General features: G+C 39.5%; 1 protein-coding gene across 1 annotated transcript; it reads right to left on the bottom strand.

The window, feature by feature from the left end:
* Positions 1-34769: 34769 nt before the first annotated feature.
* On the bottom strand, positions 34770-58862 carry SLC30A8 (solute carrier family 30 member 8). The gene is made up of 7 exons (XM_019931933.2): positions 58685-58862; positions 50374-50520; positions 47109-47262; positions 42794-42944; positions 41040-41145; positions 36431-36565; positions 34770-35147 (listed from the first exon to the last, which is right to left on the bottom strand). Exons 1-7 carry the CDS (start codon positions 58806-58808, stop codon positions 35002-35004), a joined length of 963 nt encoding a protein of 320 aa, XP_019787492.2. The 5' UTR covers positions 58809-58862; the 3' UTR covers positions 34770-35001.
* Between the last annotated feature and the right edge of the window lie 13227 nt (positions 58863-72089).

Raw genomic sequence — 72089 nt, 5'->3', positions numbered from 1 at the left:
AGGCATTGTTTCCATTTTCAGAGTTGTTGCCTGCTATGAAGTCTATTTAATAGGCTACTGTTATAATTCTATTACAGTAAACTTGATGCAAATTGGGGTTTAGATGATTTGTATCACAGCTACAACCTGAATTATTTGCTTCAAAGAGCGTATTTATTTAAATTTCTTTTCTCGGAATATATACACCCAATTGCATTTATAAGGCAGCCTTTAGATTTATAAATGACTCGTATATAGTTTCTAAAACACTTTTTATTTGAGCCTTGTATTATCTGTTGCTAGGTAATACATGATCCCCAAACTTCATAGCTTAAAACAATAATAATCAGGTATTATTTCTCATGCTTTCTGTGGGTCGGTTATTTGGGAGTGGTTTGCATAATTCTGGCTCAGGGTCTCTCACGTTGTTGCAGTAGGATTTTGGTTAGAGCTGCAGTCATTCTGTAGGCTTAACTAAGACTAGAGGATTTATTCCAAGGTGCTCACATAGTTGGCAAGTTGGTGCTGGCCATCCAGGAGAGGGAGAGAGAGCCAATAGAAGTCATCTTACCATTTATGACCTAGCCTAGGAAGTCATCAATGTCACTTCTTGCATTCTATTGGTTCAGGAAATTAGAAGTCAGTCCAGATTCAAGTGAAGGGAACAAAGGCCTCTCCTCTCAGTGAAGGATTATCAACATCACACGGTCAGAGGAGGGTGCAGAATGGAATATAAATTGGTACCACCATCTTTGGAAAAGCCTCATACAAACTTGGGAGATGGGTAGGGCAGACATTTTCATCTTTCTTCATCTAGAGGGAAAACTTCAAAGCACTTTGTTAGGAAGAAACCTAATATGCCTGGGTCCAAATCCACCCTCTATACCGTAGCTTATTCTCTGAGTTATTCTGGAAGAAAGTTACTTAACCTCTCAGGATTTCTCTTGACATGTTTGTTAACTCTAACAACATGGTTCTCATAAGGCTTAAATGAGATAAAGTCTATGAGGGGGTCAACCAGTGTGTGGCACACAGTACATGCTTCATAAATGGTAGGTACATCTTGGAGATGAGAAAACACCAACTGAAACATGAGATAATTTTTCAAGGTTATAAACTATAAAAAAATCAAAGTATCAAAGCAAAATCTTTTAACCTAAAGTGCAGTCATTTCTTCATTATAATAGGGCACTTCGCCAAGCAGATAAGCGACTGATCCTTTGTGTGTGTACGTAAGTCATATGTAATTTGTTCCTACAACTTGATTATAAATAAAAGCCCTTCTTTTAGTCTAACTTCAAATACCAGCTGTAAAGTTAAAACTCTTCCAGTTCCAGATGCCCGTTGTTTATTTTTGGATAATAAATGTGATCCACATTATTGATGATGGAAGCACTGAACTTGTGAATTACTTTTTAATTATTCAATTTGATAGGATACACAATTGTAAAATTAACAGGAGCCTCAGTCAGGAACAGATTTCCATTTTTTCCCCTTAGTTAACAGACTTAGTTATGAACAATAACATAGCTGAATTCAGCACACAGGAAAATGTGACCATAGTTTTCAATTGTTATGCATATTGACTAATTGTTTTCTTTTTTTCTTGAATATTAAAAGTGATTAAGGTGGTTTGTTCACCAAGAATTATTTGGGCCATATCTGGTGGGAGGTTGAGGAGAAGGGTTAGCAGAAAGTGTTTAATGCACTAAGCATAAGGTTTCCATAATTCATTAGCTCCACTTTTGTACACCTTCCTGTGCATTTATAGAGACTGCATACATTATACAGTGATGGATGGGATGCTGATTAAATAAAATTTGTTGCTCTTGCCCAGAATACATTTTTTCACATTAATTTAAAAAATTCTAAATGGTATCCTTAAAAATGACTAAATGTTTATGCCAGCATTGAACACCAGAGTTAACCAGAGTTATCAGGAATTTGACAAATAAAAAGTTTGCTTTCCCTTGACTTCTGCTCACTCTTTCCCATTAAGACTAAGAAACAAAGCAAATGAAAGGATGAAGCCCTGTCCCAAACTTTCAGCAATTCTTGAGTTCTTCACAGTGTTCAAAATACTGTGCAAGGGTATCTTCCACGCCCCGGGGAAGTTACGATACTCAGAAAGCTTGCTATTCTGTCTCCCTTTAGGGGAATCACTACGTACCTTCACATATTAAAGGTTCTCGGAAATCAAGTAACAAAATCCATTTAGCTTGGTTTAACTCAGTGTTTCTGAAGTGTATTTGAACAGGGAGTTCTTTTTTGTTCTCTGCTTTTTCAAACAACTTCAATTGACATCTCAGGGACTCTCATCCTCTTTTGCAGGCTGCACTCTAACTATTTCAGTGTACGTATATAATACCATTTTACTTAGCAAAGCTCCTACTGATGGATATTTTAGTTGTTAGCAAGATTTGCTACTTTCAACCCCCCATTTGTAAATAGTAGCATCTATTCATAATTATTGTCTTTAGATAGAGTTCTAAAAATGGGATGCATGGTCTTGACCCGGTCTAGATGTATAAGCCACAGATCAGCCTCCTTGAACATCACCAAAATTGCTCTGTGGAAACCCAAGTGCAATCATCTCCCTTCTGCAGTAGAAATCTTATGGTGGCCCCATAGTGACAATTAGAGCTAGAGGCCCTGATGTTCAGGGACAGACAAAGCCTCATCTGCTGCATTTCTGTGGAAGCCAGCTCTCTGCTTCACCCTGCTTCCACTCTGGATCTGCATATTTTGTTTTCATCAGTTGTAAAATCTGCCACAGAGGTATCAGGTGAGCACCTCTGACTTCCTGGCTGAGAAAACCTTGGGATAACGTACCCTGAATTGCACTCAAGTAGCCCATGGAATGGATGAGTTAACTGTACAAGTCATCCAGTATGCACTCTTCTGCATTGCCCTCTGTCCAATACTTTCTTATTCATTTTCTGCTGTTGGCTGGTTACAAAAAGAGCAGTGCCTGGAGCTCAGAGAACAACTCTCCAGAGACCATCTGTTTCCTAGGGCCCTAGTGAGACTTGTCTCTACTTAGTTTTCAGCTCCTCTTTCCATTGCTGAATATAATTTCTCAGTGAACATTCGACCAAATGATTTGCGGTTGGGAATCAGATATATTTTTGTGTATAAACAGGATCATCATTCACGTATTTTGGAAAAATTCTGAGTCCATCTAGTTCTCATTATGACTATGACTTTGCATAAACCCTGACCTAACCATATGACTGATTACTCTCCAGAACAAACTCCCTTTGTTTGTGCTGCTGTGTCCAAAATCACTAGCTAGCGTTGTACTGACTCTTGTATCCAAGCATCGCTAGCTGATACCATTCGTCCTTCCCGAAATAGCTTCCATTCTTCGTCCCCTTTCCTCACCCCTATATCCTTTCTCTCCAATTTTAATGAATTTTATTTTTTCTTCAGGACTTAGATCCTGTCCAAAACCTTCCAGAAGCCTCCCCCGTTCCCCCTAGCCCAATAGGATCTCTGTTTTCTCATTTTATTAGGCATTCACCATATTTAGACTTATATCCCCATTTATTTTTTTAAAAAAGTTCTGTGTGCTTTGTCTTCAGCTGGATTGTAAGCAGTTTGAAGTCAGTGACTGTCTTTTCACCATTTCACGTTTGAGAAACACACATCTCTCATTTTCTAGAGAGTATAGGACAAAGACACAGATGATGTATGCTCAAATAGGCATAGAACCTAATGAGTAACTCTCCTCAACTTCTGTGGCTTTCCTCATCCGTGTTTGGATATTTTAAAATAACATAAGGCATATTCCCACCAAGCCACAGTACTTAGAGTTTTCTTTCATTTTCCCCTAAAGTGGCAAATACATTTCTGTCCTTAAAAGCTGTGTGTTTATACATTTGGAAAATTGGAATGTCTCATTACGAATAGTTCTCAGAATTTTAAGCAAAGAGAGTGCCTGGGGTATCTGTCTCAGGTATTGATTGATGGTGAATAATTAGAGAAGAAAGATTATTTCCAAACATTTATTGAGATCCTGCTGTATATCAGAACCCATCCTTGGTTCCAGAATCCAGCAGTGAATAAGACAAGCACAGTCCCTGCCCTCATGAAACAAATGCATTGAAGATCTTTTGCTCTTGAAAAACTATGATCCCAACCTTGAAAGCTGAGAGAGAAAAGAAATATGAGTGGTCGTTTGGAATTCTGGACATAAAATATATGCATCACCTATAGGGCCTTTTTTATTATTCTTTTATGGATTGGCCATAGACTATGCAATAGAAGTGGGACATAAAAGAATAATGGAAAAGATGAGACCTGACTAAATAAATCCCTTGAAAGCTTTTTTTTTAACACTCTGTCATGAGAATAAATTCCCCTTGAACCGTTTTTTTTTTTTTTTTTTGCTTCTGTTCCTTTTCAGGTCACCAGAAATGAAAATATATTAGGAGAATGGCATGTGCATTAAAAATCTTTGCAATATCTCCAAGTCAACACCAGACCTTTAAAAACCAGAAGGAAACACTCAAAATGAATACATTAGGGGAAGGGCACTGGAGAGCATTTGGAAAACCTGAAAATATCTACACATTTGTCTAGACTGGCAGTTATGACTGTAATAGGCAACTGAAGCCAAACAAATGAGACCACTTTTTGTGGCAGCTTTCGGGTTGTAATCATGCACACTGAGAACACACAACATGCATTAGATAATCCTCATGATGAGGGACTCGGGGAAGGCTCTGCAGGATAAATAAAAGGAGGGCGTTAGAGTAAGGCAACACTTGCTGTAAACTTGGGTTTATACATATGACACAACAGGCTGCAGATGTGTCATGTTCATAATATGCTAAAAAATAATTCCTCAGTGTTAGAAATTTCCAAGCCACAGTGAATGATAGATGAACGATTGAGAGGTAGAATCAGAAAGCTCTATGGTAAAAATGAGGTATTGATTCTGTGAGATTCTAATTTAGCTTAGTTCGCTTAGAAAAAGTAGTATATTGATAGGTACTCAACACAGCTCACATTCGAGATGACTTATCAGGATTCCAAAATGAAACCTTAAGCAAGCAATAATTTTAACTGTAATTCTCCCCCAAGTCGCCCACACCAAATGACAGCATCTTTGCAAATAATTTGGACAAGAACAAGGCAAATAGTATATCTCTCGATATACTATTTGATGAGCAATGGGAGTTTGAGCTTCAGTGCCAGAAGAAAGGATGGGAAAAGAACTGGAAGTAAGTGTCTGGCCGTAATAAACTAGGAAGCCAAACATCTGAACTATTAGGAAAGTGATTCAACGTAAGCCATACCATACGTTTGCTCGATGCCTAGTTCAATTTGGTGGTTTCAGACGGTCAGATGAAAGGCATTATCTGTAGGTAAATATAGAATTGGACCTTTTTGATTCATAGCTAGACTTCTTGAGATTTTAATTTGTTGATGTTAAACTTCATTTTGAAAGAATGTTTCATTCAGTCTTTTTGGCCTTTATTATAGGCAGTTACATAGCACATATAAATCCCCTAACACAAAGCTTGGTCTATAGGAAGGTAACAATAATAATAAGGATAGCAATGTTTGAGCTCTTATTATAAGCTGGAAACTAAGCCAAACATTCTTATTATTGCATTTATTGTGGAGTTCAGAAAGAATTACATCCCCTTCTGTGCAATTATGCCTCACTTTTGCATTTAGTTTTACATTTTCTATACTGAAATCACGACCAGAGAACTAGAAATTCTTTCATGTTTTATTTGCATTCTGCTAAATGAAGGCTCTGGTGTCACTTCCCGTGCGTTTATTGTGCTCCATTGCTTTTCCAGTCAATTCATGCCATTTCCAGGATGAATATTTTGCTTACGTGGCGCACACACACACACACGTGCACACACAGATGTTCTTACAAATCTTCCCGATTTAAGTGGGTTTTCCTCCTGACCCTTCCTGAGGATCTGGCATTTTAAGATTCACTCTTTTGCCAGAGGACCATGATTAAGTGATTTTTCCAGGATACACAATTTGTAGTCTCTATCTCTGGAATTGTTAACCGCTCTTAGTAAAGAATAACTTAGTTTCTGTTCTGGCTGTTTCATAATAGCTCAGCTTTTTAATCTCCACTTTAAAGAATTTCTCTTTTGTAGGTTCAATACTTACCTCTTAGAAGTGAAGTTCTTTGTTAAAGGTTTAGCTTCTGTAACATCCCGGGATGCTTTGGGGGCCATTAAGCTTAATGAGTTAAGTTTTTTTTTTTTCTGAAGTGGATATGAGGTGCCTACTGAAGATAACTTTAACAGGTCCTCCTGATTTATTACAAAGAAAGTCCCTTTCAACAAAAGCTTTCAGGCTGAACTTTCATTCTAGTCTAGGAGAAGCAAACTTTTGGTCTCAAGTGCTGCATAATACATCACATGCCATGTCTGTATTCTTGGGCTATTATATAACCAAGCTATCAGTTACATCAAAGCTTGTCTCCCCACATAGAGATGCATTGACAATAGATAAATCCCTTTTCTCTCCAATTGGGTTTTTTTTTTTCCAAAGAATTCCATTGAATGAGGATCACTTTTTCCCCTTTTAAATGAAATTTTAAATTTCACACATATTTATCACGAAACAGTCAAAGCAGAGTAGGTAATTTTTATTATAAAGTTTTTTTCCCATAGAGCCTCTGAAAGGCAAACCCCATGGAACCATCAGAGGAGCTTTTCAGAAACAAGTCTTCAAAGCATTCCTTTAGTCCAGTGGTGCCCATCTCATAACAGAGACCCCTGAAGTCTCTCACATCCTACCTACCCTATTTGAGGCTTCAAAGGGAACTCCTGACCCAGAGGAGGGAAGAAGCAAAGTCTCTGCATGGAAAAGGCAAGAAGAGTCCCTGTCCAGCTGGTTGGAGATGACACCCATGTAGGCAACTCTGTGGGGTCACCGTCCTACCACCTATCATGACAAAGGGAGTCCATGTTTCCAGGGCCCTAAAGGACCCCACTGACCTTTGTTACCCCTTCACTTTGATTTCAGGCTGTAATATTTCTAAAAAGATGCAGCCCAGCATAAAGACTTCAGAGTCATAAATTTTGTCTACCACCTGGGAAATAGCCAACCAAGATCAGGATGGCACGGCTCCAGCAACTTTCTTATTCCCTCTGTGACCCTCATTTGTAAAATGGGGACAATATATTCACTTCTTGAGTGTATATTATATGTCAGAAAATATTTTAGGTACTAAGAATACATCAGTGGCCAAAAGAAAAAAAAAAAAAAGACCAAAATCTCTATCCTAAATTAGCTGACTTTCTACTAAGAGGCTTTAGCCAATTTTTGTAAAAAAACCAATGAATAAAATATTACGCGGAAGAGTAAAGCACAAGCAAATAGGTGAGATGGGGGGAATAGGGGGGCCTGGGAGCCTGTCTTTCTGAGGCTATGACATTTTAGCAAAGACTGGAAGGAGATGAAGGGATGAATCATGGAAATTTCTGGGGGAATGGCAAAGAGCCAGATGTGGGAGGATGTCTGAGTTCCAGGAAAAGCCAGGAGGCTGATGTGATAGGAGAAAGTGAGAAACTGGGGAGGAATAAGAGGTGAGGTTGAAGAGCTGATGCAGGGACAGATTTTATAGGGCTTATCATCCTTTGTACTATTGGAAATTGAGTGAAATGGGGCCATTTCAAGGTTTTGAGCAAAGTGATGCGATCTTAGAGTTTAAGAGGGTCACTCTGACGATTAGTTTGGGAGCAGAAGGGGACAAGCCAGGACAGAAGCAGGGAGATAGCTTACAGGTGGCAGTAGTTATCTAGACAAGAAGTGATGGTGCCTAGGGCCAGGAGGTTGTGAGAAATGCTGGATACTGGGCATAGTTTCAGTGTAAAATCAGCAGGATTAACTGACAGTTAAGATACATGATGTGAGAAAAAGAGAGGAATGGAGAATGACTTTAACTTGAGCAACTGAACATATGAAGGTGCTCTTTACTGAGTCACAGAAATCTGCAGAAGCAGCAGGTGGGTGGAGGAGGACAGGAGTTTGGTTTTGTACACGTTGTTTGAAAGGCCACGTAGACTTTCAAATGCAAATATTGAGCTGACATTTAGATAATAGTAGTGCTTATCATTCGTGATGGTTTCGAGGATTAATGGGCTTTATCATCTAGCCCTGCCTACTTCTCCAATCATATCTGCCACCACATCTTACCACCCGCCCAGTACTCAGTCATGTCAAACTATTTCATGCTTTTTCCTATCTCCATATCTTTTTGTTGTTGTTGTTGTTGTTAGGTGCATAAAAGTTTAGAATTGTTCTTTCATAATTACGATAGAGGTTTCTAGTGCTCAACCATGCATGGTTCTTCTTGTCCTCTGGGTATATTGGAAGGTTATTCTTTTCTGCCTCTTTGCAGTAAGACAAGGCCAAGTGACCAATTTACACCAAGGGGCTCTGAGATGAACTGAATGTCACTTCCAGGATGAAGCATTTAGTTCATAGCATGGGACCCTCTGGTGCTCTGACTCTCCATGGCAAAAAAAGAGCTATGTCTTTCTGAGGTGGTTGCTACGAGATGATAAAGACTCTATCAGTCTGGGTCCCTGAGTGATTATGTAAATAGAATACCACACTGATATATTACAGATATAAAATGTGAGCAAAACATGTTAAACAACTGAGATTTGGGTTGATTTTTACTGTAGCAAAACCTAACCTGTCCGACTAATATTTGTAGTGAATTCTATCCCTAATGGTGCTTTCATCTCTAAAATTTTTTAAAACTATATTTTGTGTTATTCATATATCTACATTAATTTCCTTTTTATTAGTTTGGGGAATATTTTTACTTGTCCTTCACCTTTATCCCTTTTTGTAATTTGTTTCATTTTAAATATGTCTCTTGTAAACAATATAATAGGATTCCAATCCAATTTTCAATTATTTCAGTAAGCATTAAAGTATTCATCTAGCTCCTTCTAAATACTAGCCTCTAATTTCTGGATACTAGAGATAAAGGAATGAACAAAGCAAATTGTTTTCTTTAATAAAGCTCGAAATACCTTTTATAGTAAGCTTGATTCACTAACCCTTTCCTGTTGATGTTGTATTTTTATTGATTATCTAATTTTTTTACTTTCAACTTAGTGGGTTTTTAAAAAAATTTTGCTTCTTTTATTTTCCTTTCTGCCTACTAATGTACTGATCCAGTTTATTTTCTCCTTTATTCACTTATATATTATACATTTGATTTCTGTTCTTCTGGGATTACCATTAAATTTTTAACATTCCCTCATGTTTGAAAAAATATAATATACCTTTATTCTTCTTCTGAACTATGTATGGCTCTTAGAACATTTGTAACTAAATTTCCTTTCTTCTAATTTCATGTAATTATTGTTTAGTACTTTAGTTATCCCTTGGTTTTATATAGTCTAATTAGTCATTATTTTTGATTGCTTAATGAAGCCACTGGTTGTGGAGATGTCAGCCTATCCATGTTAAATTATTTCTTTTTTCAACTTCTTTCTGCATTCTTTGTCCTCTGAATTCAGTTTCTTTTTTCCTGAGCTATAATCTCTGCAAGGATTTTGGGTGAAAAATTCTCAGTCTTTTTTCTGAAAATGTCCTAATTTTACCTTCAAAATTGAATAAGAAGTTGTCTGAGTAAAATCTGTTCCTTGGTTAAACTATATTCTATTGCCGTTTTGCAGGAGTAAGGCTTTAATATCTGCAATTTTATATGGTTCAAGCTCACTACATTACCAGTTGTTTTCCCTCAGCATCTAAGATCTTTTACCTCTGTTACTGGTATTGAAAAGGTTTATTTTAGTGTAAATATTTTTGTCTAACAGAAGTAATTTATTTTTCTCTGATTTAAAAATATATATTTGTTATTCTTCACTTTTGCTCTACTTTTGAATTTGTGGATTCTTTCATTAATTTTGGAAAATCAGCAGCAGTCATCTCATGACTATTACTAGTCTCCTATTCTCTCTAGGGTTTCCATTTGAAATTCCTGTTAGGTGTATTTTGGACCTTGTCATTCCATCTGCTTTGTTTTTCAACATTGCTTTGCTATTTTCTATCTCTTATCACTCATGATGCATTGTTGATTTTTTTCTCAAACACACGTTTCTATTCATTAGTTCCACGTGTTTATCTGATGTTAAACACATCTATTAAATTTTTAGTTTCAGTAATTGTATTCTTATACTTCCCAAAGATTTATTAACTTTCCCAAATCTTCTTATTCTTTTCATGTAATACCTTGTATGTGTTTGGAGATTTTGATTCCTTCATTTAGCTTTTATCATCTTTAATATAATGATTTTATTTTCAGATTGACATTCTGATATCCCAAATTCGCATGACACCAATTCTGTTGTTATTTTGTGTGTTGACTCTAATACATTTGAATTGATTCTTCACCTGCTTCCTTAAACAGGCTCATGTAACTGATCTTGTTTTTGTTATTCTTGTTTTTTTTTTTTTTTTTTTTTTTTTTTGCGTTACGTGGGCCTCTCACTGTCGTGGCCTGTCCCGTTGTGGAGCACAGGCTCCGGATGCACGGGCCCAGCCGCTCCGCGGCATGTGGGATCTTCCCGGACCGGGGCACGAACCCGTGTCCCCTGCATCGGCAGGTGGACTCTCAACCACTGTGCCACCAGGGAAGCCCCAGTTATTCTTGTTTTAACTGACCATATTTTGTGACCTAGATTCTGAAAGCATCTTTTACGAGTTAGTTTCCATTTGTTTTTGGCAGGCACTTCCTGGAGCCAGTTTGTGTGTGTGTGTGTGTGTGTGTGTGTTGGCAAGCTTTATTCAGCATAAGTGATTTAACTGTATGTTCATTGGCTTGTCCACAATTTTCATGAGTACAAAATAAAACAAGATTCAAATGAGAATTTCCAGTCATGTGGAAGAAAATATTTTTTTCCACATGACTACTGACGTCATTGCACTGTGTCCTCTGACACAAGTGAACAGACTAAAACCAGTAGAAGATACCCATTTAAAGGAAGTTAATTTAGAAAGAATCAAAATGGGGAGAAATGGGAGAATTTTAAGTGCATTTGAAACACAAGCCTTCTGAAGAAGCATCAGTTAATTTCAGTTTTAATTTTTTTTTTAACATCTTTCTTGGAGTATAATTGCTTTACAATGTTGTGTTAGTTTCTGCTGTATAACAAAGTGAATCAGCTATACATATACATACATCCCCATATCCCCTCCCTCTTGCGTCTCCCTCCCACCCTCCCTATCCCACCCCTGCAGGTGGTCACAAAGCACCGAGCTGATCTCCTGTGCTATGTGGCTGCTTCCAACTAGCTATCTATTTTACATTTGGTAGTGTATATATGTCCATGCAACTCTCGGACTTCGTCCCAGCTTACCCTTCCCCCTCCCCGTGTCCTCAAGTCCATTCTCTATGTCTGTGTCTTTATTCTGTCCTGCCCCTAGTTTCTTCAGAACCATTTTTTTTTCCCCTAACATTCCGTATATATATATGTGTTAGCATATGGTATTTGTTTTTCTCTTTCTGACTTACTTCACTCTGTATGACAGACTCTAGGTCCATCCACCTCACTACAGATAACTCAATTTCGTTTCATTTATGGCTGAGTAATATTCCATTGTATATATGTGCCACATCCTCTTTATCCATTCATCTGTCGATGGACACGTAGGTTACTTCCATGTCCTGTCTATTGTAAATAGAGCTGCAATGAACGTTGTGGTACATGACTTTATGAATTATGGTTTTCTCAGGGTATATGCCCAGTAGTAGGATTGCTGGTTCATACAGTGGTTCTATTTTTGGTTTTTTAAGAAACCTCCATACTTTTCTCCATAGTGGCTGTATCAATTTACGTCCCACCAACAGTGCAAGAGGGTTCCTTTTCTCCACACCCTCTCCAGCATTTATTGTTTGTACATTTCTTGATGATGGCCATTCTAACTGGTGTGAGGTGATATCTCATTGTAGCTTTGATTTGCATTTCTCTATAGATTAGTGATGTTGAGCATCCTTTCATGAGTTTGTTAGCTATCTGTGTATCTTCTTTGGAGAAATGTCTATTTAGGTCTTCTGCCCATTTTTGGATTGGGTTGTTTGTTTTTTTGATATTGAGCTGCATGAACTGTGTGTATGTTTTGGAGATTAATCCTTTGTCAGTTGCTTCATTTGCAAATATTTTCTCCTATTCTGAGGATTGTCTTTTCATCTTATTTATGGTTTCCTTTGCTGTGCAAAAGCTTTAAAGTTTCATTAGGTCCCATTTGTTTATTTTTGTTTTTATTTCCATTTCTCTAGGAGGTGGGTCAAAAAGGATCTTGCTGTGATTTATGTTATAGAGTGTTCTGCCTATGTTTTCCTCTAAGAGTTTGATAAGTGTCTAGCCTTACATTTAAGTCTTTAATCCATTCTGAGTGTGTTTTTTTGTATGGTGTGAGGGAGTGTTCTAATTTATTCTTTTACATATAACTGTCCAGTTTTCCCAGCACCACTTATTGAAGAGGCTGTCTTTTCTTCATTGTACATTCTTGCCTCCTTTATCAAAGATAAGTTGACCATATGTGCATGAGTTTATCTCTGGGCTTTCTATCCTGTTCCATTGATCTATATTTCTATTTTTGTGCTAGTACCATACTGCCTTGATTACTGTAGCTTTGTAGTATAGTCAGCTGGAGAACCTGGTTCCTCCAGCTCCATTTTTCTTTCTCAAGATGGTTTTGCCTATTCAGGGTCTTTTGTGTTTCCATACAAATTGTGAAATTTTATGTTCTAGTTCTGTGAAAACTGCCACTGGTGGTTTGATAGGGATTGCATTGAAGCTGTAGATTGCTTTGGGTAGTAGAGTCATTTTCACAATGTTGATCTTTCCAATCCAAGAACATTGTATATCTCTCCATCTGTTTGTATCATCTTTAATTTCTTTCATCAGTGTTGTATTGTTTTCTGCATACAGGTCTTCTGTCTCCTTAGGTAGGTTTATACCTCAGTATTTTATTCTTTTTGTTGCAGTAGTAAATGGGAGTGTTTCCTTAATTTCTGTTTCAGATTTTTCATCATTAGCGTATAGGAATGCAAGAGATTTCTGTGCATTAATTTTGTATCCTGCTACTTTACCAAATTCATTGATTAGCTCTAGTAGTTTTCTGGTAGCATGTTTAGGATTCTCTCTATATAGAATAATGCCATCTGCAAACAGTGAGAGTTTTACTTTTTCTTTTCTGATTTGGGTTCCTTTTATTTCTTCTTCTCTGATTGGTGTGGCTAGGACTTCCAAAACTATGTTGAATAGTAGTGGTGAGAGTGGGCAGCCTTGTCTTGTTCCTGATCTTAGTGGAAATGGTTTCATTTTTTTCACCATTGAGAATGATGTTTGCTGTGGGTTTGTCATATATGGCATTTATTATGTTGAGGTAAGTTCCCTCTATGCCTACTTTCTGGAGGTTTTTCATCATAAATGGGTGTTGAACTTTGTTGAAAGCTTTTTCTGCATCTATTGAGACCATCATATGGTTTTTATCCTTCAGTTTGTTACTATGGTGTATCACATTGATTGATTTGCATATATCGAAGAATCCTTGCATTCCTGGGATAAACCCCACTTGATCATGGTGTATGATCCTTTTAATGTGCTGTTGGATTCTGTTTGCTAGTATTTTGTTGAGGATTTTTGTGTCTGTGTTCACCAGTGATATTGGCCTGTGCTTTTCTTTCTTTGTGACATCTTTGTCTCATTTTGGTATCAGGTTGATGGTGGCCTCGTAGAATGAGTTTGGGAGTGTTCCTCCCTCTGCTGTATTTTGGAAGAGTTTAGGAAGTATAGGTGTTAGCTCTTCTCTAAATGTTTGATAGAATTTGCCTGTGAAGCCATCTGGTCCTGGGCTTTTGTTTGTTGGAAGATTTTTAATCACCATTTCAATTTCAGTGCTTGTGATTGGTGTGTTTATATTTTCTATTTCTTCCTGCTTCAGTCTCAGAAGGTTGTGCTTTTCTAAGAATTTGTCCATTTCTTCCAGGTTGTTCATTTTATTGGCATATAGTTGCTTGTCGTAATCTCTCATTATCCTTTGTATTTCTGCAGTGTCAGTTGTTGCTTCTCCTTTTTCATTTCTAAGTCTGTTGATTTGAGTCTTCTTCCTTTTATTCTTGATGAGTCTGGCTAATGGTTTTTCAATTTTGTTTATCTTCTCAAAGAACCAGCTTTTAGTTTTATTGATCTTTTTCATTGTCTCCTTCATTTCTTTTTCATTGATTTCTGATCTGATCTTTATGATTTCTTTCCTTCTGCTAACTTTGGGTTTTTTTCTTCTTCTTTCTCTAATTGTTTTAGCTGTAAGGTTAGGTTTTTTGTTTGATATGTTTCTTATTTCTTGAGGTAGGATTATATTGCTATAAACTTCCCTCTTAGAACTACTTTTGCTGCATCCATAGGTTTTGGATGATTGTGTTTTCATTGTCATTTGTCTCTATGTATTTTTTGAAATCCTGTTTGATTTCTTCAGTGATTTCTTGGTTATTTAGTAGTGTTTTGTTTAGCCTCCCTGGAGCCAATTTTTGTGTTAAATTTTTGGGTTGGGATTCCCAGACCACATTGGTGGTGTAAGTTCAAAATATAAGCCTGAAGGAGATATAAATTTGGTGTTTTAAATTTTCCGACCATAGGCTAGGCCTAGATAGAAAAAACTATTTTTTCTCAATGTTCCAAGGAGTAGAGGTTTTCCAAGTCTAAACCTTTACAGTGAGTCTAGTTCTTCAGGGTTCCCAGAATTATACAACAGTCTTAACTTCAGCTCACAGCCCTATATATTATATGTATCTGAGGACTCATTGCCTGTGACTACCAGGGCGCTAAAACCACAAATAATAGGTTACTGATACTAATATCTCCCTCCTCCTACTCTCTACTCACAACTGCATCACACTAGCTTTTAGTTCTTCTTTGTTTCTGGTACCTGGAGGTTTCATATCAGTGTGTATGTGTGTGTCTATGCATGTGTGTGTAAACTCATGAATGTATTAACAATGTTGTATTTTATTCAAGTTTCCAATTGTTTGTAGTACCTGTTTTCAAGTCTACACTTAGTACTTAAAAATATTGCAAAAGAGAGAGTAAATGAAGAAGGGGAGGTAGATAAGAGGGGAAGAGGGAAGAAAACTCATAGTCTTACGGCAAGAAAATTGAGAAGTGAACAGACAATTAAATTTGAAACAAAGATGTGAGGAGGTAAAATGCTGCCAATTGATAGTACAGGATTAAAACAAAGGGAACAGGATTTGCAAAGCTGGTTTAGGCAGAGTTTACTTGGATCGAACACAAAAGGCACAAATTATAAAAGAAAAAAATAATAAATTGGACTTCATTAAATTAGAAACTTCTGCTCTTTGAAAGACAACATTAAGAAAATAAAAATACATTCCCACCAATGGGTACAGCCACTATGGAGGACAGTATGGAGGTTCCTTAAAAAACTAAAAATAGAGCTACCATATGATCCAGCAATCCCACTCCTGGGCATAATAAACCATAATTCGAAAGGATGCATGCATCCCTATGTTCATTGCAGCACTATTTACAATAGCCAGGACATAGAAGCAACCTAAATGTCCATTGACAGATGAATGAATAAAGAAGGTATGGCACATGTATACAATGGAATATTACTCAGCCATCAAAAGGAACAAAATAATGCCATTTGCAGTGATATGGATGGACCTAGAGATTGTTATACAGAGTGAAGTAAGTCAGAAAGAGAGAGACAAATATTGTATACTACTGCTTATGTGTGGAATCTAGAAAATGGTACAGATGAACTTATTTGCAAAGCAGAAATAGAGTCACAGATGTAGAAAACAAACTTATGGTTAACAAGGGGGGAAGGTGGAGTGGGATGAATAGGGCGATTGGGACTGACATATATACACTGATATGTATAAAATAGATAACTAATAGGAACATCCTGTACAGCACAGGAAACTCTACTCAGTGCTTTGTGGTGATCTACATGGGAAGGAAATCCAAAAAAGAGGGGATATATGTATATGTATAGATGATTCACTTTTTTGTACAACAGAAACTAGCACAACATTGTAAAGCAACTATACTGCCATAAAAATTAATTAAAAAAAAAAGTTACAAAAAAAAAGAAAAGAAAAATACAAACCACCGACTAGAAGAGTATATCTGAAATGCATATATCTGACAAAGGACTTACGTCCAGAATCTATGAAGAACTCATACATCTCAAGAATAACACAAAAATGGGCAAGATTTGAACAGATTTCACAAAAGAACATAAACAATAAGCTAATGAAAAGATGCTCAATATCATTAGTCATCAATGAAGTGCTACTTGAAAGCAAATTGAGATACCCCTATATACTGATTAAATGGATACGATAAAAAGGATTTATAATACCATGATGTAGTTATGATATATAGCAACTCCAATACCCAAATATTGTTGATAGGAATGTCAAACTGTATACTCACTTTGAAAAAGTATTATCAGTGTCTTACATAGTTAGACATACGTATAACTTAATAATTCTACTTGTAGGTTTCTCCCGAATAGAAATGAACACATATCCACGCAAAGATTTATATTGAAGTGTTCATGGCAGCTCTGTTCAAAATAGCCAAATGATAGAAACCACTTAAATGCCTGTCAGTAGGTAAATGTATAAAGAAAATGTGGTGAAAGTATTCAGTGGCATACTGCTCAGCAATGAGATGAACACACTACAGATCAACTCAATAACGTGGATGAATCAGAAGAAGCACAAGGTCGAGCAAAATAAACCAGAGCAAAAGAACATATACTATAGGGCTTCCCTGGTGGTGCAGTGGTTGAGAGTCCGCCTGCCGATGCAGGGGACACGGGTTCGTGCCCCGGTCCAGGAAGATCCCACATGTTGTGGAGCGGCTGGGCCCGTGAGCTGTGGCCACTGAGCCTGCGCGTCCAGAGCCTGTGCTCCACAGCGGGAGAGGCCACAACAATGAGAGTCCCGTGTACTGCAAAAAAAAAAAAAAAAGTACAAACAATAAATGCTGGAGAGGGTGTGGAGAAAAGGGAACCCTCTTGCACTGTTGCTGTAGTTGTGGCACACAGGCTTGGTTGTTCTGCGGCATGTGGGATCTTCCTTGGTTGTTCTGCGGACCAGGGATTGAACCCGTGTCCCTTGCATTGGCAGGTGGATTCTTAACCACTGCATCACCAGGGAACTCGCTGTAGCTTATTTTATACAGTACATGATAGTTTGTACCTCTTCAACCCCTACTCCTATATTGCCCCTCCCCCTTCTTTCTCCCCACTGGTAACCACTAGTTTGTTCTCTGTATCTGTGAGTCTCTTTCTGTTTTGTTATAGTCATTTGTTTCATTTTTTTAGTTTCCACATATAAATGATAACAAAAGTATTTGTCTTTCTCTGTCTGACTTATTTCACTAAGCATAATACCCTCCAGGTCCATCCATGTTGCTGCAAATGGCAAAATTTCATTCTTTTTTATTACTGAGTAATATTCCATTGTATATATGTACCACATCTTCTTTATCCATTTATCTGTTGATGGACAGTTAGGTTGCTTCCATATCTTGGCTGTTGTAAATAATGTCAATATGAACTTTGGGGTACATGTATCTTTTGGAGTTAGTGTTTTCATTTTCTTTGGGTTTACACCCAGGAATGGAATTGTTGGATCATATTCCAAGTAGCCCATTTTTGAAAGTGGTAGGACTTAAAAGTAATTTTAGTTATTGGTACCCACATTCCTCTCTCATTTTACGTTCAGCATAGTAGAAAATTACAGGGTTTTGATGATCAGCTACCCCACTGACAATTATATTTTCTATCTTGTTCATAGCTCCTTCTCCAAATTTCTATACACTTGTATATATTAATATTGCCACAATAATGCTATATAGAAGACTTAGTAGCTCGAAAGAAGCATTACTATTTCTCACAAGCTTATGGATCATCTGGGAATTTCTTTCTGGGCTTGGCTGATGGTGGCTGACCTCACCCTGAGTCTGCAGTTACCTGGTAGGTTGTCTGGTGACCTCTGATCTAGAATGCCCGCTCTAACGGGATCAGTGCTTCACTGAGATAACCAGGTTGGCTGTTGTGCTCCGTGTGTCTCATCCTCTAAAAGACTAGCCTGGGGAAAGGAAGAAGAAAGAGAGCAGAAATCCACAAGACCTTTTAAGGCCTAAACTTGGAACTAGCATTTCTACATTTCCAGGACATTCTATTGACTAAATCAAGTCATAGGGTCAATCCAGTTTCAAGGACTGGGGGAAGAGACTCCACCTCTTCACAGATGAGTTGGAACAGATTCATTGCAAAGGGCATGGTTATCATAAACCATCTTATAGGTGCTACAGTTGGTAATGTTATCCTTTTGTATACTGGAAATCTTTACAACCATCTTTTATTTAGAGATTGAAACATTTTAGCTTATTTTGACTTTCAGAGTGACTTTTCAGAATGGGACTTAACAAATCCCTGAGACTCACACTTTATTAGATGGCAGAGTGGGGCATCCTGATTGTGCTAAGCAAGATTCAGATGAAGCACAGTAGATCAGACTGCCAGGGCCCTTAAGAGAGAGAACTTCTCAACCAAACCAACAGCTTCTAGCCTCCAAGTACTACTGTGCTTGAACAAGAGTGCGTATAACAGTACAACCTGACTTAAAAGTTATCTGTAAGCTTCAGTACAAATCAGCAGGATGGTGGGAAGGTTAGCAGGGAAGCCCCACAGGTTGATAAGGTAAAGCTGACCCTAACGTGAGTCTCACATCTGGAATAGGTATTCAGCACTTGAGCCAGTCACTTTACCATCACACTCATGCCCAACTGAGCAGATTAAAACTTCAAACAAGCCATCCAAGATGGAAATTTCTCTATGTGCCTCTCTATCTTGAAATTCCACAAGAAACACCCTTACTAGTGGCTCCTTTGCCTAGGAGCTTGAAGTGCTGCTCGGACCTAACCCTGTCACCAAGAGGAAAGTCCTCCATTTGAAAGCTACAAGTCGGGAGTTGACAGGAGGGGAGGGTAACAATCACATGTAAAGAAGGCCACCATGCCTCTGTCTCTGTTCTCCGCTGGCCCCAATAGCCTTGGGGCAAAGTTGTCTAGTGCTAACAAATGATAATTTTAAAAATCAACCCCCATACAGGAGCCTATATATTGATATATATTGATTTGTTCAGAAGGGTATATCATATGTGTGTTTATATACTTTTGAAATTGCAGTATCCATAAGAAATTCACCAAAATCTTGCTTCCTGCTGACTTGCTAGTTGGTGGAGCTAAGCTTTTTGGAAATTTAAAAAGCAAAGTAATTTGCAAAATAGATAGCAAGGGCTTCCGTGTTATTCTCTAGTATAACTTTCAATTTACAAGTCTTTCATCTTTTGTCACTTTTTATCTGCCCTTCTTCCTTTCAACGTTATTTGAACCCCGGCATTTCCATCAGCATGAAGATTCTGAGGAATTGCCTGAAGGCTTCCCTGAGGAGTACAGAACCATCTATGCAGATATTTTAGGGTACTTTTAACTGTAGGACAATGGTCTCTGGACATCTGCCATATGTCGTATCAATCGGTGAAATCCAGTCAGCTCAGGATTAACCTGAAATAATAATAATCACAGTACATAGTAATAGTAGCAGTAGTGGTGGTAGTAGTAGTAGTAATAATAGTAGTAAGGGTAATAATAATAGTAATAGTAGTAATAACATTCACCACTATCTTGATCCCTTTATACACATTGTCTCACTAAATGCTTTTGACAAGCCGTAAGGTAGCTCTTTTAAAAGCCGAAGAAACTGGCTCTGATTTTTCAAAATCAAAGAGCTAACACATGGCAGAGCAGGATCGAACCCAGGTTCATCTCACGCTCTTAACTCCTTCTCTGTGTTGCTCCTAGAGAGACAAAAATCATGCTAATTTTCATTTGCACAAGCGCTAGGCTGACATACTGGACCAAGATTATTGGCGGCTCTACCTAAAGATGCTCAAGCTGTGGCTCACAGGGAACAGAAAGGACACAAGGGCAGGCCGAACACGGATAAAGGAGAGCCACACACCTGGCAGGAAGCCCCATAACGGAGCATAGATCACGCCTGGGCAGAAGGACACATTGGAGTGTGTGGAAACTTGAGCCAGGCTGACTCTGAGTGGAAAGCATTTTCACAACTACTAGGGCAAAGGAGCAGAACACAGTGACAGGTGACATACCACAGCAGCCACGGCTGCTTATCGGGAACGTGGCGTAGGTAGGTCAGGTGCCACCCTGTTCGCCTTGGACGCTATCAGCGCTCAGACAATTGTAAGTCACAACACCCCCAAAGTGTCAACTTCTAATTGAGATCATGCCTCTTAGACATGCATTCATAGGTGTGATTGTTGTTCACTAGGCCAGGTGGCTGTGTGGAACAAAGCATAACCAACCCTTTTATTATTTTTCATTAAATACCTTTTGCATACTTTATGTTAGATTCAATATGTTTCCACCACTGGCTTCTGTCTTTGAAGACTATAGAATCTACTGGGGAGTTAGACACATAAACAACTACTGGGATCTATAAAGCACGTTAGAAGTATTGTAGTTGAATTTTTAAGAACCACGTTCTTGAGTTATGGTTGACATAACGAATAGCTTTACATATTTAATGGATACGACCTGGTGAGTTGGGAGATAAGTGTACACCGATGAAACTATCACCACAATTTATGTAGTAAAGCTATCGATAATCTCAAAAACTTTCTCCAAAGACTTGTACAACAGGCCCATATTGATACACTGGGAACCATATTTATTATTGCATCACACCAGCCGTAGCCAAATAGCATTTATTCAGCCAATACATATTTCTCAAGCCTCTATGAAATGTCAGATACTATGTTCGTCACTGGTGTCTACTTACAGTCAACATAGGGTGGCAGGAAACAGACATTTTAAAAGTCTGTGTTTAATTATGGATGTGATTAGTGCTGCAAAGGAGAGGTTCAGGATGCTATGGTAATGTAGTGCGGGGGATCTATACCAGGCCTAATTGTGTGTCATTTAAATCAAGACTTGGATGAGAATTTAGCCCTTTTTTGTAAGAAAGAAGGTAGGAATCTTCCAGGCAAAGGAATAGAATATGCAAAGTCCCTGAAGGAGAAAGCTGGGATGAGTAGAAATATGGCTGGAGAGAGGGAAAGAAAAGGGGTGCCAGGTGAGGCCGAAGATATGGGTCATGGAAGACATTGGCAGCCATAGTTTATTCTGTGATTGATATAGGACTTCATTCTAAGGACACTTTATATACGTTAACTCTACAGGTGGAAATCTGATCTTCCCTCTTTTATACCTGGGGAAGCTCAGCCTTAGAAAATCTCAGAGAGAACTTGGATTCACACCAAGGCAGTCTAGCTCTAGAGCCCCGCTGAATTGTTACCTGACACGGCCTCTAATGATTAGCTTTGTGTTTCAGAGGGGAGTCATTGGTAAGCGTGTTCCATTCATCAGTCATATCAGTGGGATACATGAGGGAACAAGAGTAGACTAAGATTTCAAGGCATCACTGGTCATCTGTTTGCCTTGGGTACGTACAGCTGCAGGAGGCCTTTTGACAAATGCAACCATCGCTGGCACAAGTACTTTCTGCGCCTCTTAGACATTTTGCACTTAAGAGGCTCTGCAAAAATGGGAGGTAGAGTCCATATTTCAGCAACTTCCATTAAACTGTCATATACCTTCCCTGCATTCCCCGCCTTATCGCAGACCTTGGATTAATAAGATCTTTTTCACTCAGTAAGAGTTTTCCCCTCTCAGCTGCGCAACCGTCCTGCATTCTACTCCTATCACAGTCTAATAATTTTAATGTGAGATGCTCAAGGTCAAACCCAGATCTTGGGCCCTTGGGTGACGGTGAATCGTTTAGCAACTGTACCCAATCTTTAATGAAGGCTAGAAAATATTGAAAGTTTTGAGCTTTTATTTTCCCCAAAATGAACTGTGCAATAGAGCAGTGATAATCACTCTCACAGGCAAATTTTCTGAAATTCTAGGTAAAACTCTGTCCCACCCAATCCCTGAGTATGAGAAACAAGGGGAATATAATAGTAGAAAAAGCTAATCATTTAATTTTGTTTTGTGTATTTTTGTATACGGATAGTCAACAGACTATAGATGTAGAACTCTACAGATGTAAGTGTATTTTAATTTAGCACTTCAAACTATTGAGAGTGACTGGTTTTCAAAGTTTATTTTTAAATAAGTAATATGTTCACACAAACACAATTTCCCACCCATCTCACTGAAACATTATACGTATATATTTACATCCAAATACATATATGTGTATACATATGTACATAAACAAAATTCTAGTTCCTCATTCTTTAAGTAGAAAAATTGAAGCATATTCAAGATCAGCTGGTTTCTTAGGACATTCAGTGTTCTCAGGACATTGCATGTGTGAGTTGCATTTATAATTCTCTAGCTAATGAACCTTGATAATCTTTTTAGTATTATTCGACAGCTGAGAAAATTTTCTCTGAAGCTATGTGGTCATCATCATCGCCATTATGATTAGTATAATTGCCATTCTCAAATGAGGCAAAATTCACTACTCCTCAGGGTAGTGGGTCCAAGAGACAGAATGCAAAAAAAAAAAAAAAAAAAAAAATAGCATCACTTGACTTTCTTCGCTTCTAGTCTGCTCACTTCAGCCCCCATCTCGTTACCTCACCGAGAAATTTTGCTCCTTTGGTGACAAATGAGGGAATTGAAGGCCCCCTCTTGACCCTCAAGTCATTTTTCATGTTATTCATGTTATTCATAGCCATTATGAGCTGGGGCGGGGGGAGGGTTATAACATAAAGTTTTAGAGCATGTGTTTTGGAATGTCACAAACCTGGGTTTGCATCTTAGTTCTATTATATGTTAGGTTTGGGAAGGTCACTCATACAGTTTGGGCTGTTTCCCATCTGTAACGTGGAGGTTATCATACATACATCATGAAGTTTGGTTGAGGGTCAAATAAGAAAATGTATTTAATTTCTTAGCCCAGTACCTGACACCTTGCCAGGCCCTATTAATGTCATTATCGATATTATATCAACAATATATCACTATTATGATTATCCTTTATAATGAGGAAAAGGTTGGACCCTATTCTCTCCTTCCAGCCGTCAATTCAGTATCTCCTGTCCCCTGTCCAAGACTTTTGAAGGGATATGCCAAGTTTGAGCTGTTATTGCTATTTTGATTATTTAATATGACTGAGCACTGAGATGGTGCAGCATTTGTGGGGCACAGGAGGAGGTAGGGGCTGCCTTTCCTGCTCTGAGTTGAGCTGGGAGCATGAAGCTGGCTGGATGTGTGGTTGAGGGTAGCACAGCCAAAAAAGACCATCTGGACCAGTGCAGTCAGGGCTCTCAGGAAACCTGTAGGGGCTCTGACTAAGCCAAGTTATTTGGCTTCTAATCAACTTAACATTAACATTCCCCCAGCCCTCCCGTCTAAGGTGCTAATTCCTCCTAAAGAGGTATGTGATATATAGATGCGCACATCAATCAGGAGGCTGATTTTTCTTCTGCCTCATCTCACTCCTGTCAGCTGGATTGATCCACTGGAGAACAGAGACTCTTCCTTTATAATAAAGCAAACCCCTAATTTGAATAAACACCACTGCCAAACTCACTTTAAAGAGACGCGTTTGGCGGCTTATGGCTTTGTCACTCCAATAATACTTCTCCTGGAACAGATACCAGATTCCTTTTCTTGTTAGGAAAGTGGTCAAGCTTTTTTGAACCAATTGTACCTTCTAGAACCACCCAGCCCTCGACTTCCAACACTTCTAAAAATTGTCTGAAGGCCAGGGGTGTCCTGAATTCCAACATAACAGTAGTACAGAAGCTGTCTCCTCTATCATGTTTATTAGTGATAAGATTCTATTCTAAGTCACAAAATGCATCCTGTAATTGCTCTCTTTACTTCATTACCTGCTTCAGCCAGGTAAATGGCATTCAGAGAAGTCTAATTGTGACAACATGCTCACAAAAAGTTAAGCAGGACCTTCATATTAAAACCCTGTATTATGAAGTTGGCCTACAGTGCCGGGGCAGGGGCCGGGGGACTTGAGATGACTGCCTTATTTTCCATTGAATTACCTTTAGTTCCCCAGATACGGTGCCAGGCGTATAAAGCTGCTCGGTCAATGTTTGCTGAAGTGAGAACAACAGTTACTACCAGAAGAATTATTTCTAGCCTCCATGGATTTGTATTTGCAGCCCCTCAGTCAAGTAGTCTTACAGGAAGATCTCAATAAGCGATTCTCCACAACTCAGACAAGCAAAAAGTGTGTATGTGAGTGTGTGTGTTTTCGGTAGTTGAAGGTTGGGGAGGGGAGGCAGCTATATTCTTGTGGACACAGGTAAATCTATTGTATAATTTCTACAATAGAGTGCCATGCAGTAACCACTGCAGTTAGTAATAATAATAATATCTGCTGATTATATGATGGTTTACAGTTCATAAAGTGCTTTTACCTCTGCTGTCCCATTTGGTCTCTGTAACAACGGAAGGGAGATTCTTATTCCCATTTTACTTGTGGGGAGACAGAACTCCAGAGTTAGCTGTGATTAATTTACAAGGACAGAACTGGCTGTGTTGACACCTGTCCTGTTACACTTCCTATCACCTATTCTCATCTCCCTGCACTGCACTTCCTTAAGGGCTTGATCAGAGATCATGAGCTGCTCCTATGTTTCAGAAGTTGATATATTCCATTATTATTCATTTGACAAGCTATCCCACGATTACTTAGATGCTAAGCACAGTGACAGTTTCTAAGGGAGGATAAAAAGCCAAATAAGATAAAGATCACTGCTTTTGAGGGGCTCAAAATCTAACTGGGAAAGTCAAAATTTAAATATTTATGTAAATAAATATTTTTTGTGGAATGTGATAGATTCCTACAAAGTGTTGAATAAACAAAGAAGATGGAGGAACTAACTTCTGAAGGAGGAAGACAGAGAAACTTCAGAGTCAATCTTTGGCAAGACTTTGGAGGCTGAATAGGAGAGTTTTTGTTGTGGTGGTTTTCTTCCAGTTTTATTGAGGTGTAATTGACATACCATAGTTTATAAGTTTAAGGTGTATAACATAATGATTTGATATATGTATATGTCGCAAAATGATCACCACCAGGAGTTTAGTTAACATCAACATAGTCACATTTTCTTGTAATGAGAACTTTTAAGATCTACTCTTTTAGCAGATTTCAAATATACAATACAGTATTGTTAACTATAGTCACGCTACTGTACATTACATCCCCAGAACTTATTTGTCTTATAACTGGAAATCTGTAGACGATGAGATTTTTGGGGAGGGGGAAGAAGGAAGAGAGGGCAGCTCAGGAAGGGAAATAAGCCAAAGTATAGAGCCGTGAACTGTGAAAGCTGCTTGTGAACAGGCGAGACTCTCAGTATAGGATACTTGGGAACAGTGATCATAGATGAAACTGGAAGGTGAAATCAGGCCAGATGACCTCAACTGAGCAGTCTAGCATTTAACCCTGTGTATGATGTATATGTTCAGAATGTAATTGTTTAAAAGGCAACAAGGTTTGTAAATAATAAACTTTAAAATACCTTCTCTGGAGAAAGGCCAAGATTGTCCCAGATCAGGTATGGATAAAATATGGGCCTTAGAGTCAATGGTGGGGATTGTCTGGGTACCATGCCTTTTCCTTGGTGGCTGCATGAAGGAAAGGGACAGCTCCTGCAGACCCAGAGGAGGAATTCATGCCTTAAAAGCCAAAACAAAACAAAACAAAGAGAAAAAGAAAACCAACTTTGGGTTTATTTTATCATAATCTTGTTTAAATGTTGGTGAAGGCAGATAGGAGAAAAGCTCCAAAGGAGAGATGCATCCCAGGAGCGTGGAGTTTTACTAGTCATCTAGTCATCCTGTCTCCCTCTTCCACCTGATGATTCTCCTTGCACTGATCATGGGGGGTGTTTCCCTGAGTGTAGTGTTTCACTTTCTCCGTGTGTGTGTGTGTGTGTGTGTGTGTGTGTTTAAAAATGAAGCATTTCTTTACAAAGGATTTTTTGATACTTGGTAAATCTTTGATGAATTTGTCTGAAAATGTATTTTGCAAAAACACAAAACGCGAAGCTACAGAGCCGTAGCAGACCAAGTTTCTGGTGCAGTTCCCCCTTCCATCCAGTGGAGATCTTTGCATTTACTAAAATTCCAGCTTTGTTCCTTGACAGCCCAGCCCAGCATGTCCCTGTTTCTCTGGCCTTGGTCATATGCTCAGGCGCACTGACTTCTTTTCTTCAAACATGCCAAGTCCTTCCTGCCTCGGGCCTTTGCACATGCTGCCCTCCCCTTTCCTCCACCACTTTGCATGGCTGGCTCCTTCCTAACATCCGGGCTCAGCCCAGATGCCATCTACTCATAAAGGACCTACATGATCGCCCTGTATAGATAACTGCCCCCGTCTAGCCCACACCAGTCATTACCATATCATCTGCTTTCATCTTCTTCTTACTACTTACCCCTATCTGAAAAATGTCTTATTTAGGTCTTTATTTCTTTATTGTCCATATCCCCTACTAGAATGTGAGTATCATCATCACTCCTGGATCCCCATGTCTGTCACAGAGCCTGGCACGTATTAACCCTTAAAATCTCATTAAATAAACAAGTGGATGAAAAAGCAAAGGCAGCTTTAGGTGACTTAAATTCTGCCCTACATTGGCATTAGTATTTAAAATACCCCAATTTCTATTTGGCTTTGCTAAGAATGGAGGGAAACAGCCGTCTTTTATTACACTTGCGTCACATTATTTTGATGTCCTCCATCCAGGATATGTGTAACTTATGAATCAGTTTTACTCTATTATCCTCAACCTCTTACCCTTCTCTCTACCATATCCCATTCTCCACCGCGTATCTCCACTTTCCCAGTTTATTCTATTTCTGTGCACAATAGGAAAGTAATTTACACTTATCTTATCATCTGGGCTAGCGCCCTAGCAAAACAGGCACCGTGCTAAGCATTTTAGATGCATTATCCCAATGCAATTTGCTTTAAATACCTTCCAAATATTGTCAGGTCCTACAGATTTGCATTATAACTCCTTTTGAGGTTATATCCAAAAAAGTGATTGCCCAAACCAATGTCAAGCCTTTTCCCTATGTTTTCTTCAAGTAGTTTTACAATTTCCGGTCTTACCTCTAAGTCTGTAATCCACTTTGAGTTGATTTTTGTACACACTGTGAGATAACGGTACAGTTGTATTTTGCTGCATGTGAATCTGCAGTTTCCCCAATATCATTAAAGAGACTATCCTTTCCAAATTGTGTGTTCTTGGTACCTTACTGAAGATCAGTTGACCATAAATGCATGGATTTATTTCGGGGGTCTCTATTCTGTTGCCTTGGTCAAATGTCTGTTTTTATGCCAGTACCATACTGTTGATTCCTGTTGCTTTGCGATATATTTTGAAATCAGGAAGTGTAATGCCTACAGCTCTGTTTTGCTCGAGATTAGTTCGGCTCTTTAGGCTCTTTTGTGCTTCCATATGAATTTTAAGATTGCTTTTTCTATTTCTGTGATAAATTGCGATGGAATTTTGATATTAGTTACATTGAATCTGTAGATAACTTTGGGTAGATGATCTCATCTAAGATCCTGAAAAACCTTCTCAGTGGTTTTCTGTTTATAAAGGATTAGAGATTGAATGGAAGAAGAACCTGCTTCTTATTTATGAATTTAGGGCCTACTGAGCCAGGGAAATCTGAGCTGTCCTTTCCTCATCCAGAGTCATACAAGGTGCTGAACTCTGTGAGAAAGTGGAAACCAGAAAAGGAGGCCTCACCTTTCTGGGCTATTAATTACTCATAGAAGGTATTGCTCTAATGAAACGTCAACACAGAGCACTCATATGTTTCTGGTTGTGGCTTCTGCCATGTCAGAGACACATTTGGAGTGGAGAACGGGACAGTAAAAGAAATTCTTGTTGATAAATCCCATGTAGAGGCCAAAGAAAATCCCCTATTCATCTCTGTAAAAAAAAAAAAATAGGGGAGGGGATGGAAAAGAAACAGGGTATTGGTCTATGAAGTTCCTGCTGAATCCCATTTGAAGAATTCGGTTCAACTTCAAAGAAGCCCCCAAGGTCACATCTGAAGCTGATTCCATTGTACAGGTTAACTCACCATGGTTTACAATATCTTCAGTGCAGCTGGCGCCCTTTCTTCTTCTGTAGTACCCCAAAACACTCCTAGACTCGACAGGTCTAGGAAAGTAGCATGTGACGGTGCCATTGGACTGTGTAGATCAACCACGTGGTTTTAATGGCTGCAAATAGGACAATTATGTTTTCAGCAAATGGGTACCCCTTTGAAGAAAGGAAATATAGGGCAATTATATTGATACCTTATCTCCTGGGTCTTGCTTGACATACCTGAAAAGGGTGCAATTCAGTTTGACATCTCTCATCACTTCCTGGCCTTTATGGTTGAAGAAGCACAAGTGTGTTTGATTTTTTACAACTGTCAAGGGCTACCATAGCCTCTGACCACCATCCTCTTCCCCCACTGGGGCTTCATAGCAATGACCAGGACGATTTCAGAAGTGCCTCTGATTCTTAGGTCACCTTTGATCTCTCTTCGACTAATCTGCTCCTCAAATGGGTTCTTCCCTCCAATAAAAGACTGAGAGTGGATGTGTGTATTCTCAATACAGTCCTGATTGGTGTCATGAGAAACATTTTCTGTCATGATTTTAGTGATCAAAAGATGATGACTTAACCCAAATTCTCTTTTTCTCATTTTGTTTTAAACATCTATTTAAAATAGAATTTAAACAGATGCCCAGTAGCAGAATGACAAACATGAAGTGTGAAATCTGAGTTAGGAAACTGAACCACATGTGGTCACCGTGTTTTTCTTAACATCCGCCTGCGCTGGACCATTAAGTGGTTTCATCACTTTCAGGCCAAGCAGGACTTGTAAAACTGGGGAGGTGGGTATTCAAAGACAACATTTGCTTGGTGCCTTTCATGATTTCTGTAATTAGTCATTTAAGCAGTTTGCCCTGTGATCCCAAACAGGGAGTACAGGGAGATGAGCTGAGAAAATCATTTCCTTAAGGTACTTGAAAGCTAATTGCAGAAGATGAGGTCTGTCTCTTTGCTGGCTTCTCTGGCTTCCATTTTATTGGGTGGGGATGGCGCAGGAGAGCAGCATTCTCCAAGAATCTATAAAAAGTCTATGCCCAGGAGCACTTTTTTGTGACACCAGAGTGCTAAAGACCTTTGCTGGCTGGCAAAATTTAACAGGTAAGTAAATGATCTGAATATGGCAATGACAATTTAGAGGCCAGCAGAAGGAATGCTCCTGGTTAGAGCAAGTCTCAACTCCATGAGAGAAAGAGACACCAAGAAACCAAGGAAGTGATGTTTCATAGGAACAGGGCACAAGGTCTAGGGGGTCTGTGACTCTGCCTTCATTGAACTGGACAGTTAGACTTCGCTAACAAACGCACTTTGAGTGACTCATTCAGCTTTTACTTCAAAGATAAAAGTAGAAGTTTTCAAAGCATGTCAGAAAGGGGCTTAACTATTTTAATGAATCCAGGACTCCCTTACTAGGTAACACTCTCTCAGACAAGGCTTCATCTCAGCAAGCCTCAGTCGCTCCCTGTGAGAGAAAGCCCTGTTTAATTCTCACCAATAATTTGGCCATTCTCTTGTGGGAGTGTGTTGATGACTTGAAACCTTTTAAAAGTTGGCATGATAGAGGAGATACGGGGATATATGTATAGCTGATTCACTTCGTTATGAAACAGAAACTAACACACCATTGTAAAGCAATTATACTCCAATAAAGATGTTAAAAAAAAATCTCTGTGCACACATGCATGCATACTCATTTTGTACATAACAATAAATAACAGTTAAGATTTACTGAGTGCTAACTACCTGCTATGCACAAATGCAACTTCCTTAAGTGTCCTCATTTATTAAATTCTCATGCCTCTGAATAGGGAAGTTTTGCTGATCAGAAACAGGGACAGAGTATTTAAGTAACTAGCTTGAGGTCACAGAGCTAAAAAGGGAAGAACTAAGATTCAAACTCAGGCAGTTGACAGAACTGCTGTTCAAAGGATAAGCATTCTTTCCTTCATGTCCTGCAACATTCCCATTTTCCATCTCTAACCAAACATATGGAACCCATAAATTTCTTTTATGGGCCCTAACATCACCATAGAGTCCTAGATAAATCTTGACCAGGTACTGGATGACAGTGAAGCATATTAAGGATGGAGGGGGGCGGCAGTACCAGTGGCCTGATTTTAGTATTCTGCTGAATAAAGCATGTTGCTTTGAAAGTCATGAAAGATCATTAATGTTTCAATAGGCAGAGAGAGTACAATGCCACGAAGTAAAGAATTCACTATTCCAGTAACTTCAATGGCCTGGAGTTCTGACCATGCCAAGGAGGGGGAAAAGGGAGCAACAGACCTTCAGCAGTGATGTCTGGCACATGAAGTCCTTTGGTGGTAGCTGCTCTTTCATCTCAAATCCTTAAAATCCCCATTACAGATTGTCTTGACTTTAACACAAAAACATCTACCATCCAGAGTTTTCAATCTAGTCAACTAAAGAAGTAGAATTTCAGGGGAACAGTAGAAATGGCTTGGAGCCACGGGCCATTCCTTTGGTTGACGTACAAGTCGATCTCCCTTATGATTACCTGGCATTCAATGTGTTTCTGACATAAAATCGAAGATTAACACAATTTCAAAAAAAAGCAGAGCAGACAATGCCACTAGAACTTGTGTGTTTGCCAGGTCATCTGTCCTTTAGAACTCTGTCCTGTACAAAATACAGAAAAGCGAAACCATTCAGCGGCCCTTCACACAGGAGACGTGAGTTGGCGTGAACCATCCCTTCTGTTCCGAGAACCAGCTGAGACAGGAGCCACTAGGAACCTGAGTGCCCCTCATTCTGGTTGCCTAAGGTGCTTCCTGAGGTGTGGGACATGTCTGTTTGTCTCCACTGAGGAGGGCGAGCCGTCAGCAGAATGCTAAGTAGCTCTTTCAGCGGTGCTGATTGATTTGCAGAGATGGCACAGATGTGACCTCCTCAGTCAAAGTCAATGTTTTCTTGGCCCTCAAAGTTTCAGAAAAATACAAATGTAAATGAAAAATAATGACAAGGCCCACATATAGCCCCAGAGTCATTGCCTCAGCAATTATTAACGCCTGCTGGGTTTCCAGCACCCTGCTAGACGCTGACAATGACATAAAAATCATCAAAGACAGAACTCCTGTTCTCCTCAATATTAATAATGACAAAGTAGCAAAAATTACATCGTTTTAAAATCACAGAGTTGATCGTTTTCTTTGCCACATATATTCTGCTTTTCAAATTAAAAACCAGCAGAGAAACACAAGCATGACTTACACATAGTCCTCCCTTGGTCTCAAATGCCCTTTTATTCATCTGCCTGGAGGACCTCCATATATAATTCAAAGTCTAGCATGGCTGTCAGCTCAGTGGCATGAAGTCTCAATGGCCATGTCCACACTGCAGTCCCCACCGCTCTGTGCTCCCTTCGTACCCCATCCACATGGCTGTAACTTGAGAAACTATTGTAGGTATCTGGGTATGTGTCTGAATCCCCCACTTAGTGACCTCCTTTGGTGAGGTTCTTCTAGACTCTAGCTGTTCTTTAGAATCATCTCCGGGTATGTTAAAAACTACAGAAGTTCCGGTTCCAAACCAGACCCACTGAGGCCTGCACATCTTTATTTTACTCTCCACAGGTGAGAGCCACACAAGGAATAATAGAAGAATACAAATGAAAACAGTGCGTCCTTAACATCTGAGGCAAGATCCAATAACCCAGCGAAATGCTTCCACATTCAGAGCACAGTGCTCCAGCTGGAGGCTGAAGTGAGCCTTCCATTTCCTTCCTACTCCTTAAATCGAAATCTTGAGACCAGCACATTCAATTCCCCCTGTGCAAAGATGGGGTGGGAAGGAAAGATGGATGGCCAGATCTGCACAAAAGGCCTTGGCCTAACTTACCCGCTCAGCTCTCTGCTCAGGGGAGTTGGAAAAGAAAAGAAGAGAAGCATGCCTGGCCTGGACCAAGGAGACATACTGTGCCTGGGTTTATTTACCATGAGGCAAGGAGAGGAAAAATGAGATCATGTGTCCCTGGCTCTAAGACACAGTAACCCTGTCTAGGAGAAAACCACAGTCCAAAGAACGTCCTAGTCTCAGACAAATCATGTTCAATACTCCTGTCCCCTTGTTGGAGGATCTGGAAAGTGAACAGAAGTGGACCTGGAATGTAAAGAGCAGCCTCAAATTACTTCCTCTTGTCCCATTGGCTTCTTGTCAAAAGGCAGCCATCCTGAGGGCCAAGACCTCCATGCCCCACTCAACTGCTGTATTTTCCCTTTTAGTCTATAAGTGTGTGTGTGTGTGTGTGTGTGTGTGTGTGTGTGTGTGTGTGTGTGTGGTGTGTGTTTGTTGGAGAGTGCTAGTAGTAGCTAGTGGGTAGAGCCCAGGGATGCTGCTACCCATCCTGTGATGTACAGAAACAACTTTTTGCTGTTGTTGTTGGAACAGTTCGTCCACAACAAAGAGTTGATCCAGCCCCAAATATCAATAACGCCAAGGTTGAGAAACCCTGGACTGGAAAGAATATCTATGGGGCACTCACTTTTTACCACACAAAGAACCGTGTTCTTGTTTTTAATATTTATTTATTTATTTGGCTGCGCCGGGTCTTAGTTGCAGCACATGGGATCTTCGTTGGCACATGTGGGATCTTTCAGTTGCGGCACGCGGGCTTCTTAGTTGTGGCACGCGGGATCTAGTTCCCTGACCAGGGATTGAACCCAGGCCCCCTGCATTGGGAGTTCAGAGTCTTAACCACTGGACCACCAGGGAAGTCCCAGGAACCTTATTTTTTACATTATCCCATGTAATTCTAACAGAAATTATCCCATGTAATTCTAACAGAAACCCATTGATGAAAATATAATCCCCATCTTCAGATGAAGAATCTAAAGCTCAGAGAAATGGAGTAGCCCCTGAAGGTCACGGATCTGGAAGGCAGCAGAAAGGGACTCACACCAGGCTTTCTAATTCCCTCTCACGTTCATTCCTCCACCACAGAGTCCCCTGTTTCCACCATGTCACTCCTCTCTCCCTTTCATGTCCCCATTGTCACTGGTATAATTCAGGGTCTCTGAGGGCAAGGTCTTTTGGTAGGTCAGCCTACAACCACTTCCATTAGTTTAGGTTTCCTCTTTCTTTCGCCAGACTTTTGTGTAGACAAGATACAAATTTAGTGCTACCTAAGACAGGATACATTACAGAAGCACTGTCATGCCTTTACTTTTAAACTCAGCAATTTAGTCATCCCATTCTTGGAGGAATGTAGGCTCGTCTTTAGCAGGCACTTCTGAAATAATGGTTGATTGTCAATGCAGATTACTTGGTCAAAAAGAAACAGCCAAAAAAAAAGTGTTCAAAGAGAAAGTGTAGATGGGATTTTGGCCAAGTTAGATTTGGTTTCAGCTACTTTCTAACTTGGACTTGCTTATTCCTCCAGCTCTGGTCCTTCATATTCTTTAACTCATCCTTCACTTAGTACCCTCCAGCCACAGGGACCTTCCTCAATTCCTCAAATGCACCCAGTTCTTTCTTCAGGGTGTCCACTCATTCTCTGGCTTCTTCTAGAATGTGCTTCCCTCTACAATGCATTTGGCTATCACCTGTCTTTTCGTTCAAGTCTCAGCTTGGATGCCATTTCTTCAGAGAGGCCCTCCATTGACCTCCCCCAATCTCAATCAGCCTCTCCTCTCATATCACTTGCTGCCATTTGTAGTACATTCTTGGTGGTGTTTATTAGTATAATGCCCGGCTCCCCACATAGGGGAAACAGTTCTATGAGGGCAAAGGCCATGTCAGCTTGGTTTAACCAATGCTCAGCCCATAGCCTGCATCGAAAAGTATTTTTAAATGAATGAATAAATGACGTTGGTTACTTTACCTAACGTTTACACCCGTATCTATACAACGATGGTATTAATTTGAACTTTTTAAAGGTATCATTAGAATGAAATAAGAGGACATATCTAAAGAGCCCAGTATAAGATAAGAGCCAACTAGGACAATAATCGGTGCTCCATAGATATTATTCAAGACCTGGGAGCTCTTCCATGTGACTTGGGGTAAATACTCTGCCTCTCTGTGCCTCCTCGTTTTCTTTTATTATTAGGCCACACCCTATGAAAACACTCAAAAAGCAGCAGTTTCCTCATTTTTCATTTGTACAGGTGCCTTTTATACAAGGAAGTAAAATAGAATTCAGCAATTTCAGACATATCACAACATAGTGTGAAAGCAAGATAAAGAGACGGGATTCTGTCCCATGTCGTGAATAGTGACATTGATAAGGAGTAGAAAGGTAATGCCCCCAGTTATATTACAGCTTAGGGGAAAAGTCAAGCTCTAAGGCAGTACTAGACCTCCACATTCTCTCTTACCCCTGACTTGGCTCCTGTCCGTTTTGCTTATCGTGTTTCGGAAAAAATCTGTGACTCCTTCCTTGACGCTGATTCTTGATAGGAGTTTCGTGAGTTCAGCTTTACCCACTCAGCCTCGGGATGCGTTATTGAAAGGAGGTGAACTTTTTATCACCTGTGGTTACAAACAGCTGTTATTTCAGCCCCCCCCCCCCACCCCAGTCAGGAATAATCTCTACACACATTCCTGGAATTGAACACAGCTACAGATGGGTTGGTAATCCAATGGACTGATGAATCTAAACGCATTTTCATTCATGGAGGATGGAGCTAAATGAAGAAGGATAAAACGTGCATTGAACCGTATCATGAATTTCTCAAACTTCTTCCTTTGGTTTGTTAGGAACTGCGGAGCAGCACGTCGTGGCCCGTCGAGCTTGGGGAGCTGGCAGTGCGACTGAGCTAGTCCAGGGGATCTTCACAGAAACGGCAGTCGGGGTCTTGGTCGGCTAGAGGTTCCATCTGAATGGTGGGTGAGTGCACAGGAAAGCTCTTGCTGAGGGCTTTCGCAATTTCTCTCCGAACCACCTGGCTGTCCCGGCCGGCTGCTGTTGATAAAGAAGCACAGTGAGATTGGCACTGATTTGTACACACAGGGGCGACGTCTCATCTCCAGCTTTTGTCTTTGACCTGGTGGGGTGGGGCACAGGCAGTGCGCTCAGAAGGAGCCACGATGGCTCTGACAATCAGCTACATTCACACAGTCAAGACAGGGGACATCCTAGTGCTGCAAAGCACCCTGTCACTCTGGGAACTCTTCTCGCCCACAGCCTCTCTGGAGTCTGGCGCTCCTAGGAGCTGACTATGAAAGTGGAGATAAGCCATGAAAAAGCCAAGTCAAAACTATTATTTCTTATACAGCCCTGCTCACCAGTTCCCTGGGTTCTCTGGGTTGCCACCCTTATAGCTAATCAGAATTTATATCAAGGATAGTGACAAGAGCCAGGAAGCATGTAGAGCAGCAGACCTCACTGCCATCTTTTCTCTTGTCCCCAAAGGTATCAGGAGGCTGTAAAGTTCCCTCCGTAGTAACCTGATTGTTTCGTAGATTCTTCCATTTGCAGTGAACTATTGGTGTAGTAGAGGCTGTAAATTCCCTGCAGCCCGATCCACGCTTCTCAGCAAAGCTGAGGGTATCTGAGAAAGCACAGTCCTCAGATGACTCTTCTGTTCTCTGCCTCTAAGTAACTTCATGAGTTATTTCTTAGCAGCCTAATATGTCATCCTTAGCCTGAGCTGTCTCCCGAGGCAGTGCCCATTTTCTCAGCTCTAGGATGTATCACGAACAAAATCACCTTCTACTTGAAAAAGTAGTTTTGGGGATAAACCCCAAATCCTAAGAATTATCTCACATGGTGACAGAATTTCTAACCATTCAGTAAAGGAACCACCATTAATTCTGACTAGAATATCTTTTAACTTTTTAGAACCTTAAGGATGGGACCATCTTTCTCTCTTTGGTGATAGGCAAAGCATCTTACACACCAAAGATACTCAATGAAGATTTCTTCTTAAATTCTTCCTCTTATTTAACCGATAGGACATCAGGTCAAACAGAGTTTAAGGCCTTGAAGTTTGGGTGGTTTTAGCCTTTTGTTCTACTCTGTAACCCTCTGCAGTCGGCCTCCAGGGTTGTCATAAGTATCACTGTTGCCACGACGACACTGGCAAGGGGGACGATTTTCAAAGGCCCTTGGTCACACAGAACACTTTACAGTTGTTTTGGCAGGGGCAACAGACACCAAGGGCTCCTCTACCAAAAGGAGGGAAACTACGGACTTTACAGGACAAGGACTGAATTTCGTCCAGGGTGTTTACAAAACTCACTGACCTGCAGTAACGTGAGCTGAGAGAATCACTTGGTTCATTGTTAGCGACCAGACGTGCAAGCTGTGCACAGACACCACCCCATCCACCGCTAAAATGAGCTCCTTCACACCATTGTAACTCAGGCTCTTTGGCACACCTGCCAAGAGGACAGAGTGGGAGGCTGTTGTTATCTCACTAAATACAGCTCAGTGCAATGGCCGATCGAGGACAGAAAGCCCTTAGTAAATTATTGACTTGCCCTCTCCATTTATGGTTTCTTATTTCAAATATTTACAAAGCAGATTCACCTGACTATTTCAGAGGTTTTACCGTCAATCACAGGTTCACAAAGAGTATTTGCAGATTTTACTAGGCAATCATCAACAACAGTCATCACCCTTCATTTTCAGAGTGTATGGTTTACCCAGTTATCTTTGAAATTATCTGGAAAGCAAAAGGAAGTCACATGGGATTTGGTATCAGATTATCGTGGGTTGGCGTTCTGACTACAGCTATTGTGAACCTACCCAACTCTTGGAACTTGTCTAAGCCTTAGAACATTTGTAGTAAAATAGGGATGATAAGAACAATATGTAGTTAACAGAGTCCTTTGGGGACTCTGAAAATATCTCAGAAAATATCTGTCCTTTGTAAACTCTACTGCTATACAAGTGTTCGTTATCCAACAGGTCACTTAGTGAACGGTGTTAATAGGGGATCCTAATGTTGTAATATCATCTCATTATTCAGTCTGTAGAATTTCTATTATTTTAGGTATCTTAGGGTTTAATATTAGGGCCACAGAATGTAGTAGTTTGACTTTCATCCTTGTTTCTAAAGGAACAGTGTGGGACACACCGGAAGGTGGGAAGTCTGGCAGCCAGTCGGCTATTCTTTGGGGCTGAAGGAACTGGGGTGTCTCTAGCCTCGAGATTAGAAGGCTAAGGGAAGTAGGATCACTGTTTTCAAACACTGCAAGGATTGTCACATAGAAGATGACAGGATATGAAAGTGTAAGGGCCTGAGTCAATGGTTGGTTAAAATCATAGAAGACATCGGTTTGATATAAGAATTAAAAAAAAAAATCAACTCAACTAGTACAGACGTGGTAAAGCCATTTGATGCAATGGGTAAATCCTTGTCAACTAAAGTTGATCCAGAGAGGATGCTGTAGAAGAGATTTCTAAGGATAAACACTTTTTAGCTTCCACTTCAATTGTATACATACATCACAGACACCTGGTGTGTTTGTTAAAAATAAACATGCCTTGGCGCCATTAAAATGCTCCTGAAGAAAATCTCTACGGATGAGGCCCTGAAATCTATATGCTTTTATAGTGGTTCTTGACCTTCGATGCACATTAGTGTCACCGGGGATTTTAGAAATCCTGATGATTTCTAAAATGATCAGGAAATTTAGAAATTTCTAGAATGATTTGTTGGGTTACACCCAAGACCAATTAAGTCAGATTCTCTGGGGATAAGACCCAGCATCCGTATTTGCTTAGCTCATTTGCTGATTCTAACTGAGTCAAGGTAGAGGACCATTACACTAATATTTACCAGCTACTGGGCAGCTCTACCTTGCAGTGGTTCTCAAGCTTGGCTGCATGTTGAAAAACATCAAGGCCAGCCCCTATTAAATCAAAATCTCTGGGTCTAGGGCCTGGGTATAAGTATTTTTTAAAAGCTTCCCAGATGACTGTAATGAGCAGCTAGTAGAGAACCACTTACTTAAAAGGAATGGGGAATCCTTAACTCTCCTTTTTCAGGATTTAAGAACCTTGCTCATGGGGATTTCCTCCTTGAGGCTAACTTAAAATTCACTACAGTTTGAGTTTAGTCTAGTCCCACTTCATATTTCCTGGAACTTGTCAACATGGTTTTTTACTCTGTGAGCTGCACAAAGCTCAGGGTACTAGAAACAAAGAAGTTCTTGTCTCAGATTAGCCATAGAATGTGCATGGAGTCATGGGTGAAAATGTTACATCATCATAATAATAACACCTTTATTGAGAAGCTGCATGTCAAGGTTTGTATTGAGCACTTTATTTATAGTGATTATTTTATTTAATAGTCATAAGAACTTTAAGAGCTAGTTAATGAGTGTTACAACTCCTGTTTGACTGGAGAAGAAAGTGGGAGTCAGAGAGGTTAAGAAGAATTGCTAAGGCCACATAGGTAAGTGGCATGTCAGATTCTAAGGTACGTGCTCTGGGTGTGGAGTGTCATGCAAATGCTAGACTCCATGTACCGTAACCCAAAGTTGACTATTATGCCCAACGTGTCATCTCTGGAGAGTTTCATCTGACCCTTTGAAGACCTGCTGTCATTCATCTAGGACCCTTGAGATGAAGTCATGATCCCACTACCTCTTTTTCTCTTGCCTCCTTTATCACTTGACTTTTATGGAGAATGCAAGTCCACTGTTACTTATTTTTCTCTATGAAATAATATTGACAAGCAAAAGGATATGTTCCCATTGGCCTCAATGTTTCATCACATCTTAGAAAGCTTTTTCTTTCTGGGGGAGAGCCTGCAAAAATATTAACGTATCCAGGAAAATACCCAGATTCGTTTTCAAAAAAATAATTACCCAGGCTAATAAGTATATGAAAAATCACTCATAATAAGTAAATGAAAAATCACTCAGTATTCTTCATAATTAAAGACTTGTGTATGGAATCAATAAGATAATATTCACCTATCAGATTAGAAGAGAATCAACAGTTTGACAATACCCAGTGATGGTGACGATGTGAGGAAATGAACACTCTCATATGCTGTTGGTAAGAAAGAAATTGATATGGTATCTTTGGTAGAAAGGGCAATATCTATCAAATTTGAAAATGCACATAACTTCTGAAACAGCAATACACTTCTAGGAATTATTAGATTATTATCTAGGAATATTATTATTTAGGAATAATTAGATATACAATTGCTAAAAATATAATTGCAGCATTATTTGTAATGTCTGTCAATAAGCAGGTATTGCGATACGTGCTTACAGTAGAATAGAATACTTTGTATCCATGAAAAAGAATGAGGTGTATCTATGTATGTACTAATATGGAAAGATCTCCAGTTGAAAAAAGTAAGGTGCAGAACAAAATATGTATGTAATCCTAGTTTGTGTAAAAAAGACACATGCACTATATATATACACACACACATATACACACATGTATATATGTATATTGCATGTACATATATGTGTAAATGCATAGATATTTTTGGAAAGATATATGTCAACTTATTAGTAGGTGTTACTCCTGAATAATGGGACTGAGAATTCAAAGGTAGAAAAATGGAGAGACTTCTTCTTATCATTTTATACCTTTCCATCTTTTTTTTAAAAAGTTTACCAAGTACAAGTATTATTTTATGCTAACCTAATTTGAAAACCTAATTTAAAAATTAAGCATCTTCCAGATAGGAGTTACCTGCCAGTTTCAATAATTAGTTACATTTTTGCTTAAATAAAAAAAAGATAATCATGAGGGAACGTCTGTACTGAGAGATAAAGTGGAATGTAGTCATCTCACATTGTACACACATCTGTCTTTTCTCCACCTTCAAGTCAGTAAGTTCTGTAACAGCAGTAACAGCTGCAGCTCAGTGCTTGGCCCTCAGAAAAGGAAATGGATGCATCTGTGACTTGACAAACCAAGTATTGCCCCCTTCTGAGCGAGGACATTCACTTGTTACTCAGTGATGTTTGACTCCGTTTTCTGTTTCACTGTGGTCAGTCGACATTATCACCTACCAACGATTATCATGCCCTCTGAGAACAAAACCTTTAAACGTGTACTGGGCAGTGAATGCTAAGCTAGGGAAGGGTGAGCTGTCGTGAAGGCAGCTGTACTCTGAGACTGTGTCTACCTTCGGTCAAAATGTGCTGGACAGGAAAGAGAAGCTCAGCTGACGTATGGCTATCTTTGATCATCTGAATGTTTGATAAGATGCAAATCTCTGGTTGTGATTGAATTTTCTAAGCGCCACTCCCAGTGTCCTCATGGAAGAACCCTTTCAGGGGTATGAAGAGACTAGTCCAGTGGTTCTCAAAGTACGGGCCTCTGCCCAGCAGCGGCAACGTCTTGTTAAAATTCAGATTCTCAGGCCTCGCCCCAGGCCTACTGTCTCAGGAACTGTTGGATGGGCCCAGCAGTCTGTGTTTTATCAGACCCTCCAAGTGGTTCTGATGCCACTGTCTGAGAACTGCTGGCCTAGTCTAATGAGCATTTTAGGCAAGTCCTTCATAGTAGCTATAATGCTGCCTGAGGGATAGATTTATTCAATATTTCTTAGGTATTTGCCACATATTTAGGGATAAATTTATATTTTTGCTGTATCTCCCTCACTGAATCGCTCATTCTGGTGTTTGTACGTATTGTTTTTATACTATGCCATATCATTTAACAGTTGCTGAAGAAAACAGAAGCCAGTCCTTTTTATTTATGTATTCCCATTTGAATAAAAATCATATTATTTTTCACAAAAATTTCTTGTAAGTTTACGCTTTCCCTATAATGCAAACTCACAGTGAGCATGCCTTGAGGCCATTCCCTTTTGTGATTATAAGGAAGACAAAACACAAATGCTGGGAATAATAAGAAAATCATTCCTACCTTCCATGAGTAAGATGGAGAAGTCCTTTAAGATAGTGATGGTGCTGGCCAGAACCAGGATGGAAAAGACAAGTGTGCAGATCGGGTCAGCCATTTTATAGTCTGGCTAGAAAATATGGGGATTTCAGTTAATTGAATGCAGGCCTCCCATGCGGAAAATCTGATGGTTAAAATGAGTAAACCCTCACGCTTCCTTCCCTCCCTGTCACCCATTCACCCTCCTGACACTGAACTCCAACTCAGAGGCAAGACTTCCTGAAGACTCAGTGCTTCTTCTAAGCTTTCAACTCTCAGTGACTCAAGAAAGGGAGACCATAGGACATGCTCTCCCCACAATTTAAGAAGTAAAAAGAGAGATATCCTTGAGTGCGCTCTCAAAAGGCCTGATTGAACTTCTCTCAAATTAATAGAAGTACAGAGAATGTGATGAAAATATGCACACATGTGTACAACATTCAATGACTTTTCATCCTTAATTATGATGAAAAGAAAGGATATCATGTGTTCAGAGGCTGCATATAACCAAGGTATAGCCAGAGCTTGGTCTTGGCAGAGTGGGTCACTTTACTCCTTTCCCTCTTAAATATGACGCGTACTCAAGGCAGGCATCTTTGATACAGTCCAAAGAATATGTACTGAGGCCTCACTCTCGTGCTGTCTCACCGCTGGAGCCCTTGGCCTCAGGGTAAAGCACCTGCTATTCTGCCCTTGATGAAGTTCTGTGCCACAGAAAAATTTGTGCCTCATTACTTCTAAGAAACCCGGCAAGAATAACCTTGGTAAGAGTACTCGCAAACTTCACTCACCCTACAATTTTGAACGATTTGGTCTTAAACTTAAAGCTTTTAGTGAGGATTTGCCCAATTGAATTCAGACATGTCTTTGTAATTTTTATTTACATGTTTTCATTTTCCACTAAAAATAATAGAGTCCTTGCTAACTGGGCAGTCGTGATGTGAACAGACAGAGCTATACACTCCTCTCCTCCATTACCCCCCTACCTCCGCGCTTACCCAACTCTGTTGGTTCTTGGTATTACCAAATAGAGATTTGTAGTGAATATTTGTTTGGGGTCAGAGGCCCACTCAGGATCTATTCCAAGTTTCAATTGACACCCTGACTTTTTGGAAATAAGTTACCTGTCTCCCATGGTGGGAGAGTCAGTCAGGTGCTCTACCCTCCCCAGCCAAACAGCAGATACAAGACCCAACCTATGTCAGTTGGGCTCCATTTCCCAGAAATATGAATCTTCAGCAGAGCGACAAGAACAGGAAAAAAATTAGTTGAGTCACATTCATTTCATCATGGTGCCTAGGACAGAAGTTGGATAGTTTCTGAAATCTAGATACCAAAAGTTGCTCTTTATTCTACCTTGATTTCTGTAGAGGAGTACATCCAATAAATTTCAGCCAATGAGTCTACTTTTTGCTTAAGTGAGCTACAGATCTTTTCTGTTGATTACAACCCAAGAACCCTAAGTTATTCATGGTTCCATTGCAATCCATCTTAACCGCAGAACAGAAGGAACTACTTTCTTGAAAGACGGGCAGCCCTACAGTTAAAGACATAGCTCTTAGGAATTTGGAAAGTCTAGGGTTTCAAGCTTTGAAAGTTTCTTTGTTTAAACCTTGTAAAGTAGTTTGTGTAGGCAAACCGGCTGTCCACCCTCATTTAAGTTAATAATGGAGGGTCAGCTTCTGTACCACCTAATCTATAAAATCACTAAGACAGTGAGTAAACTCAAACATACTCACCTTAAAGTAGATAATAAGTGCACTGGTTAACACACTGATGCTCTGAAATAGATCTCCAAGGGCATGTACAAAAGCAGCTCTGACACTGGCATTAGCTTGCACTTCTTTGTGATTGTGGCCAGGGTGTCTCTGGTACAAAATCACACTTAGTCTGGAAGAAAAAGCAATGTCCTTGGCCCACGAGACTAACCCTTAAAAATCTGTGCAGCACAATGGGGAGTTGACGACAGCATGTATTACCCCAAATGGCAAAGAGTTGAAACATTAATGCTTTATAGTGGACTATTTTGAACTAATTTTGAACACAAGGGTATCATGGAATGTAAAGAAGTTCACACAAGGATAGACAATGAAGGTTCACCTCAGTTTTCTTTTCCATCTAATTAATGCTACTCTGTTTCATTTTAAAACTGGAAACCATCACCTCTTAGGTAAATGCCAAGTATTTGACAATGAGGAGGGGAAATATTTATCGAGGATCTACTGAGTGTCAGACACTGAGCGAGGCTTAAAGCTGAGCGTTGGTGGGAGCTTAATTAATGTGCTGGTTTCAAATGCAAAAAAGCAGCAGAAAATAATAAAACAAAATAAGGAGTGAATTTCTTCAAAGTTGGATTTTTTAATCTTTTATTTTACTTAATTTTGTTCATTTCCATGAGAATTGGAAATTTGAATAATTCCCTAATGGCCAATGATGAGAGTACTGTGCTTATGTATATGTAGCTATTTATCAGGAGACTGAAATATATTAATGTATTATAATGTATATAAATGTTATATGTATATATAACATATTGCATAATTTAACAGCTCCAATCCAAGTCAAAGAGACTAATAGTGGGCCCTATAAATTATGTACCTGATTCTGTTTATCCACAACTTTAGGAGTAATCTCTCTTTTTTTTTTTTTTAATATATTTATTTATTTTTGGCTGTGTTGGGTCTTCGTTGCTGTGCACGGGCTTTCTTCATTGTCGTGCGCAGGCTCCTTGTTGTGGTGACTTCTCTTGTTGCAGAGCACAGGCTCTAGGCACACGGGCTTCAGTAGTTGCAGCACGCAGGCTCAGTAGTTGTGTCTCATGGGCTCTAGAGCGCAGGCTCCGTAGTTGTGGCACGCGGGCTTAGTTGCTCCACGGCATGTGGGATCTTCCTGGACCAGGGCTCGAACCCGTGTCCCCTGCATTGGCAGGCGGATTCTTAACCACTGCGCCACCAGGGAAGTCTAGGAGTAATATCTCTTATGTTTTGCCTAGAAACACTTTCTGTACATTTTGGAACAAAGGTTTAAAAAAATAATTTTTCAGTACCATGTATCCCAGTCTATTTGCAGGTAGGTGTCTGTTAAATCTCAGGCCATCATCACAAAGCGGAGAGACTGCTATCCACCAAGATGTGAACATTACCTAATTTACAGTTTTTAGATTGTCAGTGTTTGGGCAGAAATTCACCCTCAGTTAGGAGTTACCATTTAAAGTTCTTCAGACAACCTAACATGCCTAACATGCCTAGCAAACATGGCAGACCTAGAAAGCAGTTAATAGACTTTCTTTCTAGGTCTGCCGTGTATGCTCATCACACTGTTATCCATTCTTTTACTCATTTTGTATTTAAAAAGAAAACTTACTTAGGGATTCTTATATGCCAGGCGCTATTAAATGCTTGGGGCATAAAGGTGAAAACAGACGTAGTCCCTCCCCCATTGTAGCTTTAAGTATGATGGAGATGGCAGAGATTTTAGAAAGACACACATAAATGGAAAATTCTAATTATACTAAGTCTATTAAGAACTGGCGCTACAGATGGTACAACAGGGGACTCTGATTTAGTTAGACAGACAAGGCAATTGAGTTGGATTTGAAAGGTTATTACTAGAGTTAAATAGGCTAGGAAATGTTGCAGGCAGAGAAAAACTTAGCCTTAAGGCGCTGTCTGTAATCTTCATCCGAGAATCCCTTAGGCAACTTCTGTTAGAACTTTCTACCTTGATTTTGGGCTCCCAAGCAATAGATTTATTCCCAAATTATGGTTCTGATATCTCTGCGGTCAGACAATGCAGCATCTAGCAGAACTTGAAACCTGTAATCCCAGTTCTGGGAGTAAACATTTGAGTCACTCAGTATCCTTATCCATAAATAACTTCCTGCTTGCACAGGGAAGTCAATGCTTTTCAATTCCCTGGTCTTTGTAAGCATGAAAAGCAAATGCAGTATTAGGGTCGAAGTTCAAAAGCAGTTGTAGTAAAAAGAAAATTTGGATGGTATCTATTTAGAAAGTCACACTCGATCTTCAAGGTGCCAGATTTATGTGGTAGTTAACTGGGTGCATTCTTCATCTTTATGCAGCATACACACAACCTATGTGACGTATGACTCGGGAAATTATTAACATTTTTATTGTTCCTGCTGCCCTGGGGACATATAGTTCTTCTTATGCAAAGATGATGGTATTGACTCCCAGTCGGCAGGACATGTGGTCTGGCTTATTTGTCTCCTTGTAGTGATAGATTTGCATTGATCTTCCCATACTTTTTCTCCCAGGGCCAATATGAAACATATTTTCAAGTTAACTGGGTAGAAATAGTGATCTAGTCAGTGACAGCAGATCAGATACCACTCTTCTAATTGTTTAGCTTAGAGATTTTGAGCAATGGGTCCCAAACTAAGGGATGAGGACCTGAGGCAGGTACAAGCTAAGGACATGAAAGTGCCTGGAGGAACTTATTCAAAGTACACGCGCTCAGACTACCCTCTAATTCCAGGGATTCCTTTGTGCCCACTCTCAGAAAACAAAAACAAAACAACGCTGTTTAAAATGCCATTCTTCGTCACTGTCTTCTTCCATTCCTGAACCTACCTCATTGAATGTATCATGTTACATTGCAAGATAGACAGGTGATACATGGATGGTTTTCTATTGCTGCTGTAACAAATTATGACAAAGCCTTTGTGGCTTAGAACAACATAATTTATTGTCTTACAGTTCTGGAAGTCAGAAGTCTAAAATGAGTGTGCAGGACTGCATTCCTTCTGGAGACTCTAGGGGAGAATTCATTTTCTTACCTTTTCCAGCTTCTGGAGGTCACTTACATCTTCAAAGCCGGCAATGCAGCATCTTCTCTCCCCTCTGACCTCATACTTCCCTCTTATAAGGACTTTTGTGGTTACATTGGGCCTATCTGGATAATTCAGGATAGTCTCCCCTTCTCAAGATCCATCCTTAACCACATTTGCAAAGTTCCTCTTACCATGTAAGTTGACATATTCAGAGGTTTCAAGGATTAGAATGTGGACATCTTTGAGGGGCCATTATTGTGACTACCACAGATGATAGGTAGGTAGGTAGATGGATGGATGGATGGATAGATAGATAGACAGAGTTTAAAGTAACGTTGCCCAAAATCAGACTATCAAATAGGAAAGATCAAATCAATCAAAAAGGATCAAAGCCCTGGCTTCAGCTCCGCATTGTCATGAGCAATCAGATAGTTCATTTGGGAAGACCAGACCAGTATGGCAATAATCACATGTCCAGCGGGGCATGATCACATTTCCTCTAAGAATGATTTAAGGCTGCCTGGATGAGAGAATGGACCAAGAGATGGAAACTAAAGAGAGAGTTTAGCTAGCACAGCTGAAGAGTTTTCATGCAATCATAATAAGGCAAAGATAAGAGAGACTGCTTTTGAGAGAAATAAATTCCCTATTATTCTGTTAAAATATATGAAACTAATGACCACTTTATGGGGATATTGCAAAAGAGAATTCAAAAGTAGAAAGGGGGCTGAAGTAAATAAAATTTATGATCTCTTCCAACCCAGGTCTCTGGGAACTCATAATGTGTTCATGTAACAAAAAGAATAGGAGTAAGTCACATCCCACATGGAACCATCAATTTGTGTGAGAGAGCAGAGTGGCTAGAAGCTCAATTCTGGGTTTGGTGGGTCTGTTTTCAAATCCGCTCTGCACTACCTCATTGGCAGTTTATTTAACCTCACTGAGCTTCAATCTCGTAATCTGTATGGTATGAGTGTTGTGAACATTGAGCTTGATAATGTAAATAGATCAAAAGATCTCAGCGCATTCTCTGACACATAGCAAGCATTCAAAATGGTAGCTATTAGAAGCCAATGTTAAAACACACTGTAACTTAAACTGGCACAACCAGCCCTATTTTCAGTCTTAGAGCCATTTGAACACTCTGTCAGGTCTCTACCGTCCTCACAAGTGGAGGAATTAAAAACAAACAATAGCAACAACAACAAACCCACAAATCTATGTCCAGACAAGCTTCACGGGCAGTGTGTGGGGTGACTTACATAATGTTCGCTGCCACCGCACAGCTCGAAGCAATGATCATCACGGTCGCCTGGATCTGGTAATTGGAGTACAGCAGGCGTTCACATGCTACGTACACCAACACACCAGTCACCACCCAGACACATAGGATGGACAGCAGGGCACCGAGGATCTCTAGGGATTCAAAATGCACACAGACACACATACACAAAGAATTTGTGAATCACCTTAACCTCCCCAAGAGTCATAAGATATTAATGCTCCGTTCCCCCCCGCAAAAAAGAGAGGCTTCACACTAGCTCACCCGGTGATTCGCAAAGCAAACGTGTGGATGGATTTTAGCACTAAGATGAGACACTTTAATGTTGTATTCATAAAACACCAGTGTCTGAGTTCATTATGCTCCATATTACTAAGTAATTTTCAGCAAATTTTTACAGCATATTAATGGCTGCCTACCCTTGCTGTTTTCCTGAGGGATTTTAATTTAAACAGGTGCTAAAATGATTGAAACTTATTAGGAGATGAAATAATGGGACACAGAGTAAAACGTGTTTAGAAACTCTTAATTTTGCCATAAAACACTTACAACTTGCCAGCACTGTAAAATAGTAAAAAGGGAATCCTTCAGAGACTTAATGAAAATGAGCTTCATATGCCAACCCAACATATTATAAACACAGAGGCAAACTCCAAGGTATATCAACACTCTAAATGCATTTTACAAGCAAGAGTAAGGAAAAGAAGTGTCAGAATGGAGACATTTACATGAACATTTAAAGATAAGATAGTGTTCAGGCTTCCCTCTAAGTGAAGTATGTTTGCTCACTTAGACGTTCCTTACACCTCACCTTGATCTTTCACTCAACCTTGTATATAGCTTCTAAAAGCCTACAAGGCTCTAGAAATATTCTGTGAGTCAGTGGTCGGGCACATTTCATAATTCCGACCTTCCCCCTTTTAAAGCAGAGCAATGTAACATATTATTTCCCAGACTTCAGTCATTTACATACACTTTCATGATTGTAACCATATTCACATGACCCCTGTCTCATTGGCCACTTAACACTATTTTTTTTTTCTATTGAGGTGTGGTTGATGTGCAATGTTATGTAAATTTCAGGTGTATGAGATAGTGATTCAAACTTTTTAAAGGTTATATTCCATTTATAGTTATTATAAAATATTGGCTAGATTCCCTGTGTTGTACAATATATCCTTGTAGCTTATTTATTTTATATATAATAGCTTGTAGCTCTTAATCCCCTACCCCATCATGCCCCTCCCCACTTCCCTCTCCCCACTGGTAACCACTAGTTTGTTCTCTACATCTGTGAGTCTGCTTCTGTTTTGTTGTATTTACTAGTTTGTTGTAATTTTTAGATTCCACATATAAGTGATATCACAGAGTATTTGTCTTTCTCTGTCTGACTTATTTCACTCAGCATAATGCCCTCCAAGTCCATCCGTGTTGTTGCAAATGGCAAAATTTCATTCTCGTTATGGCTGCGTAGGATTCCATTGTACGTGTGTGTATACGTATGTATATATGTGTATATATATACTACATCTTTATCCCCTCAGCTGTTGGTGGGAAGTTAGGTTTCTTCCCTATCTTGGAAATTGTAAATAATGTTGCTGTGAACATTGGGGTGCGTGTATTACCATTATCTTTACATAAACTCACAGTTTGTACTTAGCTTCTTCCTCAACAAAGTTATCCATGAAGTTACATGCTTGATGTAAACAAACATTTGCGCTAGTTGATTTTCACCTGTATGTCTATGGAGGTGCTGCCTGATATGGTAGCCATCGATCACATGTGGCTATTTAAATTTAAAATAGGTAAAATTAAAAATCCAGTTCTTCAGTAGAACTAGCCACATCTAAAGTGCTCCATGACCACATTGTATTATCTATTATACAATATTTTCCTTGAAGCAGAAAGCCCTGTTGAACAGCCCTGGTCTTCTACAGTGTCAGTGCTCACGGACTTCCATCACCAGGATGAGAAAGTTCAAGCAGCAATCTAAATTCTGAGTCTTCCCTGTGTTTACAAAGCAGCTTTGACCAATGGTATCATAAAGGGTAAAATACATGTAAAAATGTATGCAGATAAATGATGGGTACTCAGCCAAAGGTACATGTTTTCCAAGCGTAGCCCTATTCAGGGACTGAAAAGCATCTTAAATCACATTGCCACCAAGTCTTTTTTTTTGATGTTTATTGCCTCACCCCTCCCTCCCTCCCTCCCCCCCTCTCTCTCAGTGTTAAAGGAAAGGCAATCCAAAACACCTGAGTTGATAAGTTGTTTGACATGAAATTAGAACTTCCTATCATTCTAAACTTGAAAAACCGCAATCCACAATTGTCAGCCTACAAGCTGTGGTCTCTGTCTATTGGCACCTTTCGGTGAAGGCTGGCCGTGTTAGCATGTTGCCGACAGCTCTGCCCTCAGATCTCCTCCACATTGATTTTCTCAACTGGTGTGAAAATATGGAATTGTAACTCTTTGTACACATGATTTGTACATTCAGCCAGTAGCTCCTCCAGCTGATATAAGGAATAATACAGAGGAGGAGCAGTGGAGTGACAGTGTGTGTCGGAGAGCCGGGTGGATTGTAAAAATGAGCCAAAGTAAGAGCTTCCCAGGTAGTAAACCCTCATCATACCCGGGCCCATTCCTAGACAAGAGCAAGCTATCACTCGCCAAAGAACCAGATCTAAGAAAGAGGAAAAATAAACTTTCATTTCCTCTTCTTCCTCCTCCTCCTCCTTTTCTTGTCGTTGATGGCTGATTGAACAAGATATCCAGCTGAGCCATTCACTGAATGGCTAAATGCTGTGTGAGCAGGAACATCCATATTCTATCCCCAACCCCCCTATAAGAAGTTCTTCAATCTCTCCAACTCTCTTGGGCTCTCTTTGCTTTACTTTGCAAAATGGTAGACGCTTCACCCCACCCTCTCTCCCAGATGCCGAGTCATTTAATGAATAGTATCGTGGCTGTTACCGCACACTGAGATTCTTGGACTGGGGTGGTTGCTAAAGTGATGTATGTGTTCCTGTTGTCCCATTGGAGTAGAGGTAGCGCCGTTAATCTGGCTGTTAGCGGAATTAGCTTTGAGAACACACATTACCACGTACACATCTGTTTCACTCTGTGAATCAGAGATGTGCCTCTAAGGGATTTTCAAACAAGGCTTTGCACTGTCCCTTCCGTTTTTATCCTCGGTTTGACTCTGCAGCATTACTCTGTGTCAGTGCTCAGTTGATGAACTGTACCTGCTCGGTGCCATCCAAATGTTAGCCGCTTGGAGGGGGGTTTCGATGACAACCCCAAGGAGAAGAGACTGAGCAGGAAACTGGTCAGGTCAGTTAAGAGATGGGCAGCGTCTGTGATGACAGCAAGACTCCCAGCAATGTGTCCACCTGGGGGATGCAGAATAGGATATGGGGTTAGGGCCCCAGAGTGCAACTAGATCATATACATACTAACTGTAGCTGGTGAAAATGCCACAGACTCCCAGAACTGAAGACGAGAAGGGGTCTTAACTTTGATTTAATCCACCTCTTTTCCCCAGTTTGACAAGTAAAGAAACCAAGATCCAGAGAGTGGGTAGGATTTGAACATGTAGAAGTGAATTGCACAAGAGAGGCCATTCCTGGGATAAAATGTGGGGAACATTTGAAGAACATCCCAGTTAGACTGGGGCATGAGGATTCAAAAGAAATATAAAAAGAGGAGGCAGGAGAGGTGCAGGCCAGATTGAAAGGGTCTCCAGACTGAGGACCTGGACTTTGGTCTGTAAACCAAATGACACAATCTGGCCCCCTGATGTGCTGTTATTTGACTTGTAATTTTACCACAGTCTTTACCACTTCCTTCTGCTCCGCTAATTTACGTTATCCACCTGGTTTTGAGATTGCTGTTCTGAATAGTGGGGAGGAGTAAGAAGAAAGGGCAGGTACCTTCCAATGAGATTCTTTTTTAAAAATCTCTATTTTACATTGGAGTAGAGTTGATTTACAACGTTGCATTAGCTTCAGGTGTACAGCTAAGTGATTTAATTGTACATATACATCTATCTGTTCTTTTTCAGATTCTTTTTCCATATAGGTTATTGCAGAATACTGAGTAGCATTCCCTGTGTTATACAGTAGGCCCTGGTTAATTATCTATTTTATATATAGTAGTGTGTATATGTTATATATAGTAGTGTGTATATGTTAACCCCATACTCCTAATTTATCCCACCCCGTTTCCCTTTGGTAACCATAAATTTATTTTCTATGTCTGTGAGTCTGTTTCTGTTGAGTAAATAAGTTCATTTGTACCATTTTTTTAGATTCCACGTATAAGCGATATCATATGATATTTGTCTTTCTCTGTCTGACTGACTTCACTTAGTATGATCATCTTGAATGCACCAACAGTCCGATACAGCACAGGAAGAGAACCCAAGCCATAGGACACCTGCCTTGTTTTTCTCTCCATTTGGTGTGTTCCCTGTATTTCTGTCTAGTTCTCCTTTGTGAAAAGACCTCCAGCCTCTAAAATAGAAGTCAAAAGGACCACCTTATCTTTTCCTTCTCGAACAGGGCTGTTGTTTGAGTGCAATAACCTTTATTGTTGTTACTACATCTTCCCAGCAAAGAGCTTCCGCTGACTGATTAGTCCTCCCAGAAGCTGTTTATTGCCTTGTGTGCAAACAAAGTGACAGAGACTGTCAGTCATCAGCCCCTCCATCATCAGACTCACCTTGTCTCAACTAATGATTTAAAAAAATTGCATATAAGGTTCATAATTGCAATAAGCCCCAGAGATCGCCGGCTCTAGCTATAGTTAATATCTGGTTTGTGAAAGTTTAATGGTCTGAAGCAAAGTAGTCCTCAGGCTTGTTACTGAGCTGTCAGGGCAAAAGTCAGAATGATTCATTAACTAAAAAGCAATATTTTGCTAACAAATCAGCTGTCCTTCCAATTATCCTCTCATGTTGCTCTGTCTGCCAAACTTGGTCCTGATAATAAAGCGGTATTAATAATGCATTATTTCTTGCCCAGGGAATGACTGCACGCAGATAAGCAGCTTGCCGCAATCTTAGCAGTGAATGGTGGTGATGAATGCTGGTATGCTGGGCTAAAATTGTAGCTTAAGTCAAGGGAATGAAGTCTTACAGGGGTTCTTCCACAGGCTCAGCTGAGTCAGGAGGGAACTGGGAAAGAAAAAGGGCTTGCTTTGGAAGCAGCCTGGTTATATGGAGACCCGGGAACTGAGAAGCATTCTGCAACCATCCAAGCTGCTTATAAGAACATCCAAAAAACTGTGGGGAATCGTGCTGACTCCTGTGGAGTAAACTGTTCGTACGAGGCAGTCTGTGACTGAATGTGCATTTGCTTCTGAAAGCATGGGGTATTATCGACAGTTAATTCAATCATCCAGCCAGGATGTATTGAGACCTTACTGTGCACATCCCAGGGATAGGGTATACAAAAATAAACAAAGTTAAACGAAGCACAGTTCCTCTCTTCAGTGATCCCCTTGTCTAACACTCACTGTATAGAAAACAGGCATCATGGGCTAGGGGATCAGAAAGCCACTCTCACTGGGAGCCCTGAAGAACTTTCCACAGGAGGGAGGGGTAAGAATTAGCTAGAAAGGAAGAGTTTCTCAGAAAGAGATAAGAGCAAGAACAAAAACAGAGAGAAGTAAAAGAACGGGGCACCTTTGTGGAAAAGTAGGAGGTGCGGCGTGTTGGAGAAATAACGGGAAATGAGACTGGAAAGGTGGCTTGGGGACCCTTGTGTACGGTGTCACACGTAATGCTAAAGGATTTGAATGTTATCCTGTGGGACAAAGGGATCTTTTTGTGATTTTTGAGGCAAGGTTGTGACATGTTCAGATCTGTATTTAGGCTTTTCCTTCTAAGAATACAGATTTCTTGTCCTATTGCTGACCTAAGAACTCAAAATCTTTCCAGGTAAGGCCGATATGTACTAACTCCTGGACTGCATTCAAGCCCCTCCACCTGAAAGGCCCTTCTCATCTCCCTCTTAGTCACCTCTTCATTCCTACTCATCCTTCAAGGCTTTGCTCAGATCCCATATCCTGCAGGAGGGCCTCCCAGATTCCCAAAAGTCATCTGAGAATACTACCTGCTTTCTCTGACATGGTCAAAAATGGTTTTAGGAAGGAGGTGAGTTGTGGGTTGGGGTCTTGAATGATGGGTAGGGTTTTGATGACTATGGAGAATGAGAGAGTTTTCCATGTAAATCAAAAGGCGTAAGCAAAAGTTACAGAGACCTTAAGGTGCAATGATTATTTTGCATAGAATGAATAAATAGCTGAAACAGAAGAAGTTCATATAGGGAAGTAGTAAAAGAAAAAGATTGATAGTCAGTTTGGCAGGCAAATGGTGGAATAACTTGAAAGCCAAAGTAAGATTTTTCATTTTGTGCAGGATGCCAGAATTTTCCAATATATTGATCTCTCTTCACTTGGTGCAGCTGAGTAGGGCCTGCCACAGAGAGGGCCCCTGAACCAGCCTCTTTCTGCTACAAGAATACTTGTCAGTTTGCCACTGTACTCAGTAACATTTCCTATGCTTGACGTGGTGGGGAAAAGGTTGTGAAGGACTGAGATGGCAAAGGTGAGCCACTGAAGAATTTTGAAAACAGAATTAGCATGATGAGGGCAATATTTTAGGAAAATTAGCTCAACATCAATACAGCTCCAATTCCAAGTGATTTTCTGTCAGTATCCACTTAATTCCTTTACTGACAACATCACTTTCTTCTGACCCTAAAGCCAGATTTGAACTCATAGACTAATTATTAGGAATGAGAAGGAAAGGAGGAGATTGATTTGCTCACTCCAAGTGCATAGCTTCCCACGTCCCCTCTACGAATTCTAGAAACAAATTGACAGGGCGTACAGAAAGGTACAAGGAGAAAACTGAGTTTTGTGGATGGGAGGCCATCTCATTTCAGAATATTAATTAGATATCAGCTGGGGAGAATATGCATCTATTCTCGGCATCCACATGATTTCCGGGAAAAGCAAGAGAAGACAGTTGTGCAGAAAACAAGCCAGTTTATACATCCTGCTGAGCTGTGTTTGCATGGGGTTGTGCCAGTACTTTATTTGGAAGGCTATGAATGTCCAGAACATCAGCTTTTCAAATCATGTTTCAAATGGATTATGTTTTGTAGATTTTCCGTTTTGTTGATCTCTTACGTGAGCAATTGAAAATTGTCCATAGTCTCGTGACTTTCAATGATAAAAAAGAATGCCCCGGGCTTCCCTGGTGGCGCAGTGGTTGAGAGTCCACCCGCCAATGCAGGGGACACGGGTTCGTGCCCCGGTCCAGGAAGATCCCACATGCCGCGGAGCGGCTGGGCCCGTGAGCCATGGCCGCTGAGCCTGCGCGTCCGGAGCCTGTGCTCCGCAACGGGAGAGGCCCCAACAGTGAGAGGCCCACATACCGCAAAAAAAAAAAAAAAAAAAAGAAAAAAAAGAAAGAATGCCCCTCTAATATACATATCAATGGATTTCCAGAGGGAGTTTTCCAGATTGGAGCTGCTAGAAGTAAATTCTTTGCAGCTCTATCAAGCTATTAAGTCATTCATTCAAAAGACTCACCCTGCCTCTAGAAATTGTGTGGTATCAATTTTTTAAAAAAATTTTAACTGGAAGGTTATTTACCAACTCTGGATTCATCTTGGACCGGATTGGGTCTAAGCTCTCTTCCAGTTTTCAAAAGCTATGAAAGTATACGTGTATAGGTCAGAAGACTCCATAACTTGAAGAAGCTAATTCTAATTGCTTGCTATTATAGTGCTAAAGAAGAAACAAAGCTTAACAGATTCTCTCCTCCACTCTCAGATTATTATTAATTTAGCACTCTTTGGGGGTAATAAAGAGAAAATGAAGCCAAAATAGTGGTAACAGAGTGTAACAAGTTATAGTGGTAAGAGTGGTAGTAGCCTATGGTACTATATAGGTAGCTTATAGGGTTCTTGTTAATTTTTTGGTAAAAAGAATTATAAATAAGATACCACAGCATACCAAAACCTTTAGATTAAGTTTATAGCTGTACATAGCTTTATTATTAATAAAAAGAAAGGATACAAATATGTTAAATAAGGATATAACTTAAGATATTAAAATATGCAATAAGACTACAACTCTGAGAAAAGAAAGAGGAAGTAAAAATATTTTTAAAGCCAAAATTATGAATTAGAAAACAGAAGGAAAATCAATAATATATTCAATAAAAAATATATATCAATAAAATAAAGTTTTATCAAGGAAAATAAGTAAAAATATACAAACAATATTAAAATGAGAAAGGAGCTGGAATAAATAAGAGAATACCAATATAAGACTATCATGTTCCATTGTATGATAATAAATTTGACAATTTCAGTGAGATGAATGACTTGGGAGATTTATAAATAACCAAAATTTACTCAAGAAGTAGAAATTTTGAGTATGTCCATGAATGAGGAAGAAGCTAAAATATATGAAAAAATTATCTCCAAGAATGTCTCTGAATTCAGACAATTTATCAGGGAGTTCTTAAAAAGAAAGAATAATTACAATGTCATATAAACTGTTTCAGCTTTTTTATAGAGTTGGCCAAAAAGTTCCTTCTGGATTTTCCTTAACATCTTATGGAAAAAACCCGAATGAACTTTTGGCCAACCCAGTATATAAAAAGGAAATTATTAAAACTAAACTTTTCACTTTAATATGCATAAGTCAGATTCAAAAACCGAGAAAAATAGCTCCAAAACAGAAAACTGTAGTTAAATTTCAATGATCAAAAAAATTACAACGATTTTTCAATGTAAAAATCCTAACAAAAATATTAGTGACTCAGATTGAGCCATGCCTTGAAAGAATGGTCCACCAAGGTCTAGTCACCATAGTGAGAGCCTAAGAACATGAGCTCTGGAATTCAGACTGCCTGCTCACTGATAGGATGTTGTTAAAGTCGAGTACTTTAGTCTTTGTGCTTCAGGTTTATGGTCTATAAAGTGCAATTCGTAATAGGACCTACCTCTCAGGAATTTCATCAGGATTAAGTAAGGTGATACGTAGAAAGCACTCATCACAGTTCCCAGCACGTAGTAAGCATTAAACAAATACTAGCTGTTGTCATCCTAGTACCAGAAATGCATCATGATCTCTTAATGTAATACACATCAACAATGGGTAAAAAAGTTTTAAAACAGAATGAATTTAAAAGATAAGGTTTTTGATAAAAGTCAACACTCATCCTTGATTATCCATTAACCATTAAAAAACCAGGACAAGGAGAATACTTCATTAACATAATAAAAATACTTAACCCCTCAGGAAACATTTCACTTAACAGCTAAATAGTTGAACATATGATTTGATTTAGCATATTATTTAACATGATAAAAATATGAAACATACAGAAGAGACCTAACTATTGAAAGCAAGGAGAAATATAATTTTTTTGAACAAGAGAGGATTATCTCCTAGGAGGAGAGATGAAAGAGGAACAAGGAAAATTAACTTGAGATACATTTAGAATGACAGTAGTTCAAACACACTGTTGAGTACAAAATGAATATACAAAATGAAAACTTTCCAAAATCCAAAAAGTAACCATTTAGAAAGCAGGACATGAGAAAAGGAAGACCCCACTCACCTCTGGAAAGAATAAACCAAACACACAAACTAACTATAAATAACTCTAGCAAGAAGTAGGTTGTCCTTGTGTTAAAACAAGCAAACTAAAAACATAAAACCTTAACTTGATGAGAGATGTAGAATATCTGGATCAATGGAGAAACATTCTGTATTCCTGGAGGGAAAAACTGAGTATTTTAAGAAGATTTGTGTTCCCAAATTAATTTATATACCAATAAAATCAAAATTAGATTTTGGAGGAAACTGAACAAAATTATTCTCATGTTTAATTAGAGTAATAAACAGGAATGAACAGCCTTTACCTTTTTTCTGTTAAGCAAAGGATAATGAGAAAAGAACAACAGATATTATAACATGTAAATCTACATTAAATATGTTACTACTGACAGAGATCAGCAGCATAGATAAAACACCTTAGAACCTAACTCTATTATTTATAAAAATTTGATAAATGATAAAAGTCATATGGAGAAAAATCAATGGAGGAAATAATTATTCCATAAATGATGTGTAAATCTTTGTTAGCTCTTTAGAAAGAGAATTTTCAATGCTAAGAGCATAGATAATTTCACATTGATTTAAAATTAATGCAAAAAATTGAACAACAAAATGATATTTATCTTCTCAGTAGATAGGAAAGGCTTACTAAGCACTAAAATAGTGAAAGAGTCATAAAAGAAATCAGCTCAAAATGAAATGTTTGATACAATTAGCTCTATAAAATTTGAAACTTCTCTAAATCAAACCAAAAATTAAAAACTAAAAAGTAAACAACAAACTAGAATAGTACTTATAACAGACATAACAAAAGTTTAATAACTATATAAAGGGCTCCCACAGGGCTTCCCTGGTGGCACAGTGGTTGAGAGTCCGCCTGCCGATGCAGGGGACACGGGTTCGTGCCCCGGTCCAGGAAGATCCCACATGCCGCGGAGCGGCTGGGCCCGTGAGCCATGGCCGCTGAGCCTGCACGTCCGGAGCCTGTGCTCCGCAACGGGAGAGGCCACAACAGTGAGAGGCCCACATACCGCAAAAAAAAAAAAAAAAAAAAAAAAAAAAAGTGCTCCCAGAGATCAATATAAAGGATTACAAATTATCTGAAAAAACAAGTGAGCCACAGATATTAAGAGGCAAATAGGAAATGCATTAACAAAAGGAAATACAGATCATTAATAAACATGCAAATAATATTAATAGTAACAAAGGATGCATATTAAAATAATGCATGTTCATCTATACATTAGCAAAGATTTTTGAAAGATTAAAATAAGTTCTGGGAAAGATTTGGAGAGAGAATCATTCTCACGTAGAGCTGGCAGACATAGGAATTGTTTCAAGCTTTCTGGATAGCAGTTTGGCAATGTGCATAAAGAAGTAATAAAAATATTCATGTCCTTCAACTAGTTATTTCCACTTTTAGGAATCTCTTTGAAGGAATTATCCAGAAAAGCAAGCAGAGTTTTATTCCAGATTTTTCATTGCAGCATTGTCCATAAGCAGGAAAAAACTCCCTAAGTTTCTAACAATAGAGAGATGGTTATGTAAATCACAGTAGAGCATATTATAGAATATTGTTCAGGCATAGAAATGTTTTTGAAAGAGTATTTGATGGCATGGCCAAAAGCATTGTGTGCTCTCAGTTATGTTAAAAAAAATTGTGAGCTATGAATAGAAAATATACCGTAGAAAAAAACTTCAATGTTATTGAAGATTATCACTCAAAAGTAGGATTGTGATTAATTTTATTTTGTTTCCTTCTGCTTTCCAACTTATCTCAAATGAGCATATTGTTACTTTATATTTACATAAAATATTCAGTCTTTTTTTAAAAGAACTTAGGCAACTCTTCTGTAATGATGCAGGGTTTTGTTTGCTTGTTTAATCAGAGAAGTCTTGAGAAATACTCACCGATGACCTCTGCAATCATGAAAACTAAGCATGTTCCTGAAGCAGCACAGAGTTTCCACTTGGCATAGACTTGCTCCTTTGCCCTGTTCTCTGTGGCCTTGGAGTTGCTGTGGCAGTGATACATGGCTCCTGACTCTGGCTCCTCTGGCTTCTCTCCAGGATGTTGATCTTTATTCAAGGGTTTCTGCTGGAGTTCCATGCTGAGGATGAGTTTGACAGAAGCAAGAAGTGAACATGGTTGCAAATAAACCTCTCACTGACAGCCCAACCCATTATCAGAACTGCTATGAGGACATTTGCTGACTAGCTAGGAACTTATAATTCATGGCTCCTTCTACAAGAAATATCAAATGTAAGGAACCAAGCGAGAACTTTCCTTCTGAATTCTCAACTACAAAGAGTTTTGCTTTTATTTAGGCAAGCTCTTATTCAGTCTATACTACCAGTGATTAAAAGAAAGTAAAGGAAAAGGAGAAAGGAAGCAGATACATTTTGGTGCCTTTCCTTCACAGTCACTTCACTTTGAAAACATTTTGGGCACTGCTATAAATTTTAAAAGGGGCAGTAATGAGGTTATTACTATTAGCGAGTAATGTGCGTATGAGCCAGCCTGGTGATTCAGACACTCACTATTGCATGGCAACACTCTCCCTTTCTTCTGCACAGCAACATTGTTAATAGATCATAGCACTTTTTCCTGCTGATTCCATATGAACCCTCAGAAACCTTCTTAACACAGCTTTGCAGAAATCTCTACCAATCTATCAAAGTTGTAATGAGAGTTAAACCTACTTATACTTCCCAAAGCAGGCAGTGCCTATCAGTTCTATTCAAATATAAAGCATTTATAGAAATATAGAGCCATTTGTAGAAATATAGAATTTCACAAATGCAAAGATTGTAGATAACATTTAGTCCAACCCACAGTTTCTTACCTGAAGTAATTAAGGTTCAGAGAGGTTTGCCTGAGGTCAAACAGCCAGGAAATGGGAGAGCTGGGACTCCAAGCCTAGTGTTTTTTCCACTATGCCCACACTGCCTCTCTACCTGAACATCGGTACACCTAAAACCAATTTTTACTGATGCCATGATCTTGAACTAATTAGATTTGTATTTTTTAATAAACTTATTAGAAGACATTAATAAGATTCTTAGGAGTTAGAACTTTACATTCATGACTCTGAAAGGTATAAAAATGGAAATAAATTATTTTCCTCCATTGAAGAGTTACTTTGTCTTATCACCATCCACAAAAAGATCTGATGGTTTTGGCTTAAGTGATGATTAGTATTACAATTCTAATTATCCTTATATTTGGGGGGTTTCCTGAATAAAATAACATACATATTCATTATAGAAAACCTGGAATTACAGAAAGGCACAAAGCAGAGGAGAAAAAATCAGTAATAAATTACCACCAAGAGACAACTATTATTGATAGTTTTTTGTTTAGCTTTGTAATAAATAAATACTGTTTTTACTTAGAGTCCATATTAATTCGGATGTTTTTGATAGCAAGTACAGAAAACAAAGCTCATGCTAGGTAAATTAACAAATGGGAATTATTGGTTCTGCACCTGAAAACATCTAGAAGTATTAGGCTTCAGCCTGATTTATCAAAGCTCCAGATCCATTACTCTGCAGTTCTCAACTACTCTTCAACCTCAGGCTGGTTTTCCTCATGTAGTGGAATAGTTGCCCAAGATAATCAGGACTGTGTACTTGTTTTTTCTTATACAGCAAGAAAGAGTGTTCATTCTCCCAACTGCAAAACAGGAGTCCTGAGTTGCGTGCTGATTTGGCCAGCCTCTGTAGCCAGAGGACTATGGATGTGCTAATTGGCTTAGACCTTGTTACAGCCAGAAGATTGGCTAAACCTAACAACGCTGACTCCTGGAGCTGAGAGTGCGGTAAATGCTACCCAAATCACATGACTGCAACTCAGTGGGGATGGGCTGGAATAGATTGTGGATGAAATGACAGTGTCACAATAGTATTCCACCAAAGATACACCTTTGGAACCTAATTTTTAGCTGTATGTATTGTTAACATTTTCTCAACTTATTAAATATTCTATATCATTAGTTTAACATACAGAGAGCATTATATTTAGTATAGATATGTTACAACATAAGTAACTATTTTCTATTGTTGGACAATTGACTCTTTTCCAATTATTTGGCACCACTGTGATTCATATCCTTATAGTTATCCTTTGCTAAGTATATTATTATCTCCTTAAAATGCAATCCTGAAAGGGGAATTACTTGGCTAAAGAGTATCTACATTTTGGGCTTCCCTGGTGGCACAGTGGTGAAGAATCCGCCTGCCAATGCAGGGGACGTGGGCTCAAGCCCTGGTCCGGGAAGATCCCACATGGCGCGGAGCAACTAAGCCCGTGTGCCACAACTACTGAGCCTACGCTCTGGAGCCCGTGAGCCACAACTGCTGAGCCCGCGTGCCGCAACTACTGAAGCCCAAGCACCTAGAGCCTGTGCTCCGCAACAAGAGAAGCCACTGCAGTGAGAAGCCCGCGCACAGCAACAAAGAGTAGTCCCTGCTCGCCATGACTGGAGAAAGGCCACGTGCAGCAATGAAGACCCAACTCAGCCAAAAATAAATAAATAAATTTATTTTTTTAAAAAGAGTTTCTGCATTTCTAAGGATTTTGATGTATATTCGCCAAATTGGCTTCAGAATGTTTTTGCCGATGATGTTAATAGCAGTCAGGATTTTGAGCAATTCTAAGTAATCTTCATATTGGAATAAGAACTATTTGGCAAGAGGCACATAGAGTACTCATACCTATGAATTTTCACCTTTGTAATGTGATACATACCCTGATAATAAACAACCGTATAAGGTAGTAGTGTTAGTCACCAATGGTCATCGACGCAGAGGAGCCAGAGAACTAATAAGAAAACATGGTGGAGGTTTCCTTTTTCCTTGTGCTGAGAAGGCAGTATGAGCAGGACAGGGTCACCAAATATTCTGGCATTGTTCATATGACCACTCTGGCCATATGAAGCTTTCCTTTATTTTCTATTTTTCGTGAATCTTGTGGGCAGAGAAAAACCAGGTGGTGAGTGACTGAGAGAGAACTTATCCTGGAACAGTTTAGAAGGCAGACCAAGGCAGGAATTCCACCAGGGGAACAGCCTGTGAGCAATGCCACAAGAGGAAAAGTGCAAGAAACCTGGCCAATTTTTACTTTTAAATGCTGCTACCTTGTCCTAGACCTAAGATTAACCAAGTTGGATACATTTTGAGCTGAGATTGTTCCTTGAAGCACTAAGCCAGAAATCCGAAACAGGACTGAAATTGGATACAGTGTGTTCACGTGTGTGTACGTATGTGTTTTATGAGGGGAGATGGGAGTCCACCATCTTCGCTGGGCTCCCCAAAGGGTCTGTGATTCCAAAAGAAGTTAAAAAACTGAAGTTAAAATATGTTCCTCATCATCTCATAAGAGCAAAGTGGTCTAAGTGTCTCTAGATGCAGTACAGCCTCTTGATCTGAAAAGTGATGCAAATTCTAAGAAGAATTTTAAAACGAAGGTTCTAAAAAGCAAATGCTAGAATGCATCAAAATATGAAATATGAATTTACTTTCAAAGAATAAATCACCAGAGGTCACCACACATTCAAATATGGCTGACGCTTTGAAGAGTAGGAACAATAGGCCGGAGCAAAGAAACTTACTGTAGCATCAAAAAGAAAAAACGGGGAGAAACAGAGAAGAAAAATAGGGAAATATTACAAAAGTTGATGTCAATAGCCTAGAACTTAGAGTTCATCTCTTAAAATAAGAATTAGAAAATGGAGCTTTATTTTGTGATCTTGGAGAAGCATTTTTGTTTTTAATTTTGTATCTTATTTTTGTCTGTTGGTAGAAGTCAAACCCCTTTGGTTCTATATCTCTTAAGTGGAGCTGGTAATATTTTTCACACTCTTCACATGTTGACTATATAAAATCACTTTGTTTTTGTACTTTCACATTACCTTTCCCAAGAGCCTTAAATCACTCCTCCTGTTGGGAGAGGAGATAAAATCTAAGGTCCCGCCATGCATTTCCAACACTTCATGTATTCATTCGTTCAACAACCGTGTTGCATGCCTGCACCATCAGAGGTGCTAATGATACCATGCCTCTGAGACCAGCAAAGTTCTTGACCTAAGAAGCTTATATCCTAGCAGAGGGGAACACAGCAAACCAGCTGATAGTAACAGAGGCTGTGTAGTATCATGGGCAGTGACTGGGAAAGGAAAGGTGAGGCTACCTGAAATAGAGTGGTAGGGGAAGGCACCTCTGTAGATGATATCTGAGCAGTAACTTAAAAGGTAACCCAGAGCAGACCCACAGGAAGGAGGAACATCACAAGCAGAGGGCATTGCTGGTGCAAAAGCCGAAAGGCAAGAAAGAACTTGTCTTGTTCAGAAGCTTGTCTTGAACAGAAAGGAAACTGCATAGTGGCCACTGTAGCATCAAGAGAGTAAAATTGAATCAAGTCAGAGAAGTAGGCAGAAGTCAGATCATGCAGAACTCCGTGGGCCATTGTAAAGGGTTTCATTTTCTTCAAAATATAAAAGGAGGAAGTCGGAAGGTTTTGAGTAGGGAGGTAACATTATGTGGTTCACATTTCTAAAATGATCATTTTGGGTGTTGCTTGGAAGGCTAGAGTATAGTGAGCAAAATATGGAGACCGTTTATTTGATTAAATTATGAGGGAGTGGGGAGTAGAAATGTTCACCTAACAGGTGTAATTTCTTGTCCCAGACCAGCTATCCAGTGTTCCACCCCTTTTTTAAACAGCTTTATTATAATATAATTCATATGCCACAAACCCATTTAATGTATACAATTAATGGGTTTTAGCATATATACAAAGTCATACAACCATCACCACAATCTAATTTAGAACATTTTCATCACCCCAAAAAGAAATTCCATACCCAGTAAATCCCCAGTCTCCTTACACACAATCCTACCTCAGGAAGTCACTACCCTTATTTCTGTCTTTATAAATTTGCCTCTTCTGGACATTTTCTATAAATGGAATCGTACATTATGTAGATTTTGTGACCGGCTTCTTTCACTTAGTATAGTGTTTTCAAGGTTCATCCATGTTATAGCAAATATCAGTACGTCAGTACTCTATTGCTTTTTATTTCCAGATAGTACTAAGTTGTATGGATATACATCTGAGGGACATTTAGGTTGTTTAGATTTTTTCAGCTATTATGAATAATGCTACTTGGCAAATTTGTGTACAAGGTTTTGTGGAAGTATGTTTTCATTTCTATTGTTTTTCTATCTGGAATATTAAACTCATAGAATAAGTTGGAAAATGTTCACTCTTTTATTTTTTGGAAGAATTGATATTAATTCTCTTTTACATCTTTGGTAGAAGCCATCAGTGAGACATTTGGGCTTTCTTTGTGTGAAGCTAATACAGTCTCTTTACTTGTTATTGGTCTACCCAGATTTCTATTTCCTCTCGGGTTTGGTAGCTGACATGTTTCTATGAAGTTTTCCATTTCATCAAAGATTACAAGCATTTTATTTTATGTGATTTATCTTTAAATCAATTAAGAGAAAAAAGGAGAGTAAATATTCTGTCTTGTATAATTATCTACATAATTACCTTTACTGATGCTGTTTGATTTTTTGTGTGTTGACTCTAGTTAATGGCTGGTGTCATTTGTTTTAAGCCTGAAGAATTTCCTTTACTATTACTTGTAAAATGAATCTGCTAGCAAAAAGTTCTCTCAATTTTTATTCATTTGGGAATTTCTTTATTTCACCTTCATTTTACAAAGATAGTTCTGTTGGATAAAAGTTGATTGATTGGCAGGGTTTGTTTTTTCTTTCAGTACTTTAAATATGCTGTCCCACTGCCTTCCAGCCTCCTTTGTTTCTGATAGAAATCAGCTGTTAATCTTACTGAGAAACTCTTGCTCACGATGAGTCTTTTTTCCTCTTACTGCTTTCAAGATTTTTCTGTGTGTTTTGCTTTCATTATTTTAACTATGATGTGTGTGTCAGAGTATAGATCTGTTTGCCTTGATTCTTTTTAGAGTTTGTTGACTCTCATGGATGTATAAATTAATGTTTTCACCAAATTTTGAAATTTGTTCCTTTGAATGTTTTTCTGCTCCTTTTCTGCCTCCTCTCTTTCTGGTATTCCCATTATGTATATGGTAGGATATTTAACTATGTACCACATTTCTCTGAGGCTCTGTTAATTTTTATTCATTCCTTTTTCTCTCTGTACTTTGTGTTGCATAACTATTGACCTGTCTTCACAGTCACTGATTCTTTCTTCTGCCAGCTCATATCTATTGCTGAGTCCCTTTGTTCCATTTATTGTACTTTTCAACTTCAGAATTTGGTTCTTTTTTTATTATTTCTATTATTACTGATATTCTCTATGTGATGAGACATTGTCATCATGCCTTTCTTTAATTCTTTAAACATGATTTTCTTGAATTCTTTGAACATATTTATAAGAGCTGCTTTAAATCTCTGAATGCTAAGTTCAACATGGGGGCCCTTTCCAAGGCAGTTTCTACTACCTGCTCTTTTTACTGTTTATAGGTTATTCTTTCCTGTTCCTTTGCATAGGTTGTCATAGTTTTCTGGAAACTGGATGTTTTAGGTAATATACTGTAGCAATTCTGAATACTGATCCCCAGCGGGCTTGTTATTGTGGCTGCTTACTTGTTTGCTTTTTTATTTGTTTAGTGAATTGGCTTGTCTAGTTCAGTGGAGTATCTTCTTTGACCTTTCCTGCTGTGTAGCCTCTATGGCCATTCCTCAGAGAGTGCAGCCTTGGACATGCGCACAGTCATCCTTCCCTCTCCCTACCCGCTTTCCCAGGGATGGTGATCATTTTAATCATGTTTTCTTTGACTGTCTTTTTCCATGCATCACTGTTAAGCTTCTGGCTCCTCTGCCTTTGTTGGTATCACACTCAGCTCTTGTCCTCCTTAATCACTTGCTGATTGCTCTAATGTTTTCAACAGTATCCTGAGGCATAAATTACAATATTATCCAATTAAAATTGGGCCATGTATTAGTCTACTCTAGCTTCTATAGTAAAATACTGCAGACTGGGTAGCTTAAACAACAGAAATTTATTTTTTCATAGTTCTAGAGGCTAGAAATCCATTATTAAGGTGCTGGAAAATTTGGTTTCTGGTTTTGGTGGCCCTGGCTTGTAGATGGCTGTCTTCTTGTTATGTTCTCACATGGTAGAAAGAGAGAGATCTCTGGTATCTCTTCCTCTTTTATAAAGATATCAGTTCTGTCTATCAGGACTTCACCCTAATGACCTCATTTAACCTTAATCACCTTAAAGGTCCTGTTTCCAATATAGTCATGTGGGAGCTAGGGTTTTAGTATATGAATTGTGGAATGACAAGAACATTCAGTCCATAAGAGCCTCCTTACAGGGACAGTATTTGAGGCTAATCTTTGTGGCTTGTGCCAACTCCAGGAGGGCTCTTTCTACCTGTCTTTCCCTAGCTGTTTCTGTTAAACTTCTAACTGGTCTACCATTTAGCTTGTTGCTCTGATGAAGCAACCAGCCTGCTCTTGATTGCCCAACAGCAAAATCCTCATTGTTTTTGACAGTGCCCTTATGAAATATCCCATGTTCTGTTCCAAATAAACTTTCAGCTGATGTATCATCAGTCCTCTAAGGGAAAGGTGCATAGCTCTCTGTTCTTATAGCCTGATTCTCCCATGGGCAGAACCTCTGCATCACTGCCCCAAAACTGAGAGAAGGAACAGTGACCCGCTTATCCTGGAGTGCCACCTCTGCTCCATAAGTGGGTGGTGAAGAACCTCACCCTGTGTGTGAGCCAGGGCAGGGGTGTTCAGGGGCTTGCGGCTCCTGGACTATGAGTAGGGATTGGGTGAAGGAAGGGGCCCCCAGTCCTCTTGGCCTTGTCTGCATTGAATACAGGTTCTATAATATGGAGCTGGGGCAATTAGAGATTCCAGCAGCCCTTTGCTCTAGGGGTGAACTGTAGCCCCAGTTGGAAGCTGGGAGGAGAGAGATCCCTGTCTTTTGGCCACATCCAACCAGAGTAGAACTTCCATCACAACAAGCTTGGAGGGGAAAGAGGTTAGTGGGGCAGATCATGGCTCAAATGCCACACACTCTTGCTTTTTACTGAGATTTAGTAGATTTTCTCGAATAAATCTCAGTTTACTGTATGCCCTTAAGACAATTTCCAGAGACTAAACTGTTGGAGTTTTTTTAGTATTATTTTTACCAGTAAAATGGTAAAAATGTTTCACTGGGGAAGGAGGTCCATTGAGCTACTTACACCACCATTCCAGAAGTCCTGCCATCCCAAACACACACACACACACACACACACACACTTTAAGGCTTCACATTGAAACGATTCCAGTACTTTGTCCCTACCATCTGGACCTGCCCTCACATTCCCTGCACTTCTTTCATATACAACTTGGGAAAAAGAAAAGCTCGTTTCCAGTACCAAGAAAACCGTATTGAGTATGTAGGTCAACTTTATACAACTATCTCTTTGCTACCATGAGCCCAAGCATAGGGAATCATATCACTGGAAAGGGAATTGGAGGGATTGGTAGGGGAGAGATTCCTAATATTACTACTTCCTGTGGTAAAATGTCTCTAAAATTATGTCCAACAATTCCTGTCATCTTATATGCACATGCCAGCAAGAGATGGAATCCACTGTGCCACCCCTTGCATCTCAGACTTGGGACTTGCTTTAACCCATCAAATGTGGTAAAAATGGTGCTGTGCCAGTTCTGGTCTTAAGCTGTCTGACACCTGTCAGAGTCCACTGCTGCTCTGTTTCTCCCCTGAACTGCCATATAAAAAGGTCCAAGCTAATCTGATAAAATGAGACACCACACAGAGAGAGAAGCCATGGGAAGCAGAACGAAGACCAGTCAAAGCCAACACAAAGACCCCAGACAAGTAAGTGAAGCCATCCTTGACCTTCTAGCACATCCCAGACACCAGCAGAATGCAGCCTCACGAGCAAACCTCGATAACTCCACATGGAGCGAGAACTGTGATAAATAAAATGATGGTTGTTTAAGCCACTACGTTTTGGGGGTAGTTTCTTGCACAACAATAGATAACTGAAGCACTTTTGTTGTGTAATTAGAGAATACAGATTCCTTCTAGATAAGTTTCTCAACAGATGATAACAACTTAAATAGAAAGCTGATGATAAGTAGAAAAAAAGAGAAGGAAGGAGAAAAGAGAAGGACCTTCAGGGGACAGAGTTACCTCTGAAATAGAGATAGAACAAAATATATGAGAAAGGAGATTGGGAGAGGTGAGGAAAAGTGAATTAGTGGGGGATCAAGGTTCATATGAGCTCAGGAGGAAAGAGATTAAGGACCCAGGAGGCCACATGGTGAAAGTGTGTGTGCAGGAGACGGGAAGGGGAACAAAATACACAAACGGGAGGCATGGTCCACCTCCCAACTCTGCCGTAATTAGACACCCAAGCTTTAAAATGGCATTTATTCTCTCTGGAATCCACTTTCCTAACTGGTGAAATGAGGGATCAGGATAAATCATCTCATCTAGGTTCAATTGTTTTTATTTGGAAAAAAATAAAAATTAGTTTGACAGTTTTTATCATCACTGTATCCTGAAAACCATACCAATGCATGAGGTGAACGAGACCCTATAACCATAAACAGTTGGCTTTATTTGCATGACAGAGTGCTAATGGTCTAGTTTCATGAGAAGGGAAATACTGCTATTTTAATAATGTAGAGATGCTCTATTAATAGTGTCCACAGTGTTAACAATTTGTTGTTCAAAATTTCTGCCTGACCTAGTGTGAGGCTTTGTCGTTTATGATCTCAATAAATCACATCTAATATTATTTTCTTAGAAAAATAATTCTTACAGTGTGAGATAATAGATGTGCTAGACTCTTCGCCATATATATATTTTTAAGCAAAGTTATAAATATCCTGAGAAAAAGTCCCTTTGCAGTTGCTTAAACATTCGATGCTATCAAACGCAATGCCGCTACTCTTTGGAATATTAATTTGTTTTCATGAAACACACAAAAACATTACACGTATTATTAATGGGTAAGAAGTATTCTCTTAAGTTCTGCTTCTAACATGAATTTATTTCAGATTCTCATTCATTTATCTATGTATTCTGAGTGTGTTTCTCTTTGCTCCCCACTTGGATTGAATTCCCCAAATGCACCAAAGTCTCATTCTTATTTGTCTCTGTCTTTACCAGGAAATTATCTCAGTCAGGAAAACTTTCCTAACCCTACTTCCTATGTAGGGTTTCCCTAACCCTACTCTAACTCCTTTTTATTTTTTCAGTTCTCAGCCTATCACTTCTGAAAAGCTTTCTCTGACTCCCAAATTCCAGCAAAGACCTAGGTTCCCTTGAGGTATTCTTACTGTATACCCCCAGAATAACACACATGCTATTTTGTAATTGCCTGTTTCTTATATGCATTCCACATTAGACTCAGGTTTTCAAGAGGACAGAGATACAGGTCTAGGAATATTTTAGTCTCCGGTATATATACACATGTTCAATCAATTATTGTTAAATAAGGGGGAAATGAATGTATTGCACATGGAACTGTGGGAGGTAGTAAAAAGAACTAGAGCTATGTAGAACATTAAGCTCAGCTATATTTATTATAGGTGTGTATATGTGATAATGATATTATATAATTAAGAAAATAGCGATTAACTTAAGATCAGTGTGACCACACTTTGCCACATAGTTGAAAAGCCTTAATTCTTTCTAAATATAATTTAATAAAATTTACTATCTTAAAAGTGTGAAGAATTGAGGAAAAGAAAGGGAAACACATCAGATTGTGTATGTCTGTTTTTTAGAAGAAAATCTACAGATGAAAAATATACTTAATAAAATATGTCCTTCATACACTCAGGATATTTAAGGAAGCAAATCAACTACACAGAGTATTGCCTTTTTCAGGATAAGATTATATAACTTGGCCAACAAGTTTATAAAATTTTACAAAACGCCCCCAAGTTGCAACAGCAAAACTTTCCAATTCTGAAGCAGTAGGATCTAGGGACTTAGTGAATACTCAAGACACAGCGAATTGTGAAGCAGTATCTGATGTCTGTTACCTGTCTAGCGTGAAGGCGTACATCTTGGTGGCTTTGTCATTCACAAGATAAGTTCTTTCAAGAAACTCCATGGTGGCCAGGATAAAAGATTTTGGTGGTGGTGGTGGTGGTGGTGCTGTTATTGTGGCGACGGCTGCTGCTCTTCAACTCACTGTCCAGTTTTAGAAGCAAAACAACATTACGACTGTTCACACACTTTGCAAAGAAAAAATGAAAAGGCTTCTGGGATTACAATAACAAGCCTCCCGTGTCAGTGTTCTTGATAGATCTGCTAAAACTGCAGTCTGTTTGGAATGTTACCTGGCTTCGTTCTCTCACCCACAGAAACTACCTTCCTGCAGGTAGGATCACATGACGTGTGTGTGTACGCGCGCGCACTTCCCACGCCATCTGATTCCACTGTGCTGTCTAGGAGGTAGAGGAGATCAAGGGTTACCCGCTAATTGCTGCTGTAGGGGTTTGGTCTTCAGAGCACACCTGGGTGAGCTCAAACAGCTGCCTTTCTGTACACTAATATCTTTTCCCTCCTCTTCAACTTTCTTTTTTTTTTTTTTCTTTTTCTTGGCGGTGAGTGGGAAGGTCTGTCTCTGAACCTAAAAGCATTTCTCCTAGGATTTAGTTCTAAAATGCCCTCTAGGGCTTCCCTGGTGGCACAGTGGTTGAGAGTCCGCCTGCCCATGCAGGGCACACGGGTTCGTGCCCCGGTCCGGGAAGATCCCCCATGTCGCGGAGCGGCTGGGCCCGTGAGCCATGGCCACTGAGCCTGCGCGTCCAGAGCCTGTGCTCCACAACGGGAGAGGCCACAACAGTGAGAGGCCCGCGTACCGCAAAAAAATAATAATAATAATAAAAATAAAATGCCCTCTAAGCAGCTGTCAAGATTTACTTCTCTTCTCCTAGGACCGTTTGGGGATCTCACTACTGAAGAGGACAATAGATCATTAGTCACTGAAGTCTCTAATCTGAAACAGTTCCTGGTGCAGCAGCTTGGAAACCCTTTTGACAGACAGGAGAAGGGCAGTGTCAGCTTCTAAATAAATAACAGCCCTCAAGCACAAAAGAACCAGAATGAGCTGTGTTCTCCCTGGCCAGGGTACCCTCTGCTGAGGATAAAAGACCAGCCCAAGGAACCCCTGCCAGGCAAACCCATCACAACTCTTAGAAATGGGCTCTTCTGAGTTGACCCCAAGAGACCTTCAACCCCCAAACTCCTATGAATTTTATTTCATTACAAAGAACTTCCTTTCCAAATAAGAGAAAGGACTGTAGCCCGAGGACAACAGCCCCGTCACACGGCATTTACATGTGGGCCAAAGAGCATCCAAGACCTATAGAGATGCAGGCAGGGGCAGGCGAGTGCAGAGAGGAGAAGAGGCGTAGACCCTCCACCTCTAAGTCCTCGTTTCCTTCTTCATCTGTTGACACTAACTCCCTGGGGAGAGCGCTCAGAGCGGTGTAGTCCTGAGTAGTCCAGTGGCTCAGCCTCTCGGGAATCTGCCCATACAGCTGAGCAGAGATCGCCCACAATGACCTAGTAGAATAAATATTGTCTCCTGGAAGGAGAGTGGGATTCAATGGCAATGGCTATAGGCAGTGAGGGGAGAAGTCACCTTTGGCCGAGCGTGAGAACGCCAGATCTTCTATCACATCCGTCGTGAAGCTGTACCTCTTGTCGATTTTAAGATTTCAGACACTCTCCTCTGGAACATAAATTCTAACGTCTTTTCATATGGCCCCATTGCCTACCTGGTCATTAACTTTGCTCTGACAGATGGAAACTGTAGAAATGGCTCTGAGAGGCCATTTTTCTTTGCAGGAGAAATTCTGGGTCTAGTAAAGTATTTCCTTCTCTTATATTCTTACTCTTAACTTTGCAGAATAATAGGCTATTCTGTGGAGGCAAAAGTAAGAAAAGAAAAGAATTATTAATCTATCGTGTGACGTGTTGCCATACTTTGCAGCTTGAATCAATTGTGAGTAGTTTCTAGCACGTAGTAAGAGAAAAAGAATTCGAGGGAATGAGTGTCAAAAAGTGAAGAAGCTACGTAAAACCAGGCTGAAATCCATTAAAGATGAGTGCGAAGCAGAGGAGATAAGTATTATTTAAATGCAGGAAAGAGAATATTTGGCTATAGATTTCAACAGGGGAAAAGCAATCTGGAAGTTTGAGGTTCCACACCACAAGTTTGGTCGCTAGCCCATATATAGCTGCACATATGTTTATGATTCTATGACTATGAAG

The sequence above is a fragment of the Tursiops truncatus genome, chromosome 17, assembly GCF_011762595.2.
Source record: "Tursiops truncatus isolate mTurTru1 chromosome 17, mTurTru1.mat.Y, whole genome shotgun sequence".
Classification (NCBI taxonomy): Eukaryota; Metazoa; Chordata; class Mammalia; order Artiodactyla; family Delphinidae; genus Tursiops; species Tursiops truncatus.
The sequence above is the reverse complement of the archived record's forward strand: the minus strand, read 5'-3'. Positions and strand labels throughout refer to the sequence as shown.

Excerpts from the sequence above, each read along its gene's own strand:
- SLC30A8 (XM_019931933.2), bottom strand. The coding sequence starts at position 58,808 with ATGTATCACTGCCACAGCAACTCCAAGGCCACAGAGAACAGGGCAAAG. Across the intron at positions 47,263-50,373 it reads ATTTGGATGGCACCGAGCAG|AGATCCTCGGTGCCCTGCTG; the intron begins GTACAGTTCATC and ends TTGAATCCCTAG. Across the intron at positions 41,146-42,793 it reads CACTTATTATCTACTTTAAG|CCAGACTATAAAATGGCTGA; the intron begins GTGAGTATGTTT and ends CATATTTTCTAG.